The sequence below is a fragment of the Electrona antarctica genome, assembly GCF_951216825.1.
Source record: "Electrona antarctica genome assembly, chromosome: 1".
NCBI classification, from domain to species: Eukaryota; Metazoa; Chordata; class Actinopteri; order Myctophiformes; family Myctophidae; genus Electrona; species Electrona antarctica.
Window position 1 is genome coordinate 6,306,905 of NC_136806.1, and position 72,089 is coordinate 6,378,993.

General features: G+C 42.8%; 1 protein-coding gene across 1 annotated transcript; it reads left to right on the top strand.

The window, feature by feature from the left end:
* Positions 1-5,635: 5,635 nt before the first annotated feature.
* On the top strand, positions 5,636-31,405 carry ankrd33bb (ankyrin repeat domain 33Bb; the record flags this gene model as incomplete). The annotated part of the gene is made up of 7 exons (XM_079507306.1): positions 5,636-5,788; positions 6,115-6,438; positions 15,490-15,619; positions 18,068-18,208; positions 25,110-25,273; positions 26,726-27,091; positions 28,995-31,405. The coding sequence occupies 7 exons, from the start codon at positions 5,636-5,638 to the stop codon at positions 29,301-29,303; spliced, it is 1,587 nt and encodes a 528-aa protein (XP_079363432.1). The 3' UTR covers positions 29,304-31,405.
* Positions 31,406-72,089: the final 40,684 nt, after the last annotated feature.

A 72,089-nucleotide genomic window follows, 5' to 3' on the forward strand; every position in this document is an offset into this window, starting at 1 on the left:
CTCTGAGTGATCTCATTCATAAAATCCAGTTAAGACAGTTTTTTTTTAATAATAAGAGACATTTTTAGTTTTTTCTGAAATGCTGTGTGTGTGATTATTATTTTAGGCGATTATTTTTTGACGCGCAATTTTTCAATCTGTTGCACTTTATTCATGCAATTTTGCAATCATTTTAACAATCCATGGCAGCACGGTGGTCAAGATTTCAGGGTGTGTCGTTTTATTTTCCCGTTTTGTATTTTAGATGTCAGTATTTCACAGTGGATTTAGGTTTTATTTTATTTACTTTTTTTCTCCCAACACAAGGAGAAATTGAGTTTGCTTTTATTTTGACTTTGGTTTTTGTCTTTGGTTTGAAAGAGATTTGTATAATTGTTTAAAAAAAAGAAAGAAAAGAAACGCATTTCAATGGGTGGTGAATCACTATGTTTGACAGGTTAGTTCATCAGTTGGTTGTTAACGCATTTTGGGCGGGAACCCCTTTTGGTGTTTTAAAGCATTATGTTACGCTTTAGCTATTGAAAAAATAGCAGATCTACAAGCTCATAGCGCGGCACTGAGTGCCACGCTATGAGCTTGTAGGTCTGCTATTTTTTGAAAAATCCTGAAAATGTGGCGCAAAGACATTTTTATAAATTTCGACGTCAGGCCCTAAATGGGTTCAAAGACATTTCTATGGATGGTGAATCAACAACCTGTTTAGGTGTTATTGGAAGCCGTGTGTGTAGTTAGTTATAGGCCATTATTATTACACATTTAAACTGTGAAATGCTGACGTTCAATATCTGAACCTTCAGTGTTCTCTCATGTACAGCGCTGGTGGTCGTCACACATCGTAGACCTGTGTATTACAGTTTGTATAGCCGGCAAATGATCTATTTTTATATTTGCACATAAAAGGCAGTGTCAGGTTTCAACGCCCTGCAGTTCACCTGTTGTTGTTGTTGTTGTTTGGTTTAGCAGCATTTCATAATAAATGTTTGTAACACATCGTTGAGAGTTCAGCTGTCGTTCATAATGCTGCCTTATAACCTTGCGTCACCGTCCAGACTGTCCACCTCAGGGACGGATTAACCCCTGCGAGGGCCCCTGGGCCGGTAATATTTGCAGGTCCCCCATAGCGCGCGTGCGCGTGATATTTTGTGTTTTTCCGTGTTTTTATCATCTTTTTAACCTAAGTTTAACAAAATTAACAGCCAATGAAGGGCCTTTTCAGGGCGTCAAACCTAGTACCTCACGGTCCAATTTCCCCGAAGGGCGAAGGGCCCCTGAGAGCCAAGGGCCCCTGGGCCACGGCCCCACTGGCCCAATGGGTAGTTTGTCCCTGGTCCACCTCGGAGGAAAGCGAGGAAAGTGTGATCTGGTCTAAGGCCTCACTCACACAGTTGCAACATGCATACATACATTTGTCTTGTGTCTTGTCCGTGTTTAATGGCCGCCCCAATGCATTTCCAATGGAAGTCACATGGTTTGACAAAACATTTTTATTTGATGGCTGTGTTCTGCCCCCCTCCCCCCCGCATCAAACAAATGTTTTGTCAAACCATGTGACCTCCATTGGAAATGCATGCAAATCCAAGTTGGCTTTGTCCGAGGCTTACAGGTTTTAAAAATTATTATTTCTGTCTGAAATGGGTAAAAATGAATGGGAAATTCATTGGGTAATTTAGTTTAGTTTATTTGAACAGAATCAAGTACACAGTTTACGGCAAAAAAAAAGCAACATCACAGTGAAGGTGATCAAAAGGCATGAAGGGCTGAAGCTAAAAGAAACATCCCTGTGAAGGTGATCAAAAGGCCTGAAGCTAAAAGAAACATCCCTGTGAAGGTGATCAAAAGGCCTGAAGCTAAAAGAAACGTCCCTGTGAAGGTGATCAAAAGGCCTGAAGGGCTGAAGCTAATAGAAACATCCCTGTGAAGGTGATCAGAAGGCATGAAGGGCTGAAGCTAAAAGAAACATCCCTGTGAAGGTGATCAAAAGGCATGAAGGGCTGAAGCTAATAGAAACATCCCTGTGAAGGTGATCAAAAGGCCTGAAGGGCTGAAGCTAAAAGAAACATCCCTGTGAAGGTGATCAAAAGGCCTGAAGGGCTGAAGCTAAAAGAAACATCCCTGTGAAGGTGATCAAAAGGCCTGAAGGGCTGAAGCTAAAAGAAACATCCCTGTGAAGGTGATCAAAAGGCATGAAGGGCTGAAGCTAATAGAAACATCCCTGTGAAGGTGATCAAAAGGCATGAAGGGCTGAAGCTAAAAGAAACATCACAGTGAAGGTGATCAAAGGTGATCAAAGGCATGAAGGGCTGAAGCTAATAGAAACATCCCTGTGAAGGTGATCAAAAGGCATGAAGGGCTGAAGCTAAAAGAAACATCCTGTGAAGGTGATCAAAAGGCCTGAAGCTAAAAGAAACATCCCTGTGAAGGTGATCAATAGGCCTGAAGGGCTGAAGCTAAAAGAAACATCCCTGTGAAGGTGATCAAAAGGCATGAAGGGCTGAAGCTAAAAGAAACATCCCTGTGAAGGTGATCAAAAGGCATGAAGGGCTGAAGCTAAAAGAAACATCCCTGTGAAGGTGATCAGAAGGCATGAAGGGCTGAAGCTATAAGAAACATCCCTGTGAAGGTGATCAAAAGGCATGAAGGGCTGAAGCTAAAAGAAACATCCCTGTGAAGGTGATCAAAAGGCATGAAGGGCTGAAGCTAAAAGAAACATCCCTGTGAAGGTGATCAAAAGGCCTGAAGGGCTGAAGCTAAAAGAAACATCCCTGTGAAGGTGATCAGAAGGCATGAAGGGCTGAAGCTAAAAGAAACATCCCTGTGAAGGTGATCAGAAGGCATGAAGGGCTGAAGCTAAAAGAAACATCCTGTGAAGGTGATCAGAAGGCATGAAGGGCTGAAGCTAAAAGAAACATCCCTGTGAAGGTGATCAGAAGGCATGAAGGGCTGAAGCTAAAAGAAACATCCCTGTGAAGGTGATCAAAAGGCCTGAAGCTAAAAGAAACATCCCTGTGAAGGTGATCTGAAGGCCTGAAGCTAAAAGAAACATCCCTGTGAAGGTGATCTGAAGGCCTGAAGCTAAAAGAAACATCCCTGTGAAGGTGATCACAAGGTATTTGTACTTTACTTGAGTGTTTCCAATTTCTAGGACTTTTACTTCTACACCACTACATTTCAGAGGCAAATATTGTACTTTTACTTCAATACATTTATTTGAAAACTAGATTTTGTAGATTTTGATTATTACATGACATGCATGAACCACTTCAGCCCTTAATTCATGTTGGCCATTTGAAAATAGCCAATCTAGCTCACAATGCGTCGCAAGATCTGCTATTTTCAAAATATTTTTTATAGATTTGAAAACTTGAAATGGGACCATCTGTATAATTAGTACTTTTACTTTGATACCAATAGTACCTTTAGTACTTTTACTCAAGTACATTTTGATTACAGGACTTTTACTTGTAACGGAGCCGAGTAGTTCTACATTGGAGGTATTTATACTTTCACTGAAGTAACAAATGTGAGTACCGTTTCCACATTGTCTTGTACATCTGCTATTTTCACAATATTTATCTATGGGGGAACTCTCTTCAGCACTCTGGTGGACACATTTGGAGTTACAAGTTTCAGGCAGAGATTCATGGCTCAATTCTATGGCCAGGGTAATAATGGTAATGGCCTAATTCCAATATCCACCAATATGGGTATATATAAAGACCCTGTAGTCTTGATTTTTATTAGGGATGTCCCGATACACTTCTTTCGTTTCCGATACCGAATACCGATACCAGAGAATAATAATTATAATGCATAAAGAAAAAATATCTTATTTTGAAGTCCACCGACCGGGAATAGTGTTTATAGCTATCTAGCTACCGTATATATCTCGTGATATGTTGCACTTGCAGTTTGGGCAACAAACTCCACATGCCCTAACATTTTATTTACCTGCCATAGTGTCGACCCCTTACCCCTGTGTCGGATCTGTGGTTAGTTATATTTTCCGATACCGATATGAACCGATATGACTAAATATGGGCTGATCCGATACTTTTCCGATACCGATACAGTATCGGGACATCAATCATTTTTATACAGGATACTTTTAACCTCCGATGAGGCTTCTGCAGGAACCACGACTAAGCTAACGGCTGTTTACTTCTGCTGAATTATCCAATTAGCTTCCTGCTAATGCTCAGCACTTACTTAACGGCCCTGGGAGAGTTGGTCACAGATTAGGGTCATGGACAAACTGGACTGGACTTCAACTGCATTTCCACTGCATTTCCACCCCCCCCCCCCCCATCCCCCCCCAAAATTAATAAGGAAGGGAGGAATGAATGTTCAGAAAGAAATGATAGAGACAGAGACGGAGAGAGAAACACACACGGAGAACATTTTTGAGGGGCGCTCCTATTCCCAGCTTTGTGTGTGCGTATGTGCACATGGGTTCACATGGGTGTGATTTTTATTTTTTAGCTCAGAAGCTGTCTTGACATACACAGACACACACACAAAAACACACATGCACACACGTGCACACACACTTATCGGAAAGTATGTTACCACTGTTAATTAACAAATTGGCGAGAGAGAGGGAGAGGAGAGAGAGAGAGAGAGAGAGAGTCTGCTCTCTGTGTGTGTGTGTGTGTGTGTGTGTGTGTGTGTGTGTGTAGAGAGAGAGAGAGAGAGAGAGAGAGACTAAAGGGATTATCAGGTGTCAGTTCAAGAGAGCATTTGCTTCCTTCATTGCTGGTCATCCTTAGAGGAAAGCCAACGTCTCTCCACATACATGGGAACAAACGGCGGTCTAGCTGCACCGCTGTTAGTGACAGCCTGTCCGACCCAATGAAGTGCTATATCTGTAGCCACCCTTTAGTTTAATCCAGGGCTGGATTTGCATGCAGTCAGAGTGCAGCCGGTACGGTGTGTGGACTGAAGGAGATTTCTCTTAAAGCCACATGGCTCCAAGCAGCAGGACTTGACGTGAAGAGGAATACGTGCCGTTCTTAATGTGGATCACCATATGGAGCTCACGACGACACCGCTCTTCTGTGGCGAACGCAACGAGCCGGAGGCCTTAATTCTGTTGTCCTAATATAGCAGAGCATTTACGGTTTTCTTTTGGAGTGTACAGTTGAACCTTCTTCATGGTCACTGGGATGACGTATAGAGGTCACACATTTTCCAGATGATGTAGTGTTTATTATTATTATATTTTTTCTGTGGTTCGATGTTCTGTTGTCGACGACAACGACAACCTGAGACAATGGAGGAGCTCGGCCTCTAGTAGCAGCCAGGTCCAGTGACCTCCAGGTCCAGTGACCTCCAGGACCTCCAGGTCCAGTGACCTCCAGGACCAGCTCCGCTGAGGCTTTCTGTTCCAACTTTTCACCACCTGGCAACTTGAGTGGGTAACCACGGATCATGTAGGCTGGGCCGCCAGGTCTGGCGCATCATGCATGGCAGGATTTGAGTGGACACAAAATTCGACGTCCCCTCGCCTCAGCATCCTAGGAGGGAGGGTCTGAAGAGGAGAGCGGTGGGGTACCCTGGTCCCCCCCGGGCCTCGGCATCCTAGGAGGGAGGGTGTGAAGAGGGTAGTGCGGGGTACCCTGGTCCCCCCGGGCCGTAAATGGTGTTGAAAACGGACGACCCTGCAGTCGGAGGGGGTTGGTTGAAAGCTCGGCAGAATGGCGTGGCGAGAGGGGGCGGCGGCCTGGCGATGGGGGACACGCCCACCATCATCACGGTGGTCGAAGAAGAGGACGAAGAGGCGGAGGCCGAGGTACAGTAGGGGTGGGCGATATGGTGATAAATGTCGTCTCCACGACACAATGTCTCCACCATATTCTCAGAAATATCGTATATAGCGTGACACAGTGAATGCACGTTCTTGACACTTTCGTTAGCCAAAATGAATACGTATTTTGGTCTAAATGGTCTGTTACTCCTTTTTCTTTTAGTTGGTGTTACCTTGTAGGTGGTCGTAGTGTTAAGTAACTTGAAGAATAACCATAAAAACGCATGACAAAATACTGTGATAATGTATCGTGACACTGCTTGAAAAAAAATGGTGATAATATTTTTCCTCAACATCGCCCACCCATGTAGTCCGAGGAGGAGGAGGAGGGGGAGTACTCGGACTACGTTTCCAACTACTGGGAGGACGACGACGAGGTGTACCAGGAGTTCGAGGAGCTGGACATGGACTCGCTGGACATGGACACGCAGAGTGTTGCCTCGGACGACTCCTTCTACCCGCCGGACGACTCGGTGGCGGCGCAGTGGCGCAGTCGCTCGCCCAGCCCCAGCCCCGAGCCCGAGGTCATCTCCTTCTTCAAGGCCTGCTGCAACAACAACTCCATCATCGTCAAGATCATGATCCGCCAGGGGGTCACCGAGGAGGAGGTGAAGGAGACGGACAGGAACAAAAGAGTAAGGTGTCAATCTGAACTGTTCACTATAGTCTTGCGTGGCCAGACTGACTGTGTTGCCTCTCGCAACGTTCAAATGCTCAAAGTCTGGAGCAACGGAAGCTCTGATCATGAGCAAGCGATAAAGCGGTGGTGAAGCCTAGTCTTTACATTCGCGCAAGTTTATCCTAATATACATCGAAATAATCTAATCATATATATAGCCTGCTGCTTAGCAGAAATGGAAATAAAAAAATAAAATATGAATATATATTCGTGAACCGAAATGGCAGCTTCCTTGCTAGGATTTTGAGAGGTGTAGTTCTAGACTCTGGGCTCCATCTTTCGGCAGGGGCCCTTTTTCCTTCATTTGGGGATTTAGTATTGTGTGAGAGGTGTGGCCCCGTAAAATGTGTTATCTTGTGCCACAGCCTAAGTCCCTAAAACACCTCCATTACCCCTCACATTATGCATAGGTGTGGTTTGGGCATTACAATGATTAAACCAATCACTGTGCCACCTGCCATTGCCTTTAGGATATCCATTATCCATTTAACATTATGCCCAGTGATTTACACTATGGCCCATGGCCATGGAAGAGCGACACACGTTGCTGCCTTGAAATATAGCCTATTTACATTTGATACAGAGGCCGGGTTGTTTTATGTCCAGTAGCTCCAACACAGCCTCACTCGTGCAAATCTAATAACTTCTTTGACTAGACAATTAAACACAATAAGCACAAGGAATTGACACTGCTGATTATAGTAAAATTCCAATCACAGAGATTTGTGAAGAATTAAGACAGAACGAGACCTCTGAGCTGTGAATGTTGTGCAACATGACTCAAGCCGAGGCAGCTCCAACTCAGGTCTCACCGTCTCAGAGTCAGGAGCACATTCTGTCAAACAGAAATCTGTCAAAACAGAATTCGCATTTGTGGTTTGAAAAGGCACTTTCCATTGTCCTAAACCTGTGTGCACAAGATAGCAAATATAGGGAAAGCGCATCAACACGCCTACAGATACACCTCCACCCGCAAATATAGTGGGTTGTGTGGCCGCAAGATAACGTTTACGCATAGTGGAAGCTCCTAAATGCGTAATTTACGGAAAATGTTTATTACTTGAGGATAAAGCATGGCATAAAATGGAGCCCTCTAAATAGCATTCGCAGATTGTGGAATAGTTGTCTGGCTACGCGGGACTAACCCATTGGGCACTGATGGCCTACTTGGAACGACGCAAGTTGGATATGAATGCCCCACCCAGTTATTATGTCTGTGTCCCTTTTATACCCATATATGGAGTTATTTGTCAGGCATGCCCAAATATGGAGTCTATGCAGATGTCAGAACATATTGTGATGTCAGAACAGGCCAGCTCCATATAGATCTATAGGGCCTCTGTCCAGAGCCTGCAGGGCAGAGGCCATTCGTGGCGTTTCTGGATAACCGTGGGTCCGACCGACTCGAGGCCGGGCACTGCATGGTGTTGGTGTCGTGGTGTGGAACGTGTGCAGCGAATTTGAAGTCGGTGGGACGAACGGTTCTCGAGTTACGTGGATTTCAGACATACACACACAGAGACTTGGTGCATTCATAGATAGCTAAGGCCTCACTCACACTGTTCCAACATGCATACAACATTTGTCTTGTGTCTTGTCCGTGTTTAATGGCCGCCCCAATGCATTTCCAATGGAAGTCACATGGTTTGACAATTTTTTTTGTTTGATGGCTGTGTTGTGCCCCCCTCCCCCGCATCAAACAAAAATGTTTTGTCAAACCATGTGACTTCCATTGGAAATGTAATGGGGCGGCCATTAAACACAGACAACACACAAGACAAATGTTGTATGCATGTTGCAGCAGTGTGAGTGAGGCCTTAGACCACTAAAGCTGCTACGATGTTTTGAAACTTATATCACAGCCAATTCCATGAACAAGGAAATCAAGACATCACAACAATGTCTTTGACTAATTATTGATTATCAAGATCAGACACATTGATTGATTGAATACTTTATTAGACAGAAATGCAAACCACAACAGAGTACAATCAAACACTTGGTCTTAAAAGGAAAGCTAAAAAACAAACAACAACAACGCGCACGCGTGTGCGTGTGCGTGTGCGTGTGGGTGGTGATCACCTGTCGAAGGGAGAAGTGATCATCCCACGCTTGGCGAGACCTATACGCCGAGGCTACCGACCTTTGACCTGGCCTGGTTTCCATCCTGACTCGCTGCGTTCCGTAATTGGTTTTGTCACTTCTTCTTCGCCACGAAGTGACAAAACAAATCACAACAAATCAGCGAGTCAGGATGGAAACCATAGGCTGTACCTTTGAACCTGCTGAAAGGTGGATACTGATCCATCGCTTTCTAAATCAGTTTCTAAATGCCTGGTCGTGCAAACTATAAGCAAAGTCAAAATCTAAAAACCAGAGAGTCAAACTTGCTTGAGCTTCACTGAACCCGCGTCAGCTGAGGAAATGTTCCCAGCAGCAGACACCGTCAGGACGCGTGGCCAGGGCAAACTGACTCCAGGTCAGCTGAGGGACACCGTCAGGACGCGTGGCCAGTGCAAACTGACTCCAGGTCAGCTGAGGGAAATGCTCCCAGCAGCAGACACCGTCAGGACGCGTGGCCAGGGAAAACTGACTCCAGGTCAGCTGAGGGAAATGTTCCCAGCAGCAGACACCGTCAGGACGCATGGCCCGGGCAAACTGACTCCAGGTCAGCTGAGGGAATGTTCCCAGCAGCAGACACCGTCAGGACGCGTGGCCCAACAAACTGACTCTAGGTCAGCTGAGGGAAATGTTCCCAGCAGCAGACACCGTCAGGACGCGTGGCCAGGGCAAACTGACTCCAGGTCAGCTGAGGAAATGTTCCCAGCAGCAGACACCGTCAGGACGCGTGGCCCGGGCAAACTGACTCCAGGTCAGCTGCTAGCTGTGCTCTCCTCGCGTCGAGGAGGGAGGAGGTCAGGGGACTTGATGTCCTCCTGTGGGGTAAATCCTCACTTAAGGCCGGTTGGTTAAGCCTCCGGCGACAGATGGAGAGTGTCGGTTGCAACAGAGAGCAACGCAGACCCCCAAGAAACAGCTTGAAATAACGCAGGGCTCAGCTTCTAACAGCTTAATCCCTGCATCATACCTCGTCGTGTGACGGTGGCGGTGTGTCGCGGAAAGGGCCGATCTACAAGCCAGTGGTGGAAAGTATGCCACAGACGAATTGATTGTATGGCTGATGCATGAGACTTATTGACTGATGCAAGCTCGCAATTAATTTCCAATGGGAGTCACATGGTTTGACACAACATTTTTGTTGTATGAGGGGGAGGGGGGCAGTCGAAACACAGCCGAAAGCCGTACAACACAAATGTCAAACCATGTGACTTCCTTTGGAAATGCATTGGGGCAAGATGTAAACAAACCCTTTCATACATCTAGCATGCATCAATGTTGTATTGCTAGATGCGAAGGTGTGAGTCGGGCCTAAGTCCACACTATTGATCCATAATGTATAAATGATAGATAAGGGTTCAGGACAACGAGGCCTTTTCGTGGAGGGGTCAGAATGAAATTTGGACTAAGGGGCGACTCACACGGTCGCAACAGATTGATGTATGCTTGTTGTATACAAAGGGTGTGATACATCTTGCCCCAATGCATTTCCAATGGGAGTCACATGGTTTGACACAACATTTGTGTTGTATGAGGGGGAGGGGGGGGGGGGGGGGGGGGGGCAGTCGAAACACAGCCGAAAGCCATACAACAGCTTGTAGTCCAAAATGTTGTATCAAACCATGTGACTTCCATTGGAAATGCATTGGGGCGGCCATGACACTTACATCTTGCTTACATCTAGCATGCATCAATGTTGTATGCTAGATCGAAAGGTGTGAGTGAGGCCTTAGACTGTTTTTTGTCTGTGGTACTTTACTATACATTTACTTAAAGAGAAAACTTCACCCTTTTTGCAAAGAAATATAATGTTAATGACGAAGATTTAGAACACTTTCCTGGTGGTCTTTGTGTGGCGTCCACCCCCCCCCCCCCCACACACACACACACACACCCCACTACACCCCTGACTGTACCTAAGTACAATTTTAACGTACTTGTAGTTTACTTGAGTATTTCCAATTTCTAGTACTTTTACTTCTACTCCACTACATCTCGAATGCTAATATTGTACTTTACTCCACCACATTTGTTTGAAAACTTTAGTTACTCGTTACTTTGTATAATTTGATTATTATTACAACATATACATTAACCACATCAACCCGTTCGGCCATTTGAAAAAAGCCGATCTATAAGCTCGCTGACCGTAAATCTTCTATTTTCCCTATTCTGTGGGGGAAAATCAATGAAATGGACTGATTTCTTTTTAAATGTTTTGAAACCATTTAGAACTTTTAGACATTAGACATTAACTTTAGACTAGACTTTTAGACATTAACATTAGACATAAATTCTGTCGGGTGGAAACCTTGCATGCCCAAAACCATTCCCTTTTAATCATTTTAAAAACAATTGAAAGTATAGTGAAAATCGCCGTTCCCACGTGCTCACAAACGCCTGGCATCGCGAGCCGTTGTGAACTTGTAGATCGGCGATTTTCACTCCTCTTGTGCGTCACCCTTGAGTGATGTGCAGGGCTGGGCAACTGACGATGGAGAGGGCCACTATATTTCCACACTCACTCCCTAGGGCCATATATTACCGTCGTAGCAAAAATAGCCGATCTACAAGCTCAAAACGCGCCGCGCTGCGACACGTTTTGAGCTTGTAGATCGGCTATTTTAGCTATATTCGAATTGAAATCTTGAATAATTTTTTGCTATTTTTTAATTGGAATCCTGAAAATTAACATTTTTATGTAATTTCAAATGCCTTTAATTATACTTGTGTTGAGCAATGCGCTACTAATTTAGACTGTACGTAATTAAAGCGGGTCATGTTTGCATGTTGTGTAAACAGCTGAAACCAATATTATTATTATTATCAGTATTCTGACATTAACCTGAGGGCCGCATTAAGTGAAGGTGGGGGCCGCATGTGGCCCCTGGGCCGCCAGTTGCCCACCCCTGAAGTAGGGCATTAACTAACAACAAAACATAAACGGTTTTAAAATATTGATTGATTGATTGATTGAAAATTGTATTAACAGTTTGCAGAATTACAGTACATTTCAAGCACAAACTCAATACAAAGGCTGTTAACTGTGAGTGGACGACCCAATTAAGCATTACACTTGTTTACAACAGGGTCCACCATGTTCAAATGTTCAAAACATTTAGAGACGTACAAATAGACACTTCTATATAGACAAAGAACAGTACAGGAATTCATCATAATGGAGGTAAAAAGGGAAAAGAAACATATACAGTGAGATATAATGGAGATCTGCAGGGTTACCTATAACGACGTCCCCAACGTAAGGACGCCATGTTATAAATGGTTCCAGGGTTACCTATAACGACGTCCCCAACGTAAGGACGCCATGTTATAAATGGTTCCAGGGTTACCTATAACGACGTCCCCAACGTAAGGACGCCATGTTATAAATGGTTCCAGGGTTACCTATAACGACGTCCCCAACGTAAGGACGCCATGTTATAAATGGTTCCAGGGTTACCTATAACGACGTCCCCAACGTAAGGACGCCATGTTATAAATGGTTCCAGGGTTACCTATAACGACGTCCCCAACGTAAGGACGCCATGTTATAAATGGTTCCAGGGTTACCTATAACGACGTCCCCAACGTAAGGACGCCATGTTATAAATGGTTCCAGGGTTACCTATAACGACGTCCCCAACGTAAGGACGCCATGTTATAAATGGTTCCAGGGTTCACTGGGACATTTAATTTACTCCACACTGGGTATCTATTTATCATTAGACTGGAACTCACCTACGCTTTCTATGGCATAGGCAGCTTCCGCCGGGAGAAACTACACGCTGCTGCATGAGACGAGACTAATTCATTAGAGCGACAGAGAGAGAGAGAGGAGTGTGTGTACGTGTGTGCGTCAATTTAACAAAGGTGCAGGCGATCAGAAATCAGCAGAGAGTGAGCGACGTTTGCGCTACTGTATGCCGAATTTTTTCTTTCTCCCTGGAAATAAAAACGTCTGTGTTTCCGAGGCTAATGAATGACCTGACACTAGTGACACCATGCACTTCCTGTTGCGTCATCTCATTATGCAGCGGGATTTAGATTGCTAATGAACCTGATTCTTACGCGTCATGCATGTAGTGGTGGAAAAACTACTCAATTGTTTTACGTAAGTAAAAGTACCAATACTACAAGTAAAAGTACGGAATTGAAAATGTACTTGAGTAAAAGTACAAAAGTATCCGCATCAAAATGTACTTAAAGTATTCATATTGCAGAATGACCCATTTCACAAGTTGAAATGTGTAGAAAATCTATTGAAAATAGCTGATCTACAAGCTCACAACGCGACGCATTGTGAGCTTGTAGATCAGCTATTTTCAAATGTATAGGGTTGAAGTGGTTAATGTATGTTTTCTAATCAAAATTTAAATCGCCAAAGTAACTAGTAACTAGTTTTCAAATAATTGTAGTGAAGTAAAAGTACAAATTGTGGCTCTGAGATGTAGTGGAGTAGAAGTAAAAGTACTGGAAATTGGAAATACTCAAGTAAAGTACAAACACCTAAAAATTGTACTTAAGTACAGTACTTAAGTAAAAGTACTTAGTTACTTTCCACCACTGCATGCATGGCATCAAAGATGGTTTATGTATGAAGATGGGCCAACTTCATTGGAGCCACTAGAGGCGAAATGGTACACAAAGCCTACAAATGGTCTCCTAAATATAGTAGGCGTGGTTTGCTTCTCCCCGACCTCCACCCTCCCCCCCTGACAACAACACTGTTTCCACACTCAGTCTAGTAGGTGGCAGTAATGCACCATTTAGGTTTGCCAACCGCCATGAAACCCGATAGAACAAGAAGACAACAACACTGACAAGTCATTTAACAAAGTACATTGAAAACAACTGACAAGGTGTACTTTTGAAATAGTCGTTTTAGTTTCTCGAAGTCCTACAACCATATAAATTCATGATTTGGATCTATCTCATTAAAAAGTCTCTCCCTAATAGAGTTGTAGAATGGACAATAAAAAATTCCTTTAGATCACAAAGACTACATAATCTATCCTCCTCAACCGTGCCTACATATCTGCCTGTCTCAATATGCAGACCAATTATGCCAGCTCTAATTTGGGCACATAAGGATCATTTCTAATCGTTTTAAATATGTCCATTCATTTCACATTATAATATTCACATATTATCATCTTAAATATGGGGTCAGAGCCCCCTATGTGTTGTCCGTGAAATTGCAGATGGACAGAGAGAGGCTTCCGGACTCATCTCAAATCTCGCGAGAGTTTGTTGCTGGGATAAAGAAATGTCATTAACAAAGTAGATTTTCTCCTGGTTTGTCTCGCTAAAAGAAGCCATTTTACTATGAATATCTTGTAAATATTGTGTGCCTTGTGATGATTTGGTCCAGTATTTAGTTCAGTGACCATGGAGTTAAGGAATGGTTCAGAAGCTGTGTTCTCGTTCACTCTCCCATTGGAAATGAATAGACTCCAACATTCTTCCTGTCTCCTAATAATGTTACCGCCCACCTCACGCAGATACAGGAAGTAAGCAAAGTTGGCCTCTCTTGCTAATTCTCCTCTTGGATGGCATCCAGAACGCTGGTCTCTGTACCAGCGGCCAGGTTCGGTACAATCATGCAGGCAAGGTATTTTCTCTCTGAAAATAGCAGATCTACAAGCTCACCACGCTCACACTCACAGATCTACAAGCTCACCACGCTCACACTCACAGATCTACAAGCTCACCACGCTCACACTCACTTGCGCACTAACAAAGATTTGAGAAATGATGAAACTAAACAAATGTATGAAATTCCATACAGTTTGTCCGAAGTCATTTAAAGGCTATTGACCCTGAATAATTGATTCCATAAATAAATACAAATCTAATAAGTAAGAAGTAGGGGAAAGAAATAGCCAATCTAAAAGTCGAAATTAAAAAAACGTTTGCTCTGAAAGAATATTATATTCAAAGATTTGTGCCGCATTTTCACGATTTTTCAAAAATAGCAGACCGGTGTAGATCTGCTATTTTTCAATAGCTAAAGTATACCATAATGCTTATGCATGTGGCCGGTTGGAATTGAGCCTCAGGGCCCACCATAGGGACAGTCCACTTCCTCATTGACAATCAGGTGACTATTTAAAGGCCCTGTCATCTGCTGAGATGTTTGGTGAACGCTGCCGAGGGTCTAGAGACCTGGGTCTGCTGCTGGGTTTTTAATTATACTAGTGCCAGGGTTGATAAGTAATGTGCCCTAGCTGTGCTACTGACCTCTCTCATGTGGCAGGAGGGAATGTGTGAGTACACATGGACATTTCAAGATCTAGCCACTGCTGCTTAGTTTATGTTAATTTTATATTTGATACTGATTATTTGAGCCATTTATTTTACTGTGTGAATTCAAGTTTTGTCTTTTGTTTGTTTCCCCCAATATTGAGCCAGTATTTGTAGTTTTAACTTTGTGTTCCACTAATAAATGAATGTATTTGGGGGAAGTTCATGTCTCATGTCTCACTGTGCGAACTTGTTTGTGGGGAACCCAATTTACAGAGTATTCACTTATCCATTCTATTCCTTGATACCTCAAGGTGGCGTAGTCGTACAATTTTAACGTCTAAGCGTAACTTTCTTGCCGCACCTGGTTACACTTAGTTAAAACACCAAAAGGGGTTCCCGTCCAGTTAAGTAAATGCTTTTCTTGTGCTTCCAGTCCGGCCTTATCGTGGCGTGCTACTCGGGCTACGTGGACGTGGTCATGGCCCTCTCCCAGTGTCCCTACATCGACATCAACTGATACTAATAAAAGGCCTTTCTTGTGCTTCCAGTCGGGGCTGATCGTGGCGTGCTACTCCGGCTACGTGGACGTGGTCATGGCCCTCTCCCAGTGTCCCTAATAAAAAGGCCTTTCTTGTGCTTCCAGTCGGGGCTGATCGTGGCGTGCTACTCAGGCTACGTGGACGTGGTCATGGCCCTCTCCCAGTGTCCCTACATCGACATCAACTGGCAGGACAACGAGGGAAACACCGCTCTCATCACAGCAGCACAAGCAGGTATTTGAGCATTGCTTTTTTTTCCACCGACAGAAGAGGCAGTTTAAAACAATGTTTCATGCAATTCAGTATCAGGGGGATTCGGTCGGGAGGCTGTAACAGACAACTGTATCAAATGTTATGGTACCGTTAGATTCTTAACCCATTCTGGACAGGAACCCCTTTTGGTGTTTTAACTAAGCATTATGTTGTACTTTAGCTATTGAAAAATAGCAGATCTACAAGCTCGTGGCGCGCTACGAGCTTGTAGGTCTGCTATTTTAGAAAAATCGTAAATGCGGCACAAATCTTTGAATATATATTCTTTCAGAGCGAACGTTTTTTTATTTCAACGTCGGGCCTAAATGGGTTTAATGTGAATATTTTATATATTTTTCTCCACTCTATATAACAAACAGCTTGAATCTGTTGCAACAACTGGAGCCAGAAAACTCCCAAATGGCACCAAACAAAAAAAAGCACATAAGCAACAGTCACTTCTTTGCTAGAAAATGTATACTTTGTCACGCGACGGTGTCGCACACTTCAAATATCCGACATGCAAGCCCACGACGCGCCGCATCCTCGCCACGCTGTGAGCTTGTATGTCGGCTGTGTACTTTCAGTGTGTGTTGCATGAGGACGAAAAGGCTAACCCGGGCGTTGGAATCATCACAGCCATCATTTCATAGCGATGCAGCCGCATGCATCAACCCTGGAACTCTGCACTCCTCCCGTGTGTGCTAACGATGATGAATGGCACCACACAGCCCTTCATTTTCTGCCTCATTAATCCATTTTGGGCGGGAACCCCTTGTTGTGTTTTAAGCGTTACGTTATACTTTAGCTATTGAAAAATAGCAGATCTACAAGCTCATAGCACGCCACCGAGTGGCACGCTATGAGCTTGTATAGGTCTGCTATTTTTGAAAAGTTGTGAAAATGTGGTGCAAATGTTTGAATATGTATTTCAGAGCGAACATTTTTAACTAAAATCTTTGCTTCTGGGGGGTTCCCTGGACAACATATTTTGAGATGGGGGTCCGTGGCCCAATAGAGATAATTCTGGGGGTCCTTGACATGAAAAAGGTTGAGCACAACTGACATAGAAACATCAGTCCAAAATGGGTTAAGGGCACTATTGATTCCCTTTCATGACAAACTACTTCACAACACCGAGTCACGGTGAAATGAGAAAATGAGTCGACACAAATACAGCACGGTGCTTTCTAAAGCCTAATTCATACTTCATCATCGCCATCATGCCCAAAGTAAACTGATTTTCGCCCTATTTATTTTTCTTCTTGAAAGCTGGTTATTTTCAATGAGCAAATAATTGTATTTGCCGCAGCTGTGTTGCTTACATTAAAGGAGAATTCCATGCTAGAAGGCTTTCTTACCTTTCTTTGTAGTTGTTACGTCCCCACCAAAGAGGTGCAGGTGTTATTTTGTGCAAAAGCGCATTATTGGCTATTTCCCCTACCATAATGAATGAATGAATGAATTGTATTGAATTGTATTGAATTGCATTGAATTGAATGGGGCTATGGGGTGTTGTGCTAATTTGCTTATTTCAATTTTTTTTAATATATCCTCTCCATATAATGTAAATAGTATCCCAAGCGGCACACTTTACTACTTATTTCGATGGAAATAAGTGAATTAGCACAAAAACCAACCCCAATTGAGGGCTTATGGTAGGGGAAATAGCCAATAATGCACTTTTGCACAAAATAACACCAGGACCTCTTTGGTGGGGACGTAACAACTACAAATAAAGGTAAGAAAGCCTTCTAGTATGGAATTCTCCTTTAAGGTTGTACTAATAATAAGGTATAATGTATTTTACCGTCTGTAGTTTCTAACCTGTGAAGGAAAACAAACTACACAATCAGCCTATAGTATCTTAGGGCTTTTTAACCCGGAAAAACTGTGGCATCGTTTTAGATTTGAGCTGTAAAAAGCACTATAGCAGCTACGTATGTGCGTGACATCATCGTGACCGGAATGCGGGAACGCCTACTGAGTGGCAAAAAATATATATATATAATTCAGGCCTTGACAGCCCATACATCCAAACAGAAAAGTCCTATCTGATTGTACACTGTTATGAAGCATTTATAAATATTTATAAGCAGTTTGTAGATGAGTAATAATCATGAACAATCATTGTTGAAATCCGTAAATGTTTACCTAAACTATGTTTAAACATAATTTATACGTTATTAGTAAGGTATTAGTAAGTAGTAAACTATTCACATAGGTATAAATGTTTAGGTAAACATTTACAGATGTCAACAAACAGTCTGTTCATGATTATTACTCATCTACAAACTGCTTATAAATGTTAATAAACGCTCTTTCTTTGTTGTTTCATAAAAGTCCACCATAGACATGTTATGAGCTATGCTTTCTGTCAAGCCATTTAATGAGGTTTAAATGGCTTCTCCCTCTGCTCCGCCACAACAGGTCACATAACCATCACCAACTTCCTCCTGAACTACTTCCCAGGACTGGACATCGAGAGGAGGAACTGCCACGGCTTCACCGCCATGATGAAGGCCGCCATGACGGGCCGCAAAGACTGCGTCAGAGCCCTCATGTTGAACGGTATAAAACATAACAGACTGCGTCAGAGGCCTCATGTTGAACGGTGTAAAACATAACGGACTGCGTCAGAGGCCTCATGTTGAACGGTATAAAACATAACAGACTGCGTCAGAGGCCTCATGTTGAACGGTATAAAACATAACAGACTGCGTCAGAGGTCTCATGTTGAACGGTATAAAACATAACAGACTGCGTCAGAGGCCTCATGTTGAACGGTATAAAACATAACAGACTGCGTCAGAGGCCTCATGTTGAACGGTATAAAACATAACAGACTGCGTCAGAGGCCTCATGTTGAACGGTATAAAACATAACAGACTGCGTCAGAGGCCTCATGTTGAACTGTATAAAACATAACAGACTGCGTCAGAGGCCTCATGTTGAACTGTATAAAACATAACAGACTGCGTCAGAGGCCTCATGTTGAACGGTATAAAACATAACAGACTGCGTCAGAGGCCTCATGTTGAACGGTATAAAACATAACAGACTGAGTCAGAGGCCTCATGTTGAATGGTATAAAACATAACAGACTGCGTCAGAGGCCTCATGTTGAACGGTATAAAACATAACAGACTGCGTCAGAGGCCTCATGTTGAACTGTATAAAACATAACAGACTGCGTCAGAGGCCTCATGTTGAACTGTATAAAACATAACAGACTGCGTCAGAGCCCTCATGTTGAACGGTATAAAACATAACAGACTGCGTCAGAGGCCTCATGTTGAAGGGGAAAACATAACAGACTGCGTCAGAGGCCTCATGTTGAAGGGGAAAACATAACGGACTGCGTCAGAGGCCTCATGTTGAAGGGGAAAACATAACAGACTGCGTCAGAGGCCTCATGTTGAATGGTATAAAACATAACAGACTGCGTCAGAGGCCTCATGTTGAACGGTATAAAACATAACAGACTGCGTCAGAGGCCTCATGTTGAACGGTATAAAACATAACAGACTGCGTCAGAGGCCTCATGTTGAACGGTATAAAACATAACAGACTGCGTCAGAGGCCTCATGTTGAACGGTATAAAACATAACAGACTGCGTCAGAGCCCTCATGTTGAACGGTATAAAACATAACAGACTGCGTCAGAGGCCTCATGTTGAACGGTATAAAACATAACAGACTGCGTCAGAGGCCTCATGTTGAACGGTATAAAACATAACAGACTGCGTCAGAGGCCTCATGTTGAACGGTATAAAACATAACAGACTGCGTCAGAGGCCTCATGTTGAACGGTATAAAACATAACAGACTGCGTCAGAGGCCTCATGTTGAACGGTATAAAACATAACGGACTGCGTCAGAGGCCTCATGTTGAATGGTATAAAACATAACAGACTGCGTCAGAGGCCTCATGTTGAACGGTATAAAACATAACAGACTGCGTCAGAGGCCTCATGTTGAACGGTATAAAACATAACAGACTGCGTCAGAGGCCTCATGTTGAACGGTATAACACATAACAGACTGCGTCAGAGGCCTCATGTTGAACGGTACCGTATAAAACATAACAGACTGCGTCAGAGGCCTCATGTTGAACGGTATAAAACATAACAGACTGCGTCAGAGGCCTCATGTTGAACGGTATAAAACATAACAGACTGCGTCAGAGGCCTCATGTTGAACGCTATAAAACATAACAGACTGCGTCAGAGGCCTCATGTTGAACGGTATAAAACATAACAGACTGCGTCAGAGGCCTCATGTTGAACGGTATAAAACATAACAGACTGCGTCAGAGGCCTCATGTTGAACGGTATAAAACATAACAGACTGCGTCAGAGGCCTCATGTTGAATGGTATAAAACATAACAGACTGCGTCAGAGGCCTCTGAATGGTATAAAACATAACAGACTGCGTCAGAGGCCTCATGTTGAACGGTATAAAACACAACAGACTGCGTCAGAGGCCTCATGTTGAACGGTATAAAACATAACAGACTGCGTCAGAGGCCTCATGTTGAACGGTATAAAACATAACAGACTGCGTCAGAGGCCTCATGTTGAACGGTATAAAACATAACAGACTGCGTCAGAGGCCTCATGTTGAACGGTATAAAACATAACAGACTGCGTCAGAGGCCTCATGTTGAACGGTATAAAACATAACAGACTGCGTCAGAGGCCTCATGTTGAATGGTATAAAACATAACAGACTGCGTCAGAGGCCTCATGTTGAACGGTATAAAACATAACAGACTGTGTCAGAGGCCTCATGTTGAACGGTATAAAACATAACAGACTGCGTCAGAGGCCTCATGTTGAACGGTATAAAACATAACAGACTGCGTCAGAGGCCTCATGTTGAACGGTATAAAACATAACAGACTGCGTCAGAGGCCTCATGTTGAACGGTATAAAACATAACAGACTGCGTCAGAGGCCTCATGTTGAACGGTATAAAACATAACAGACTGCGTCAGAGGCCTCATGTTGAATGGTATAAAACATAACAGACTGCGTCAGAGGCCTCATGTTGAACGGTATAAAACATAACAGACTGCGTCAGAGGCCTCATGTTGAACGGTATAAAACATAACAGACTGCGTCAGAGGCCTCATGTTGAACGGTATAAAACATAACAGACTGCGTCAGAGGCCTCATGTTGAACGGTATAAAACATAACAGACTGCGTCAGAGGCCTCATGTTGAACGGTATAAAACATAACAGACTCCGTCAGAGGCCTCATGTTGAACGGTATAAAACATAACAGACTGCGTCAGAGGCCTCATGTTGAACGGTATAAAACATAACAGACTGCGTCAGAGGCCTCATGTTGAACGGTATAAAACATAACAGACTGCGTCAGAGGCCTCATGTTGAACGGTATAAAACATAACAGACTGCGTCAGAGGCCTCATGTTGAACGGTATAAAACATAACAGACTGCGTCAGAGGCCTCATGTTGAACGGTATAAAACATAACAGACTGCGTCAGAGGCCTCATGTTGAACGGTATAAAACATAACAGACTGCGTCAGAGGCCTCATGTTGAACGGTATAAAACATAACAGACTGCGTCAGAGCCCTCATGTTGAACGGTATAAAACATAACAGACTGCGTCAGAGGCCTCATGTTGAACGGTATAAAACATAACAGACTGCGTCAGAGGCCTCATGTTGAACGGTATAAAACATAACAGACTGCGTCAGAGGCCTCATGTTGAACGGTATAAAACATAACAGACTGCGTCAGAGGCCTCATGTTGAACGGTATAAAACATAACAGACTGCGTCAGAGGCCTCATGTTGAACGGTATAAAACATAACAGACTGCGTCAGAGGCCTCATGTTGAACGCTATAAATAAAACATAACAGACTGCGTCAGAGGCCTCATGTTGAACGCTATAAATAAAACATAACAGACTGCGTCAGAGGCCTCATGTTGAACGCTATAAAACATAACAGACTGCGTCAGAGGCCTCATGTTGAACGCTATAAAACATAACAGACTGCGTCAGAGGCCTCATGTTGAATGCTATAAAACATAACAGACTGCGTCAGAGGCCTCATGTTGAATGCTATAAAACATAACAGACTGCGTCAGAGGCCTCATGTTGAATGGTATAAAACATAACAGACTGCGTCAGAGGCCTCATGTTGAACGGTATAAAACATAACAGACTGCGTCAGAGGCCTCATGTTGAACGGTATAAAACATAACAGACTGCGTCAGAGGCCTCATGTTGAACGGTATAAAACATAACAGACTGCGTCAGAGGCCTCATGTTGAACGGTATAAAACATAACAGACTGCGTCAGAGGCCTCATGTTGAACGGTATAAAACATAACAGACTGCGTCAGAGGCCTCATGTTGAACGGTATAAAACATAACAGACTGCATCAGAGGCCTCATGTTGAACGGTATAAAACATAACAGACTGCATCAGAGGCCTCATGTTGAACGGTATAAAACATAACAGACTGCATCAGAGGCCTCATGTTGAATGGTATAAAACATAACAGACTGCGTCAGAGGCCTCATGTTGAACGGTATAAAACATAACAGACTGCATCAGAGGCCTCATGTTGAACGGTATAAAACATAACAGACTGCGTCAGAGGCCTCATGTTGAACGGTATAAAACATAACAGACTGCGTCAGAGGCCTCATGTTGAACGGTATAAAACATAACAGACTGCGTCAGAGGCCTCATGTTGAACGGTATAAAACATAACAGACTGCGTCAGAGGCCTCATGTTGAACAGTATAAAACATAACAGACTGCGTCAGAGGCCTCATGTTGAATGGTATAAAACATAACAGACTGCGTCAGAGGCCTCATGTTGAATGGTATAAAACACAACAGACTGCGTCAGAGGCCTCATGTTGAACGGTATAAAACATAACAGACTGCGTCAGAGGCCTCATGTTGAACGGTATAAAACATAACAGACTGCGTCAGAGGCCTCATGTTGAACGGTATGAAACATAACAGACTGCGTCAGAGGCCTCATGTTGAACGGTATAAAACATAACAGACTGCGTCAGAGGCCTCATGTTGAACGGTATGAAACATAACAGACTGCGTCAGAGGCCTCATGTTGAACGGTATAAAACATAACAGACTGCGTCAGAGGCCTCGTGTTGAACGGTATAAAACATAACAGACTGCGTCAGAGGCCTCATGTTGAACGGTATAAAACATAACAGACTGCGTCAGAGGCCTCATGTTGAACGGTATAAAACATAACGGACTGCGTCAGAGGCCTCATGTTGAAGGTTATAAAACATAACAGACTGCGTCAGAGGCCTCATGTTGAATGGTATAAAACATAACAGACTGCGTCAGAGGCCTCATGTTGAATGGTATAAAACATAACAGACTGCATCAGAGGCCTCATGTTGAACGGTATAAAACATAACAGACTGCGTCAGAGGCCTCATGTTGAACGGTATAAAACATAACGGACTGCGTCAGAGGCCTCATGTTGAATGGTATAAAACATAACAGACTGCGTCAGAGGCCCCATGTTGAACGGTATAAAACATAACAGACTGCGTCAGAGGCCTCATGTTGAACGGTATAAAACATAACAGACTGCGTCAGAGGCCTCATGTTGAACGGTATAAAACATAACAGACTGCATCAGAGGCCTCATGTTGAACGGTATAAAACATAACAGACTGCGTCAGAGGCCTCATGTTGAACGGTATAAAACATAACAGACTGCATCAGAGGCCTCATGTTGAATGGTATAAAACATAACAGACTGCATCAGAGGCCTCATGTTGAACGGTATAAAACATAACAGACTGCATCAGAGGCCTCATGTTGAACGGTATAAAACATAACAGACTGCGTCAGAGGCCTCATGTTGAACGGTATAAAACATAACAGACTGCGTCAGAGGCCTCATTTTGAACGGTATAAAACATAACAGACTGCGTCAGAGGCCTCATGTTGAACGGTATAAAACATAACAGACTGCGTCAGAGGCCTCATGTTGAACAGTATAAAACATAACAGACTGCGTCAGAGGCCTCATGTTGAATGGTATAAAACATAACAGACTGCGTCAGAGGCCTCATGTTGAATGGTATAAAACACAACAGACTGCGTCAGAGGCCTCATGTTGAACGGTATAAAACATAACAGACTGCGTCAGAGGCCTCATGTTGAACGGTATAAAACATAACAGACTGCGTCAGAGGCCTCATGTTGAACGGTATGAAACATAACAGACTGCGTCAGAGGCCTCATGTTGAACGGTATAAAACATAACAGACTGCGTCAGAGGCCTCATGTTGAACGGTATGAAACATAACAGACTGCGTCAGAGGCCTCATGTTGAACGGTATAAAACATAACAGACTGCGTCAGAGGCCTCGTGTTGAACGGTATAAAACATAACAGACTGCGTCAGAGGCCTCATGTTGAACGGTATAAAACATAACAGACTGCGTCAGAGGCCTCATGTTGAACGGTATAAAACATAACGGACTGCGTCAGAGGCCTCTGAATGGTATAAAACAGAGGTTTTTAACCCTTTGCATATCAAGGTCCATTATTTATTCTGCATTTGAGCCACGGACCACCATTTGATGACATTTATTTAGCCTCTCGGCCCAAAGCTTTGAATATGTTGTTATTGTTAAAAATGTTGTCCACAATTCCATGCTGTATTAATTCTTATTAGGAGAGATAACAGGCAAACATTGATCAAAATAACAATTATTCTACTTCTAATATTATGAGGACTTTTTGTAAATTAAGTAAGATGTTTAACAATAATTTAACTCTTAAGCGTAACATGAAACCAAATGAACCCTTATGGGTCCATTTGGTTTCATTTTATGCTCTCAAGAGTTAAAGATCTATAAGGGTCCATTTGGTTACCAACTCTCCATCATTCAACATACTTTAAAATGTTTTAAAATAGTGAAAAAAAAGAAGAAAAAAAGGCAAATAAGTTTAGCAATAAGGAAACAAGATATACCGGTAGCTCAAAGATTGCATCACAGCCGTCATGTTAAATGGTAAAACATAAATAACGGTAAAGGAAGCGTAGCATTAGTTCATGCTGTTAAAACTACATTAACATTTCAAAAGAATTCCATTACAAAGCTTTCTAAGTTTCATTAGTTTTCGTCCTGGGGAGACTAAAACGTTTGAGAACCACTGCCTATTTTTCCACACTTGACCAATTATAATATTATGATTATTATGATTATTATTATTACCCTTATTAAAACCCATTTTGGGCGGGAACCCCTTTTGGTGTTAGCATTATGTTATGCTTTAGCTATTGAAAAATCAAAGAACGACTGACATAGAAACATAGCTTTTTCAGAAAACTGTCATTTTCAAATAGACATTTTTTTAATCTGATCTCAGGTCAAAATGGGTTAATATTATTGCTGACCGTGTGCTTTCCACTGCATGTCCAGGTGCAGAGGTGGAGGCGCGGGACTACGGGCGTAAGATGACCCCGAGGGAGTGGGCTCTGTTCACGGGTCGCTACGACACGGTGGACATGATGGACATGCTGATGGCCCAGCCCTGTGCCGAGCAGTTCTGTGACACCTTCTCCATGGAGTGGCCCATGTTGGAGGTACCATAATGAGCACCCGTTGTACAAATGTCATCAATGCACCGAAAAAGGGACAAAATCACGTTTAATCAGAGCATTGAATGCTCTCAGTAGCTATACTGACGTACCAATAAATGGTAAATGGTGCATTTATATAGTGCCTTTATCCAAGGCGCTTTACGTAGATTGTGCATTACATTCACACACACATTCACACACACATTCACACACCGATGGCGGCGGAAACCATGCAAGGCACCAATCAGCACATCAGGAGCAATTAGGGGTTCAGTGTCTTGCTCAAGGACACTTCGACACTAACTCTGGGGGAGCCCACCACAGGGTTCAAACTGGCAACCTTGCGGTTACTGCATCCAGCCACTCTACCCCTGAGCCCATCTCAGCGATGGCGCGCGTTGTCAACGGTCTTTGGTGGCCGGTTAAGACTCATATGAGGTTAGGGGACGTACGTGACCGGTTAAGACTGAGGTTAGGGTTAGGGTTAGATTTAGTGTTAGGGTTATTAATGTCGGACAACGCGCGTCACCGCCGTCACAAGCTCGATCTGGCTCTATGTTTTTACCTCACAAGGCGCGAGGCCTCGCAAGGCGCGAGGCCTCGCAAGGCGTGAGGCCTCGCAGCCGTGAGGCCCTGTGAGGCCGCACCGTTCGCACTACCTAAAAAGCGGCTCTGCGTTTGAGCAGACTAACATCAGTCACTTTCCCATTCAATGTAGTAGAGCTGACTGTGTGCACCTCAGATATCTTGTCTCCGCCTACAGGAAATACGTTGGCTGTGACCAGGGGACCCGCCTCTGAGTGTGTCTACTATAGTGTGTATATAGTCAATCAATTCAATGTACAGATATTCTACTGTTAGACGTTCTATGTTTACTTATGATCCTAGATGACTATTTATATGTATTTAATGTATTACCTTGTGTTGTTCTAGATTAAAGGAGAATTCCATGCTAGAAGGCTTTCTTACCTTTATTTGTAGTTGTTACGTTCCCACCAAAGAGGTCCAGGTGTTATTTTGTGCAAAAGCGCATTTTTTTTACCATAAGCCCTCAATGAATTGCATTGAATTGAATGGGGCTATGGGGTGTTAGCCAATTTATTTTGTATATATCCTCTCTTCATATAATGTAAATAGTATCCCAAGTGGCACACTTTACTACTTATTTCGATGGAAATAAGCGAAATTGCACAAAAACCCAACCCCCATTGAGGGCTTATATTAGGGGAAATAGCCAATAATGCACAGGGGACGTTTTGCACACCTCTTTGGTGGGGACGCAACAACAACAAATAAAGGTAAGAAAGCCTTCTAGTATGGAATTCTCCTTTAAGAGCGACTGCTAAATGCCTAAATTGTAAATGCCCTGCTGGTCATTAAGTCTGTGTGTGTGTGTGTGCGCGCGCGTGTGTGTGTGTGTGCGTGTGCGTGTGTGTGTGTGTGCGTGTGTTTCAGGAGCGCGTGGCCCGGGCCCTGCAGCCTCTCTCCTGCGTGCGGCGTCTGGCCGACCTCCTGCTCCCGCGCTGCTCCTTCCTCCTCCGCTTCTTCTCCCTCGGCGGCAACAAGATCGCGCCCGTGGACGACGGCGTCCTGGACCACATGGTGCGCGTGACCACGTGCCTGGCGTCGCCGCTCATCGCCACGGCGTGCCACACGGTGGCGCCGGGCAGCGCGCCCTGCCTGGGCCGCCGACGCTTCGCCGTGCAGGAGATCCTGCGCAAGCGGCGGCTGGAGGAGCTGAAGCGCATGGGCCCCGACAGGCTCAACATCTACAAGAGGCTCTTCATGAACAGCAGGGTGCAGCTCGTACCCAAGAAGCAGGTACTGTACACCGTAAAGCAGTGGTTCAGTGGTTCAAGAAGCAGGTACTGTACACCAGGGGTTCTCAACCCGTGGGTCGCGACCCCTCGGGGGGTCGCCAAATTATTTTAGGGGGTCCCCAAATTATTTTCAAAAAAAAAAAAAAAAAAAAAAAAAAAAAAAAAGATTTTATTTTTTATTTATTTTTTCACGATTTTTCAAAAATAGCAGACCTACAAGCTCGTAGCGCGCGGTGGCGCGCTATGAGCTTGTAGATCTGCTATTTTTAAATAGCTAAATTATAACAATGCTTAAAACACCAAAAGGGGTTCCCGCCCAAAATGGTTTAAGGTTATTGTAGCAGTCAATTTATATTGGGGGTCGGGAGGGGGCGGGGCGGGGGTCCCGAGACGTTGCCAAAGCATTTTCGGGGGTCCCCGGCCAAAAACGTTGAGAACCCCTGCTGTACACCAGTGGTTCCCAAAGTGGGGTCCGGGGACCCCCAGGGGTACCTGAGGGAGTTCCAGGGGGGACCCAGCTATATAGTTTGGAACCAAATGGACCCCTTATGGGTCTGTAACTCTGAGAGTGTACAAATGGAACCAAATTGACCCTAACAGGTCCATTTGGTTCCATTTGTACACTCTCAGAGTTAAAATAACATTGATTTTACAATATAAATTGGGGGTCCCAGAGACAGAAATGCCATTAAATGGGGGTCCGTAGACTAATGCATGTCAAACTGGGGGTCCTTGAAATTAAACGGGTTGAGAATCACTGCTAGAGCCGTACAAATCTTCTCTTATAGTGGTCCCTGGCATGTATTTTCAAATGGGGGTCCGTAGGCTAATTTGTGTCAATTTGGGGGTCCTTGACATGATAATGTTTGGGAACCACTGCTGTACACCGTAAAGCAGTGGGTTCCCAAACGTTTTCATGTCAAGGACCCCCAAATTGGCACTAAGACCCCTTTTCCACCGGTCGGCTCCCACCGGTTCACTTCTTTTTGGTTCTTAGTCCATGAGCCATGGATCGAGCTCCAAAATTGGAACGTTAATTGTGAATTGAGTGGGCCAAACCATACCTATATTAGATTGGTATCCACATGAAACTTCCCCAGTTGATTACTTACACAAAGACAATGATTTATTGTATTACAATTGTTTTACTTTTAAATATGCAAATGAGGCATTATATAGGAAAATATGCAAAAAAAAAGAAAATATGAAAAAGCTACTACTGTGGAAGGGTCATCATATATTAATTTACTTATATTGATCCTACAAACAATGTAGGTATAGTTTTGCACACTCAATTAACGTTCTAGCTCATGGACTAAGAACCAAAAACAAGTTAAAGAACTGAACCAACCGGTGGAAAAGGGGTCTATGTAGCCCGCGGAACCTCATTTGAAGAGAAATCAAATCATAGAAATCAGTCAATTGAGTTTGTGGGGAGGGGGGGAGGGGGGCTTAGTGGGGGCTAAGCCTCCACCAGAGGGGGCTAAAGCCCCCCTAGCCGTCCCTGGAGCCGTCCCTGTTGTCTAAGCTAAGGGACCTATTTTTGCCAGTGCCTTACCCCTTTATATCCATAAACTTCTTTGCCTTTTTTTTTTCTTTTTACTATTTTGAAAAACATTTTAAAATCGTTTAAGTAGCCGATCAACAAGCTCACAACGTGTCGATGTAGTATTATTAAAGTATTTTAAAATGTTTTTCAAAATAGTGAAAAAAGGAAAACAAATAAGTTTAGGGACAAGGGGTTTAGCATGGAAGAAAATAGAGCCTTTAGTCCAGTAAAACTAGACTAACACTAAAGCATTTCATGACTAAAATATGACTAAATTAAATTGATATTCAAAAAGAAAGACTATGACTATATATAATAACTACATTAAACTGTGCTGTCCACATCACCCCCCCAGGTGCGACGGGCCAGCCTGCAGCCGCAGCTCCTGCAGGAAGTGGCGGCCGTGTCGTCGCTGGCCGTGCGGCGTGCCAGCCTCCTGCCTCTCAACATGATGCGGAGGAGCAGCGTGCGGCCGGGCCTCGTGGTGCCCAAGGTGAGGCTCTGCAAGGCGCCCTCGCCCAGCCTCCTCCCGTCGGGGTTCCCCCGGAGGGGCCGCAGCGCCGGGCAGCTCCAGGTCCCCAAGTGGAACTACAAGATGAAGAGGGAGGAGCGCAGGCAGGAGGAGGAGAGGCAGCGCGTGCTCCCCTTGCTGCGGAGGAGGTGACGGAAGGAAGGAAGGAAGGAAGGGGGAAGCCGCGTATCTGCGTTACACGTACACATAATAATGAATTGCATTTTTATAGCGCTTTTCCAAGTGCTCAAAGCGCTTTACAATGGTTCATTCATTCATACATTGGGAGGTGAAGTGGCGAACAGTCGACGCCAGCGTCCTCACTTCCCACATTCACACACCAATGGTGGCGAGCTCACACCGACCGACTCATTGGAGGCAATGTAGGGTTCAGTGTCTTGCCCAAGGACACTTCGACATGTGGACAGGAGGAGCCGGGATTCGAACCGCCGACCCAGGGATCATTGGACGACCTGCTCTACCTCCTGAGCCACAGTCGCACATCCATGCACTGACTAAAATCCAGGTGCCTGGCCGGGGTTATCGGATAACCAAGACATTTCTCCCCGTCCCAAGGGGTATACCTGGGCCCAAAAAAAGAGTTTGAGAAGCCCTGGTGTAAAGGAACCATTAATACACCGTTTTAAGTTTGGGAGCATCGTCCAGTGTGCAGACCTTAATACCTTTCTGTTTCAAACGTATCTACAGTTTGTTCCCCCCGGGTTCTGTGTTCTCCGCTTACAACAATAACGCCTAAAGCCTAAACCCTAATTAAGGTAAGTGCGGGGAACATAGAATCCGGGTAACATAGAACATATGGATGACCCCGATGCGGGGCGGTGTGGTGGGACTCGTGGGAGAGAGGAGGAAGCGATGAGCCAGAGGATGTGATCCATCTAATCCTGAGTCATTGAAATTCCCTGACTCCCTGATTCAGCCATATGGGATTTCTCCATGATAATGTATTGCTCAGCGGAGGCTACTGTGGAAAGACACAACCGTTGGGGATTGGTTATTAATATTAGCCCCAACGCGTGGCGGTCGGGGCAAATTGGTCCGTCCGTCCGTCCTTACGCCTCAACACTAGCTTGATTGCCATGGAATTTACTGTTAACCTTCCTATTCCCTGGAGGACGGACCGACGGACCCTACTGGTTTACAGGTGACCCCATGGGCTTTCCTCTAGCACAAACCCTTAGGTCAAACTTTGCATTTGCACACAGTTATCTCCCAATCTGCCTGTAATAATAATGTTTTTTTTTTTATCTCAATTTCGTTTTGATTTGTAGCCCCACTAGTGAATCTGGGGGCCTTTGGGGAGGCAATTTGGTCTGGTTTGGCATCGGGAGGAGTACAAGCCTCTATAGCCGCCACTAGCACGGCTTTTGGACACTTTTCTTGTAAATATTTCCGTTGTGAAAACCCCCAAAAGGCTCTATGCCTTAGAGTATATGAATAGAGACGGCACCCGGAGGAAACCCTGAGGCGAAATGGTCATAGTGGCCAAATTTGGTATTGCAGCACTGGCCCAAAGGGAATGTTCCCTTTTTAATCAATGAAGGGTGGCTTCACTGCCCGTGTTGCGTTGCGTTGACGGAGACGCGACGTGTGCATTAAAATTGAACCGGTGCGTTTTTTGACGCACGCGACGGAGACGCAACGCGTCCGGTGGAGCCCTGGCGTTAGACATACTGCATAGCCTATACTAACAGTCTGACAGGCATTAGTCTGACAACAGCCTCGCTCCCGACATGCGTGGCCGGTTACAACTAACCCGTGGCAGGTTAAACGCTAACCTGTGCGATGTTAAGATGTTAACCCCCTGGCTTCCTGTGAGGTTATAGGTTGAGGGTTGGGTTTTTGGTATAGCGTGTCGGACTAGCGCCTGTCGGACTGTTAGAACGTCGGACCAAACACATGCAACCTGTGCATATAGAGCCTGTTGTACCAATATGATGGCCAGAAACAGGAAATCAGACCTTATAACACCTCGTGCCAGAGGGCAAGAGTTTGAGCATACACGACGGTAACGGTGTACCCAGGTTGTTGTTGACTCAAGAGGACCTCAAGGAACTGTTCTGTGTTTCTACTGCTGACCTAGCGGAGTAGCGGTATCTGTCTCCTCTGGGCAGGCCATGGAGTGGACTAATAAAACACTGCACTGGCATCGCAGAGCTTTTGAGTGAACTCTCATTGTTGACACAATATGTATAATGTAATGTCATTGGTTGTTTAAAGACTGCACCCTAAATAATTGTGTGAAACAAACATTAAAATAAATATACAAAGAGGAATAGAGCGTATACTATAGCTACAAGTCTGAAAAAGGTGTGTGTGTGTGTGTGTGTGTGTGTGTGTGTGTGTGTGTGTGTGTGTGTGTGTGTGTGTGTGTGTGTGTGTGTGTGTGTGTGTGTGTGTGTGTGTGTGTGTGTGTGTGTGTGTGTGTGTGTGTGTGTGTGTGTGTGTGTGTGTGTGTGTGTGTGTGTGTGTGCGTGCGTGCGTGCGTGCGTGCGTGCGTGCGTGCGTGCGTGCGTGCGTGCGTGCGTGCGTGCGTGCGTGCGTGCGCGCGCGCGCGCGCGCGCGCGCGCGCGCGCGTTGTCGAAATGTTGTCGAAAACCATGCACTATAGTATGTCGTTTTTTCATGATTTTTAATCATTTTTTCTTAGTTTTAGAAATTAAGGGCTCCATTTTCGTCACTGCTAAACCCCTTATCCCTAAACTTCTTTGCCTTTTTTACTATTTTGCAAAACATTTTTGAATAGTTAAAATGGCCAGTCTACAAGCTCACAACGCGTCAATGTAGATTGGCTAGTTGAACTATTCAAAAATGTTTTTCAAAATAGTAAAAAAAGGCAAGGAAGTTTAAGGATAAGGGGTTTAGCGGTGACGAAAATGAAGCCCATAGTGTATGTATAATGGGGTCAATGGGGACACGGCCCCTCCCCGAACCCACTGCTCACGCATCAATGGATTCTTTTTCAGTACCCGTTTGAACCGTCAAGGTATCCTGTGGTGTCCCGTATGGCTAGCCCACTGCGCCATTGGTACCGGCCAATTCACACTGCTTTTTCTTGTTTTGATGTTGTCCTTCTTGAAATCAGTTTTGAAAGTAAAGACTTAAGTGGGGTTTGAATCCACAACCTCCAAATTACGTAGCCAGTGACAGTGTGCTAACTCACTGATCTACTTGCTACCAGCCACAACATAGTCTTCCTTTGCCTTTGAGTAACAACATTGATACAAAAAATTAAATAAATAAATAACAGGACATTTTGTCTATTGTTTGTTGTGCTGTTGTGTATTTTAGACGTTTGAATGTTTATGAACCACAATGGAAACATGCCTCTGGCTGGCACTCCTATCATTTTCTATTTCGCTTTTGTAAATAGCAAGCACACTGGAGCCTGCCTGGGAATCAGGAGGCCACAGGTTCAAACCTATTTAGGTTCATCTTACGGTGGACAAATGTTTCATAGTTTTAGAAATATAGTGCTTTCAAATGTGAGAAATGTATAATCGGGGTCAATGGCAGATTTTGGCACGTAAAAAAAAAACACTTTCACCTAGAAACTCCATTCACACTTTTCATAATTCAACATATGTCTTCCGAAACCATGAACTATAGGCTATGTCGTTGTTTTTTTTATGATTTTCATCATTTTGGACGACTGGGTCAAATTTGGCACATACCAGGTAATGGCAAAATATAGGCGACATAAAAAAGGAAGGCTGTCAATGCCTATTGGGTCAGCAGACACTGGGCAGTGTCCCCCCAGTGCCCCCCCAGTGTCCCCCAGTGTCCCCCAGTGTCCCCCCAGTGCCTCCCAGCTAGTCCTACATATTTACACCTAGAAACCCCATTCAAACCTACTTAGGTTCATCTTACGGTGGACATGTTTGCCTGAAAAGGAATCTTTCATAGTTTTAGAAATATATTGCTTTCAAATTTGAGAAATGTACAATGGGGCTCAATGGCAGATATTGGCACGTCAAAAAAGCACCTAGAAACTCCATTCACACTTTTTATAATTCAGCTTACTGTGGAGACACATACTGGAACTTTTTACTTTGAAATGTTTTGTAGTTTCTGAGTTTCTGTAGTTTCGTCTTTTTTTCAAATCCTCAAAAATGATAAACGGCATGCTATAGTATGCTGTCTGGGGCCATGGGCTATAGCCCATGGTCTCGGAGAAATTTTCGTCTTTTTTCAAATCCTTTTCAAAAAACGGCATGCTATAGTATGCAGTCCGAAGCCATGGGCTATAGCCCACGGTCTCGGAGTGATTTTCGTCTTTTTTTCAAATCCTCAAAAATAATGAAAAATGGCATGCTATAGTATGCCATCCGAGGCCATGAGCTATAGCCCACGGTCTCGGAGTGATTTTCGTCTTTTTTCAAATCCTCAAAAATGATGAAAAATGGCATGCTATAGTATGCCGTCTGAGGCCATGGGCTGAACTTGAACCCACGACCTGTGGCTCACATAGACAGCAGCTTATCACAGAGTGCCACCATGCTCTCTGAGAATCTCCTCAGCTTTCCAGTTCTCTTCTGGATGTTATTCTCCAAAACATGCTGCAGAGTGAAAGTAGGAGGAACTCAGCTGGATTTGAACTCACAACCTCTGGCTCGCATGGACGTCATCTTAACAAGGGTGCCACTGAGCTCTCAGTGATCTTTAGGTTGTAGGTTGTTCTTCTTGGTGTCAGTTTTCAAATGGGGCCTTGGGATCATGTACAGAGCATTTGAATGGTGCTGTGCATCAAAGGTGTCTTTAGTGCTTTTAAGTGTTATCGTGGATGTTAATCAGATAATACAGAGGAGAAACCATGACAGGACACAGACAGCCTCCCCATTGGTGGATGTGATCCTGGCAGCCAGCCCAGGTGTGTTCTGGTCCTGTTGATTGAGCTGAGAAGGACCTATAAACCTTCAAGGTTTATAGGTCCTGCTCTCCAAACACACACTCGTTACTTTTCTTCCAGTTTATTATACTCGTCGTCACGCTACTAGTCCTACATACTTACACCTAGAAACCCCATTCAAACCTACTTAGGTTCATTGTACGGTGGACATGTTTGCCTGAAAAGGAATCTTTGAAATGTTTCATAGTTTTAGCAATAAAGACAACCTTGAACGTTGAAATAGTGCTTTCAAATTTGAGAAATTCATAATGGGGCTCAATGGCAGCTATTGGCACGTCAAAAAATCACTTTCACCTAGAAACTCCATTCACACTTTTTATAATTCAGCTTACTGTGGAGACACATGCTGGAACTTTTTACTTTGAAATGTTTTGTAGTTTTAGAGTTATTTTCGTCTTTTTTTCAAATCCTCAAAAATGAGGAAAAACGGAAACGGCATGCTATAGTATGCCGTCCGAGACCATGGGCTATAGCCCATGGTCTCAAAGGATGAAAAATGAGGATTTGAAAAAAAATATGAAAATCACTCCGAGACCATGGGCTATAGTCCATGGTCTCGGGTCATTTTCGTCTTTTTTTCAAATCCTCAAAAATGATGAAAAACGGAAACGGCATGCCTCAAAGGATGCCTCAAAGGATGCCTCAAAGGATGAAAAACGAGGATTTGAAAAAAAGATAAGAATCACTCCGAGACCATGGGCTATAGTCCATGGTCTCGGGATGATTTTCGTCTCCTTTTTAATCCTCAAAAATGATGAAAAATGGCATGCTATAGTATGCCATGGGCTATGGGCTGAACTTGAACCCACGACATGTGGCTCACATAGACAGCTGCTTATCACAGAGTGCCACCAATCTCCTCAGCTTTTCATCTCTTTCCAGTGTTCTTCTGGATGTTATTCTCCCAAACATGCTGCAGAGTGAAAGTAGGAGGAACTCAGCAGGATTTGAACTCACAACCTCTGGCTCACATGGATGTTGTCTTAACAAGGGTGCCACAGAACTCTCTGTGATTTTAAGTTCTAAATTGAGTACCACAGACGAAAAACAGTCTAAGTCCAAATTTCAGACTGACCCCTCCACGAAAAGGCCTTGTTGTCCTGAACCCTTATCTATCATTTATATATTATGGATCAATAGTGTGGACTTAGACTGTTATTCGTCTGTGGTACTCAATTGTTCCTCTTGGTGTCGCCTTTCAAATGGGGCCTTGGGATCATGTACAGAGCATTTGAATGGTGTTTGCTGTGTATCAAAGGTGTCTTTATTGCATTTAAGGGTTATCGTAGATGTTAATCAGATGATAGAGGAGAAACCACGACAGAACATGACAGAACAAAACAGAAAACAGAGAGCCTGGTAGCTCAGTGTGTTAAGTGGCTGTCCACATGATCCAGATGTTATGGGTTCAAATCCCACTCTGGTCTTTACTCTGAAACTTTACTTTGAAGAAAGAAGAAGATAAAAGTGCCCGGAAATCTCACTCAGGCAAAGGTACTGATGGTGCAGTTGTTAAAGAAAAGGACCTCAAAGTATATGCATTCTGGTGTGGAGAACCACTCGCAGGTTCAAGCCCAATGCCATTATACCTAACATGTCCTGATCCCACCGGGACACCATGATCCTTGCGCAGTAGTTAGAATATGGGAGTGGGCAATGGTGCCCCCCGGTCGTTTCGGACAATAAAATGAGTTATTTTCCTCTTTTTTTCAAATCCTCAAAAATGATGAAAAACGGAAACGGCATGCTATAGTATGTCGTCCGAGACCATGGGCTATAGCCCATGGTCTCAAAAGATGAAAAATGAGGATTTGAAAAAAATATGAAAATCACTCCGAGACCATGGTCTCGGGTCATTTTCGTCTTTTTTTCAAATCCTCAAAAATGATGAAAAACGGAAACGGCATGCTATAGTATGCCGTCCGAGACCAAAAAGGATGAAAAATGAGGATTTGAAAAAAATATGAAAATCACTCCGAGACCATGGGCTATAGCCCATGGTCTCGGGTCATTTTTGTCTTTTTTTCAAATCCTCAAAAATGATGAAAAACGGAAACGGCATGCTATAGTATGCCGTCCGAGACCATGGGCTATAGTAGCCTGGATCCAGCCCAAAGACCCCGCCCACTCTCTGAGTGGACTCCGTCTCTTGGTCTGGTGTTGCACTGTGAACCTATAATTTCTTCGGTACAAAAATGTATTATCCAATGAGAATCGGCGGTGGGGGTGGGTCTAACGAACGACCAATCAGCGCCGAGTCCCGTTTTCAGCGTCATCGCGCAGCGCAACACACAGAGGAAGGAGGGAAAAACAACACCAATGGCTACTGGTTGAGGGAAATTCTAATCCCCTCCCCCTTGAAATCGCTCAGACAGGAGACAATGTCAGACTGAAGCTTCAAGAAAGCGACAGTCTGATAATCAGGCTAGGGCTATAGCCCATGGTCTCAAAGGATGAAAAATGAGGATTTGAAAAAAAGATGAAAATCACTCCGAGACCATGGGCTATAGTCCATGGTCTCGGGTCATTTTCGTCTTTTTTTCAAATCCTCAAAAATGATGAAAAACGGAAACGGCATGCTATAGTATGCCGTCAAAGGATGAAAAATGAGGATTTGAAAAAAAGATGAAAATCACTCCGAGACCATGGGCTATAGTCCATGGTCTCGGGTCATTTTCGTCTTTTTTTCAAATCCTCAAAAATGATGAAAAACGGAAACGGCATGCTATAGTATGCCGTCCGAGACCATGGGCTATAGCCCATGGTCTCAAAGGATGAAAAATGAGGATTTGAAAAAAAGATGAAAATCACTCCGAGACCATGGGCTATAGTCCATGGTCTCGGGTCATTTTCGTCTTTTTTTCAAATCCTCAAAAATGATGAAAAACGGAAACGGCATGCTATAGTATGCCGTCCGAGACATATCCCATGGTCTCAAAGGATGAAAAATGAGGATTTGAAAAAAAGATGAAAATCACTCCGAGACCATGGGCTATAGTCCATGGTCTCGGGTCATTTTCGTCTTTTTTTCAAAACCTCAAAAATGATGAAAAACGGAAACGGCATGCTATAGTATGCCGTCAAAGGATGAAAAATGAGGATTTGAAAAAAAGATGAAAATCACTCCGAGACCATGGGCTATAGTCCATGGTCTCGGGTCATTTTCGTCTTTTTTTCAAATCCTCAAAAATGATGAAAAACGGAAACGGCATGTTATAGTATGCCGTCCGAGACATATCCCATGGTCTCAAAGGATGAAAAATTAGGATTTGAAAAAAAGATGAAAATCACTCCGAGACCATGGGCTATAGTCCATCGTCTCGGGTCATTTTCGTCTTTTTTTCAAATCCTCAAAAATGATGAAAAACGGAAACGGCATGTTATAGTATGCCGTCCGAGACATATCCCATGGTCTCAAAGGATGAAAAATTAGGATTTGAAAAAAAAGATGAAAATCACTCCGAGACCATGGGCTATAGTCCATGGTCTCGGGTCATTTTCCTCTTTTTTCAAATCCTCAAAAATGATGAAAAACGGAAACGGCATGCTATAGTATGCCGTCCAAGACCATGGGCTATAGCCCATGGTCTCAAAGGATGAAAAATGAGGATTTGAAAAAAAGATGAAAATCACTCCGAGACCATGGGCTATATTTCATGGTCTCGGGTCATTTTCGTCTTTTTTTCAAATCCTCAAAAATGATGAAAAACGGAAACGGCATGCTATAGTATGCCGTCCGAGACCATGGGCTATAGCCCATGGTCTCAAAGGATGAAAAATTAGGATTTGAAAAAAAGATGAAAATCACTCCGAGACCATGGGCTATAGTCCATGGTCTTGGGTCATTTTCGTCTTTTTTTCAAATCCTCAAAAATGATGAAAAACGGAAACGGCATGTTATAGTATGCCGTCCGAGACATATCCCATGGTCTCAAAGGATGAAAAATTAGGATTTGAAAAAAAGATGAAAATCACTCCGAGACCATGGGCTATAGTCCATGGTCTCGGGTCATTTTCCTCTTTTTTTCAAATCCTCAAAAATGATGAAAAACGGAAACGGCATGCTATAGTATGCCGTCCAAGACCATGGGCTATAGCCCATGGTCTCAAAGGATGAAAAATGAGGATTTGAAAAAAAGATGAAAATCACTCCGAGACCATGGGCTATATTTCATGGTCTCGGGTCATTTTCGTCTTTTTTTCAAATCCTCAAAAATTATGAAAAACGGAAACGGCATGCTATAGTATGCCGTCCGAGACCATGGGCTATAGCCCATGGTCTCAAAGGATGAAAAATTAGGATTTGAAAAAAAGATGAAAATCACTCCGAGACCATGGGCTATAGTCCATGGTCTTGGGTCATTTTCGTCTTTTTTTCAGATCCTCAAAAATGATGAAAAACGGAAACGGCATGCTATAGTATGCCGTCCGAGACCAAAAAGGATGAAAAATGAGGATTTGAAAAAAATATGAAAATCACTCCGAGACCATGGGCTATAGTCCATGGTCTCGGGTCATTTTCGTCTTTTTTTAAAATCCTCAAAAATGATGAAAAACGGAAACGGCATGCTATAGTATGCCGTCCGAGACCAAAAAGGATGAAAAATGAGGATTTGAAAAAAATATGAAAATCACTCCGAGACCATGGGCTATAGCCCATGGTCTCGGGTCATTTTTGTCTTTTTTTCAAATCCTCAAAAATGATGAAAAACGGAAACGGCATGCTATAGTATGCCGTCCGAGACCATGGGCTATAGTAGCCTGGATCCAGCCCAAAGACCCCGCCCACTCTCTGAGTGGACTCCGTCTCTTGGTCTGGTGTTGCACTGTGAACCTATAATTTCTTCGGTACAAAAATGTATTATCCAATGAGAATCGGCGGTGGGGGTGGGTCTAACGAACGACCAATCAGCGCCGAGTCCCGTTTTCAGCGTCATCGCGCAGCGCAACACACAGAGGAAGGAGGGAAAAACAACACCAATGGCTACTGGTTGAGGGAAATTCTAATCCCCTCCCCCTTGAAATCGCTCAGACAGGAGACAATGTCAGACTGAAGCTTCAAAAAACGGCATGCTATAGTATGCAGTCCGAAGCCATGGGCTATAGCCCACGGTCTCGGAGTGATTTTCGTCTTTTTTTCAAATCCTCAAAAATAATGAAAAATGGCATGCTATAGTATGCCATCCGAGGCCATGAGCTATAGCCCACGGTCTCGGAGTGATTTTCGTCTTTTTTCAAATCCTCAAAAATGATGAAAAATGGCATGCTATAGTATGCCGTCTGAGGCCATGGGCTGAACTTGAACCCACGACCTGTGGCTCACATAGACAGCAGCTTATCACAGAGTGCCACCATGCTCTCTGAGAATCTCCTCAGCTTTCCAGTTCTCTTCTGGATGTTATTCTCCAAAACATGCTGCAGAGTGAAAGTAGGAGGAACTCAGCTGGATTTGAACTCACAACCTCTGGCTCACATGGACGTCATCTTAACAAGGGTGCCACTGAGCTCTCAGTGATCTTTAGGTTGTAGGTTGTTCTTCTTGGTGTCAGTTTTCAAATGGGGCCTTGGGATCATGTACAGAGCATTTGAATGGTGCTGTGCATCAAAGGTGTCTTTAGTGCTTTTAAGTGTTATCGTGGATGTTAATCAGATAATACAGAGGAGAAACCATGACAGGACACAGACAGCCTCCCCATTGGTGGATGTGATCCTGGCAGCCAGCCCAGGTGTGTTCTGGTCCTGTTGATTGAGCTGAGAAGGACCTATAAACCTTCAAGGTTTATAGGTCCTGCTCTCCAAACACACACTCGTTACTTTTCTTCCAGTTTATTATACTCGTCGTCACGCTACTAGTCCTACATACTTACACCTAGAAACCCCATTCAAACCTACTTAGGTTCATTGTACGGTGGACATGTTTGCCTGAAAAGGAATCTTTGAAATGTTTCATAGTTTTAGCAATAAAGACAACCTTGAACGTTGAAATAGTGCTTTCAAATTTGAGAAATTCATAATGGGGCTCAATGGCAGCTATTGGCACGTCAAAAAATCACTTTCACCTAGAAACTCCATTCACACTTTTTATAATTCAGCTTACTGTGGAGACACATGCTGGAACTTTTTACTTTGAAATGTTTTGTAGTTTTAGAGTTATTTTCGTCTTTTTTTCAAATCCTCAAAAATGAGGAAAAACGGAAACGGCATGCTATAGTATGCCGTCCGAGACCATGGGCTATAGCCCATGGTCTCAAAGGATGAAAAATGAGGATTTGAAAAAAAATATGAAAATCACTCCGAGACCATGGGCTATAGTCCATGGTCTCGGGTCATTTTCGTCTTTTTTTCAAATCCTCAAAAATGATGAAAAACGGAAACGGCATGCCTCAAAGGATGCCTCAAAGGATGCCTCAAAGGATGAAAAACGAGGATTTGAAAAAAAGATAAGAATCACTCCGAGACCATGGGCTATAGTCCATGGTCTCGGGATGATTTTCGTCTCCTTTTTAATCCTCAAAAATGATGAAAAATGGCATGCTATAGTATGCCATGGGCTATGGGCTGAACTTGAACCCACGACATGTGGCTCACATAGACAGCTGCTTATCACAGAGTGCCACCAATCTCCTCAGCTTTTCATCTCTTTCCAGTGTTCTTCTGGATGTTATTCTCCCAAACATGCTGCAGAGTGAAAGTAGGAGGAACTCAGCAGGATTTGAACTCACAACCTCTGGCTCACATGGATGTTGTCTTAACAAGGGTGCCACAGAACTCTCTGTGATTTTAAGTTCTAAATTGAGTACCACAGACGAAAAACAGTCTAAGTCCAAATTTCAGACTGACCCCTCCACGAAAAGGCCTTGTTGTCCTGAACCCTTATCTATCATTTATATATTATGGATCAATAGTGTGGACTTAGACTGTTATTCGTCTGTGGTACTCAATTGTTCCTCTTGGTGTCGCCTTTCAAATGGGGCCTTGGGATCATGTACAGAGCATTTGAATGGTGTTTGCTGTGTATCAAAGGTGTCTTTATTGCATTTAAGGGTTATCGTAGATGTTAATCAGATGATAGAGGAGAAACCACGACAGAACATGACAGAACAAAACAGAAAACAGAGAGCCTGGTAGCTCAGTGTGTTAAGTGGCTGTCCACATGATCCAGATGTTATGGGTTCAAATCCCACTCTGGTCTTTACTCTGAAACTTTACTTTGAAGAAAGAAGAAGATAAAAGTGCCCGGAAATCTCACTCAGGCAAAGGTACTGATGGTGCAGTTGTTAAAGAAAAGGACCTCAAAGTATATGCATTCTGGTGTGGAGAACCACTCGCAGGTTCAAGCCCAATGCCATTATACCTAACATGTCCTGATCCCACCGGGACACCATGATCCTTGCGCAGTAGTTAGAATATGGGAGTGGGCAATGGTGCCCCCCGGTCGTTTCGGACAATAAAATGAGTTATTTTCCTCTTTTTTTCAAATCCTCAAAAATGATGAAAAACGGAAACGGCATGCTATAGTATGTCGTCCGAGACCATGGGCTATAGCCCATGGTCTCAAAAGATGAAAAATGAGGATTTGAAAAAAATATGAAAATCACTCCGAGACCATGGTCTCGGGTCATTTTTGTCTTTTTTTCAAATCCTCAAAAATGATGAAAAACGGAAACGGCATGCTATAGTATGCCGTCCGAGACCATGGGCTATAGTAGCCTGGATCCAGCCCAAAGACCCCGCCCACTCTCTGAGTGGACTCCGTCTCTTGGTCTGGTGTTGCACTGTGAACCTATAATTTCTTCGGTACAAAAATGTATTATCCAATGAGAATCGGCGGTGGGGGTGGGTCTAACGAACGACCAATCAGCGCCGAGTCCCGTTTTCAGCGTCATCGCGCAGCGCAACACACAGAGGAAGGAGGGAAAAACAACACCAATGGCTACTGGTTGAGGGAAATTCTAATCCCCTCCCCCTTGAAATCGCTCAGACAGGAGACAATGTCAGACTGAAGCTTCAAGAAAGCGACAGTCTGATAATCAGGCTAGGGCTATAGCCCATGGTCTCAAAGGATGAAAAATGAGGATTTGAAAAAAAGATGAAAATCACTCCGAGACCATGGGCTATAGTCCATGGTCTCGGGTCATTTTCGTCTTTTTTTCAAATCCTCAAAAATGATGAAAAACGGAAACGGCATGCTATAGTATGCCGTCAAAGGATGAAAAATGAGGATTTGAAAAAAAGATGAAAATCACTCCGAGACCATGGGCTATAGTCCATGGTCTCGGGTCATTTTCGTCTTTTTTTCAAATCCTCAAAAATGATGAAAAACGGAAACGGCATGCTATAGTATGCCGTCCGAGACCATGGGCTATAGCCCATGGTCTCAAAGGATGAAAAATGAGGATTTGAAAAAAAGATGAAAATCACTCCGAGACCATGGGCTATAGTCCATGGTCTCGGGTCATTTTCGTCTTTTTTTCAAATCCTCAAAAATGATGAAAAACGGAAACGGCATGCTATAGTATGCCGTCCGAGACATATCCCATGGTCTCAAAGGATGAAAAATGAGGATTTGAAAAAAAGATGAAAATCACTCCGAGACCATGGGCTATAGTCCATGGTCTCGGGTCATTTTCGTCTTTTTTTCAAAACCTCAAAAATGATGAAAAACGGAAACGGCATGCTATAGTATGCCGTCAAAGGATGAAAAATGAGGATTTGAAAAAAAGATGAAAATCACTCCGAGACCATGGGCTATAGTCCATGGTCTCGGGTCATTTTCGTCTTTTTTTCAAATCCTCAAAAATGATGAAAAACGGAAACGGCATGTTATAGTATGCCGTCCGAGACATATCCCATGGTCTCAAAGGATGAAAAATTAGGATTTGAAAAAAAGATGAAAATCACTCCGAGACCATGGGCTATAGTCCATCGTCTCGGGTCATTTTCGTCTTTTTTTCAAATCCTCAAAAATGATGAAAAACGGAAACGGCATGTTATAGTATGCCGTCCGAGACATATCCCATGGTCTCAAAGGATGAAAAATTAGGATTTGAAAAAAAAGATGAAAATCACTCCGAGACCATGGGCTATAGTCCATGGTCTCGGGTCATTTTCCTCTTTTTTTCAAATCCTCAAAAATGATGAAAAACGGAAACGGCATGCTATAGTATGCCGTCCGAGACCATGGGCTATAGCCCATGGTCTCAAAGGATGAAAAATGAGGATTTGAAAAAAAGATGAAAATCACTCCGAGACCATGGGCTATATTTCATGGTCTCGGGTCATTTTCGTCTTTTTTTCAAATCCTCAAAAATGATGAAAAACGGAAACGGCATGCTATAGTATGCCGTCCGAGACCATGGGCTATAGCCCATGGTCTCAAAGGATGAAAAATTAGGATTTGAAAAAAAGATGAAAATCACTCCGAGACCATGGGCTATAGTCCATGGTCTTGGGTCATTTTCGTCTTTTTTTCAAATCCTCAAAAATGATGAAAAACGGAAACGGCATGTTATAGTATGCCGTCCGAGACATATCCCATGGTCTCAAAGGATGAAAAATTAGGATTTGAAAAAAAGATGAAAATCACTCCGAGACCATGGGCTATAGTCCATGGTCTCGGGTCATTTTCCTCTTTTTTTCAAATCCTCAAAAATGATGAAAAACGGAAACGGCATGCTATAGTATGCCGTCCAAGACCATGGGCTATAGCCCATGGTCTCAAAGGATGAAAAATGAGGATTTGAAAAAAAGATGAAAATCACTCCGAGACCATGGGCTATATTTCATGGTCTCGGGTCATTTTCGTCTTTTTTTCAAATCCTCAAAAATGATGAAAAACGGAAACGGCATGCTATAGTATGCCGTCCGAGACCATGGGCTATAGCCCATGGTCTCAAAGGATGAAAAATTAGGATTTGAAAAAAAGATGAAAATCACTCCGAGACCATGGGCTATAGTCCATGGTCTTGGGTCATTTTCGTCTTTTTTTCAAATCCTCAAAAATGATGAAAAACGGAAACGGCATGCTATAGTATGCCGTCCGAGACCAAAAAGGATGAAAAATGAGGATTTGAAAAAAATATGAAAATCACTCCGAGACCATGGGCTATAGTCCATGGTCTCGGGTCATTTTCGTCTTTTTTTAAAATCCTCAAAAATGATGAAAAACGGAAACGGCATGCTATAGTATGCCGTCTCAAAGGATGAAAAATGAGGATTTGAAAAAAAGATGAAAATCACTCCGAGACCATGGGCTATAGTCCATGGTCTCGGGTCATTTTCGTCTTTTTTTCAAATCCTCAAAAATGATGAAAAACGGAAACGGCATGCTATAGTATGCCGTCCGAGACCATGGGCTATAGCCCATGGTCTCAAAGGATGAAAAATGAGGATTTGAAAAAAAGATGAAAATCACTCAGAGACCATGGGCTATATATAGTCCATGGTCTCGGGTAATTTTCGTCTTTTTTTCAAATCCTCAAAAATGATGAAAAACGGAAACGGCATGCTATAGTATGCCGTCCGAGACCATGGGCTATAGCCCATGGTCTCAAAGGATGAAAAACGAGGATTTGAAAAAAAGATGAAAATCACTCCGAGACCATGGGCTATAGTCCATGGTCTCGGGATGATTTTCGTCTACTTTTTAATCCTCAAAAATGATGAAAAATGGCATGCTATAGTATGCCATGGGCTATGGGCTGAACTTGAACCCACGACATGTGGCTCACATAGACAGCTGCTTATCACAGAGTGCCACCAATCTCCTCAGCTTTTCATCTCTTTCCAGTGTTCTTCTGGATGTTATTCTCCCAAACATGCTGCAGAGTGAAAGTAGGAGGAACTCAGCAGGATTTGAACTCACAACCGCTGGCTCACATGGATGTCGTCTTAACAAGGGTTCCACAGAACTCTCTGTGATTTTAAGTTCTAAATTGTTCCTCTTGGTGTCACCTTTCAAATGGGGCCTTGGGATCATGTACAGAGCATTTGAATGGTGTTTGCTTTGTATCAAAGGTGTCTTTAGTGCATTTAAGGGTTATCGTAGATGTTCATCAGATGATAGAGGAGAAACCACGACAGAACATGACAGAACATGACAGAATACAGAGAGCCTGGTAGCTCAGTGTGTTAAGTGGCTGTCCACATGATCCAGATGTTATGGGTTCAAATCCCACTCTGGTCTTTACTCTGAAACTTTACTTTGAAGAAAGAAGAAGATAAAAGTGCCCGGAAATCTCACTCAGGCAAAGGTACTGATGGTGCAGTTGTTAAAGAAAAGGACCTCAAAGTGTATGCATTGTGGTGTGGAGAATCACTCGCAGGTTCAAGCCCATCGCCACTATACCTAACATGTCCTGATCCCACCGGGACACCATGATCCTTGCGCAGTAGTTAGAATATGGGAGTGGGCAATGGTGCCCCCCGGTCGTTTCGGACAATACAATTAGGTTTCTGAGTTATTTTCGTCTTTTTTTCAAATCCTCAAAAATGATGAAAAACGGAAACGGCATGCTATAGTATGCCGTCTCAAAGGATGAAAAATGAGGATTTGAAAAAAAGATGAAAATCACTCCGAGACCATGGGCTATAGTCCATGGTCTCGGGTCATTTTCCTCTTTTTTTCAAATCCTCAAAAATTATGAAAAACGGAAACGGCATGCTATAGTATGCCGTCCGAGACCATGGGCTATAGCCCATGGTCTCAAAGGATGAAAAATGAGGATTTGAAAAAAAGATGAAAATCACTCCGAGACCATGGGCTATAGTCCATGGTCTCGGGTCATTTTCCTCTTTTTTTCAAATCCTCAAAAATTATGAAAAACGGAAACGGCATGCTATAGTATGCCGTCCGATGAAAAATGAGGATTTGAAAAAAAGATGAAAATCACTCCGAAACCATGGGCTATATTCCATGGTCTCGGGTCATTTTCGTCTTTTTTTTCAAATCCTCAAAAATGATGAAAAACGGAAACGGCATGCTATAGTATGCCGTCCGAGACCATGGGCTATAGCCCATGGTCTCAAAGGATGAAAAATTAGGATTTGAAAAAAAGATGAAAATCACTCCGAGACCATGGGCTATAGACCATGGTCTCGGGTCATTTTCGTCTTTTTTTAAAATCCTCAAAAATGATGAAAAACGGAAACGGCATGCTATAGTATGCCGTCTCAAAGGATGAAAAATGAGGATTTGAAAAAAAGATGAAAATCACTCCGAGACCATGGGCTATAGTCCATGGTCTCGGGTCATTTTCGTCTTTTTTTAAAATCCTCAAAAATGATGAAAAACGGAAACGGCATGCTATAGTATGCCGTCTCAAAGGATGAAAAATGAGGATTTGAAAAAAAGATGAAAATCACTCCGAGACCATGGGCTATAGTCCATGGTCTCGGGTCATTTTCGTCTTTTTTTCAAATCCTCAAAAATGATGAAAAACGGAAACGGCATGCTATAGTATGCCGTCCGAGACCAAAAAGGATGAAAAATGAGGATTTGAAAAAAAGATGAAAATCACTCCGAGACCATGGGCTATAGTCCATGGTCTCGGGTCATTTTCGTCTTTTTTTCAAATCCTCAAAAATGATGAAAAACGGAAACGGCATGTTATAGTATGCCGTCCGAGACATATCCCATGGTCTCAAAGGATGAAAAATTAGGATTTGAAAAAAAGATGAAAATCACTCCGAGACCATGGGCTATAGTCCATCGTCTCGGGTCATTTTCGTCTTTTTTTCAAATCCTCAAAAATGATGAAAAACGGAAACGGCATGTTATAGTATGCCGTCCGAGACATATCCCATGGTCTCAAAGGATGAAAAATTAGGATTTGAAAAAAAGATGAAAATCACTCCGAGACCATGGGCTATAGTCCATGGTCTCGGGTCATTTTCCTCTTTTTTTCAAATCCTCAAAAATGATGAAAAACGGAAACGGCATGCTATAGTATGCCGTCCGAGACCATGGGCTATAGCCCATGGTCTCAAAGGATGAAAAATGAGGATTTGAAAAAAAGATGAAAATCACTCCGAGACCATGGGCTATATTTCATGGTCTCGGGTCATTTTCGTCTTTTTTTCAAATCCTCAAAAATGATGAAAAACGGAAACGGCATGCTATAGTATGCCGTCCGAGACCATGGGCTATAGCCCATGGTCTCAAAGGATGAAAAATTAGGATTTGAAAAAAAGATGAAATCACTCCGAGACCATGGGCTATAGTCCATGGTCTCGGGTCATTTTCGTCTTTTTTTCAAATCCTCAAAAATGATGAAAAACGGAAACGGCATGCTATAGTATGCCGTCCGAGACCAAAAAGGATGAAAAATGAGGATTTGAAAAAAATATGAAAATCACTCCGAGACCATGGGCTATAGTCCATGGCCTCGGGTCATTTTCGTCTTTTTTTAAAATCCTCAAAAATGATGAAAAACGGAAACGGCATGCTATAGTATGCCGTCTCAAAGGATGAAAAATGAGGATTTGAAAAAAAGATGAAAATCACTCCGAGACCATGGGCTATAGTCCATGGTCTCGGGTAATTTTCGTCTTTTTTTCAAATCCTCAAAAATGATGAAAAACGGAAACGGCATGCTATAGTATGCCGTCCGAGACCATGGGCTATAGCCCATGGTCTCAAAGGATGAAAAACGAGGATTTGAAAAAAAGATGAAAATCACTCCGAGACCATGGGCTATAGTCCATGGTCTCGGGATGATTTTCGTCTACTTTTTAATCCTCAAAAATGATGAAAAATGGCATGCTATAGTATGCCATGGGCTATGGGCTGAACTTGAACCCACGACATGTGGCTCACATAGACAGCTGCTTATCACAGAGTGCCACCAATCTCCTCAGCTTTTCATCTCTTTCCAGTGTTCTTCTGGATGTTATTCTCCCAAACATGCTGCAGAGTGAAAGTAGGAGGAACTCAGCAGGATTTGAACTCACAACCGCTGGCTCACATGGATGTCGTCTTAACAAGGGTTCCACAGAACTCTCTGTGATTTTAAGTTCTAAATTGTTCCTCTTGGTGTCACCTTTCAAATGGGGCCTTGGGATCATGTACAGAGCATTTGAATGGTGTTTGCTTTGTATCAAAGGTGTCTTTAGTGCATTTAAGGGTTATCGTAGATGTTCATCAGATGATAGAGGAGAAACCACGACAGAACATGACAGAACATGACAGAATACAGAGAGCCTGGTAGCTCAGTGTGTTAAGTGGCTGTCCACATGATCCAGATGTTATGGGTTCAAATCCCACTCTGGTCTTTACTCTGAAACTTTACTTTGAAGAAAGAAGAAGATAAAAGTGCCCGGAAATCTCACTCAGGCAAAGGTACTGATGGTGCAGTTGTTAAAGAAAAGGACCTCAAAGTGTATGCATTGTGGTGTGGAGAATCACTCGCAGGTTCAAGCCCATCGCCACTATACTTAACATGACCTGATCCCACCGGGACACCATGATCCTTGCGCAGTAGTTAGAATATGGGAGTGGGCAATGGTGCCCCCCGGTCGTTTCGGACAATACAATTAGGTTTCTGAGTTATTTTCGTCTTTTTTTCAAATCCTCAAAAATGATGAAAAACGGAAACGGCATGCTATAGTATGCCGTCTCAAAGGATGAAATATGAGGATTTGAAAAAAAGATGAAAATCACTCCGAGACCATGGGCTATAGTCCATGGTCTCGGGTAATTTTCCTCTTTTTTTCAAATCCTCAAAAATGATGAAAAACGGAAACGGCATGCTATAGTATGCCGTCCGAGACCATGGGCTATAGCCCATGGTCTCAAAGGATGAAAAATGAGGATTTGAAAAAAAGATGAAAATCACTCCGAGACCATGGGCTATAGTCCATGGTCTCGGGTCATTTTCGTCTTCTTTTTCAAATCCTCAAAAATTATGAAAAACGGAAACGGCATGCTATAGTATGCCGTCCGAGACCATGGGCTATAGCCCACATGGTCTCAAAGGATGAAAAATGAGGATTTGAAAAAAAGATGAAAATCACTCCGAGGCCATGGGCTATAGTCCATGGTCTCGGGTCATTTCCCTCTTTTTTTCAAATCCTCAAAAATGATGAAAAACGGAAACGGCATGCTATAGTATGCTGTCCGAGACCATGGGCTATAGCCCACATGGTCTCAAAGGATGAAAAATGAGGATTTGAAAAAAAGATGAAAATCACTCCGAGACCATGGGCTATAGTCCATGGTCTCGGGTCATTTTCCTCTTTTTTTCAAATCCTCAAAAATGATGAAAAACGGAAACGGCATGCTATAGTATGCCGTCCGAGTCTCAAAGGATGAAAAATGAGGATTTGAAAAAAAGATGAAAATCACTCCGAGACCATGGGCTATAGTCCATGGTCTCGGGTCATTTTCCTCTTTTTTTCAAATGCTCAAAAATTATGAAAAACGGAAACGGCATGCTATAGTATGCCGTCCGAGACCATGGGCTATAGCCCATCTTCTCAAAGGATGAAAAACGAGGATTTGAAAAAAAGATGAAAATCACTCCGAGACCATGGGCTATAGTCCATGGTCTCGGGATGATTTTCGTCTTCTTTTTAATCCTCAAAAATGATGAAAAATGGCATACTGTGGTATGCCATGGGCTATGGGCTGAACTTGAACCCACAACATGTGGCTCACATAGACAGCTGCTTATCACAGAGTGCCACCGAGACCATGGGCTATAGCCCATGGTCTCAAAGGATGAAAAATGAGGATTTGAAAAAAAGATGAAAATCACTCCGAGACCATGGGCTATAGTCCATGGTCTCGGGTCATTTTCCTCTTTTTTTCAAATCCTCAAAAATGATGAAAAACGGAAACGGCATGCTATAGTATGCCGTCTCAAAGGATGAAAAATGAGGATTTGAAAAAAAGATGAAAATCACTCCGAGACCATGGTCTCGGGTCATTTTCCTCTTTTTTCAAATCCTCAAAAATGATGAAAAACGGAAACGGCATGCTATAGTATGCCGTCCGAGACCATGGGCTATAGCCCATGGTCTCAAAGGATGAAAAATGAGGATTTGAAAAAAAGATGAAAATCACTCCGAGGCCATGGGCTATAGTCCATGGTCTCGGGTCATTTTCGTCTTTTTTTCAAATCCTCAAAAATGATGAAAAACGGAAACGGCATGCTATAGTATGCTGTCCGAGACCATGGGCTATAGCCCATGGTCTCAAAGGATGAAAAATGAGGATTTGAAAAAAAGATGAAAATCACTCCGAGACCATGGGCTATAGTCCATGGTCTCGGGTCATTTTCGTCTTTTTTTCAAATCCTCAAAAATGAGGAAAAACGGAAACGGCATGCTATAGTATGCCGTCAAAGGATGAAAAATGAGGATTTGAAAAAAAGATGAAAATCACTCCGAGACCATGGGCTATAGTCCATGGTCTCGGGTCATTTTCGTCTTTTTTTCAAATCCTCAAAAATGATGAAAAACGGAAACGGCATGCTATAGTATGCTGTCCGAGACCATGGGCTATAGCCCACATGGTCTCAAAGGATGAAAAATGAGGATTTGAAAAAAAGATGAAAATCACTCCGAGACCATGGGCTATAGCCCATGGTCTCGGGTCATTTACGTATTTTTTTCAAATCCTCAAAAATGAGGAAAAACGGAAATGGCATGCTATAGTATGCCGTCCGAGACCATGGGCTATAGCTCATGGTCTCAAAGGATAAAAAACGAGGATTTGAAAAAAAGATGAAAATCACTCCGAGACCATGGGCTATAGTCCATGGTCTCGGGATGATTTTCGTCTTCTTTTTAATCCTCAAAAATGATGAAAAATGGCATACTGTAGTATGCCATGAGCTATGGGCTGAACTTGAACCCACAACATGTGGCTCACATAGACAGCTGCTTATCAGCAGCTGTGGCAGCTGTGGCAGCTGTGGCAGCGGTGGCCGAACGGATAGCGGCGCGGTCTTGATACCGGAAGGTTCCTAGTTCGAATCAGCCGTCCGACACGTTAAAATTACCACCGCTGAAGTGCCCTTGAACAAGGCATTGAACCACTACGATGAAATGTGTTCTATGAGCAGGGCCTGGCTGGAAACAAGTTCTTGAGCTTAGCCCAGATACCCTGGGTAAATATAGATTTAATTTCATTTCATTTCATCACAGAGTGCCACCGAGACCATGGGCTATAGCCCATGGTCTCAAAGGATGAAAAATGAGGATTTGAAAAAAAGATGAAAATCACTCCGAGACCATGGGCTATAGTCCATCGTCTCGGGTCATTTTCGTCTTTTTTTCAAATCCTCAAAAATTATGAAAAACGGAAACGGCATGCTATAGTATGCCGTCCGAGACCATGGGCTATAGCCCATGGTCTCAAAGGATGAAAAATTAGGATTTGAAAAAAAGATGAAAATCACTCCGAGACCATGGGCTATAGTCCATGGTCTCGGGTCATTTTCGTCTTTTTTTAAAATCCTCAAAAATGATGAAAAACGGAAACGGCATGCTATAGTATGCCGTCTCAAAGGATGAAAAATGAGGATTTGAAAAAAAGATGAAAATCACTCCGAGACCATGGGCTATAGTCCATGGTCTCGGGTCATTTTCCTCTTTTTTTCAAATCCTCAAAAATGATGAAAAACGGAAACGGCATGCTATAGTATGCTGTCCGAGACCATGGGCTATAGCCCATGGTCTCAAAGGATGAAAAATGAGGATTTGAAAAAAAGATGAAAATCACTCCGAGACCATGGGCTATAGTCCATGGTCTCGGGTCATTTTCCTCTTTTTTTCAAATCCTCAAAAATGATGAAAAACGGAAACGGCATGCTATAGTATGCCGTCCGAGACCATGGGGTATAGCCCATGGTCTCAAAGGATGAAAAATGAGGATTTGAAAAAAAGATGAAAATCACTCCGAGACCATGGGCTATAGTCCATGGTCTCGGGTCATTTTCCTCTTTTTTTCAAATCCTCAAAAATGATGAAAAACGGAAACGGCATGCTATAGTATGCTGTCCGAGACCATGGGCTATAGCCCATGGTCTCAAAGGATGAAAAATGAGGATTTGAAAAAAAGATGAAAATCACTCCGAGACCATGGGCTATAGTCCATGGTCTCGGGTCATTTTCGTCTTTTTTTCAAATCCTCAAAAATGAGGAAAAACGGAAACGGCATGCTATAGTATGCCGTCCGAGACCATGGGCTATAGCCCATGGTCTCAAAGGATGAAAAATTAGGATTTGAAAAAAAGATGAAAATCACTCCGAGACCATGGGCTATAGTCCATGGTCTCGGGTCATTTTCCTCTTTTTTTCAAATGCTCAAAAATTATGAAAAACGGAAACGGCATGCTATAGTATGCCGTCCGAGACCATGGGCTATAGCCCATAGTCTCAAAGGATGAAAAATGAGGATTTGAAAAAAAGATGAAAATCACTCCGAGACCATGGGCTATAGTCCATGGTCTCGGGTCATTTTCGTCTTTTTTTCAAATCCTCAAAAATGATGAAAAACGGAAACGGCATGCTATAGTATGCTGTCCGAGACCATGGGCTATAGCCCACATGGTCTCAAAGGATGAAAAATGAGGATTTGAAAAAAAGATGAAAATCACTCCGAGACCATGGGCTATAGCCCATGGTCTCGGGTCATTTACGTATTTTTTTCAAATCCTCAAAAATGAGGAAAAACGGAAATGGCATGCTATAGTATGCCGTCCGAGACCATGGGCTATAGCTCATGGTCTCAAAGGATAAAAAACGAGGATTTGAAAAAAAGATGAAAATCACTCCGAGACCATGGGCTATAGTCCATGGTCTCGGGATGATTTTCGTCTTCTTTTTAATCCTCAAAAATGATGAAAAATGGCATACTGTAGTATGCCATGAGCTATGGGCTGAACTTGAACCCACAACATGTGGCTCACATAGACAGCTGCTTATCAGCAGCTGTGGCAGCTGTGGCAGCTGTGGCAGCGGTGGCCGAACGGATAGCGGCGCGGTCTTGATACCGGAAGGTTCCTAGTTCGAATCAGCCGTCCGACACGTTAAAATTACCACCGCTGAAGTGCCCTTGAACAAGGCATTGAACCACTACGATGAAATGTGTTCTATGAGCAGGGCCTGGCTGGAAACAAGTTCTTGAGCTTAGCCCAGATACCCTGGGTAAATATAGATTTAATTTCATTTAATTTCATCACAGAGTGCCACCGAGACCATGGGCTATAGCCCATGGTCTCAAAGGATGAAAAATGAGGATTTGAAAAAAAGATGAAAATCACTCCGAGACCATGGGCTATAGTCCATCGTCTCGGGTCATTTTCGTCTTTTTTTCAAATCCTCAAAAATGATGAAAAACGGAAACGGCATGCTATAGTATGCAGTCCGAGACCATGGGCTATAGCCCATGGTCTCAAAGGATGAAAAATTAGGATTTGAAAAAAAGATGAAAATCACTCCGAGACCATGGGCTATAGTCCATCGTCTCGGGTCATTTTCGTCTTTTTTTCAAATCCTCAAAAATGATGAAAAACGGAAACGGCATGTTATAGTATGCCGTCCGAGACATATCCCATGGTCTCAAAGGATGAAAAATGAGGATTTGAAAAAAAGATGAAAATCACTCCGAGACCATGGGCTATAGTCCATGGTCTCGGGTCATTTTCCTCTTTTTTTCAAATCCTCAAAAATGATGAAAAACGGAAACGGCATGCTATAGTATGCCGTCCGAGACCATGGGCTATAGCCCATGGTCTCAAAGGATGAAAAATTAGGATTTGAAAAAAAGATGAAAATCACTCCGAAACCATGGGCTATATTCCATGGTCTCGGGTCATTTTCGTCTTTTTTTCAAATCCTCAAAAATGATGAAAAACGGAAACGGCATGCTATAGTATGCCGTCCGAGACCATGGGCTATAGCCCATGGTCTCAAAGGATGAAAAATTAGGATTTGAAAAAAAGATGAAAATCACTCCGAGACCATGGGCTATAGTCCATGGTCTCGGGTCATTTTCGTCTTTTTTTAAAATCCTCAAAAATGATGAAAAACGGAAACGGCATGCTATAGTATGCCGTCTCAAAGGATGAAAAATGAGGATTTGAAAAAAAGATGAAAATCACTCCGAGACCATGGGCTATAGTCCATGGTCTCGGGTCATTTTCCTCTTTTTTTCAAATCCTCAAAAATGATGAAAAACGGAAACGGCATGCTATAGTATGCTGTCCGAGACCATGGGCTATAGCCCATGGTCTCAAAGGATGAAAAATGAGGATTTGAAAAAAAGATGAAAATCACTCCGAGACCATGGGCTATAGTCCATGGTCTCGGGTCATTTTCCTCTTTTTTTCAAATCCTCAAAAATGATGAAAAACGGAAACGGCATGCTATAGTATGCCGTCCGAGACCATGGGCTATAGCCCATGGTCTCAAAGGATGAAAAATGAGGATTTGAAAAAAAGATGAAAATCACTCCGAGACCATGGGCTATAGTCCATGGTCTCGGGTCATTTTCGTCTTTTTTTCAAATCCTCAAAAATGATGAAAAACGGAAACGGCATGCTATAGTATGCCGTCCGAGAGGATGAAAGGATGAAAAATGAGGATTTGAAAAAAAGATGAAAATCACTCCGAGACCATGGGCTATAGTCCATGGTCTCGGGTCATTTCCCTCTTTTTTTCAAATCCTCAAAAATGATGAAAAACGGAAACGGCATGCTATAGTATGCTGTCCGAGACCATGGGCTATAGCCCACATGGTCTCAAAGGATGAAAAATGAGGATTTGAAAAAAAGATGAAAATCACTCCGAGACCATGGGCTATAGTCCATGGTCTCGGGTCATTTTCCTCTTTTTTTCAAATCCTCAAAAATGATGAAAAACGGAAACGGCATGCTATAGTATGCCGTCCGAGACCATGGGCTATAGCCCATGGTCTCAAAGGATGAAAAATTAGGATTTGAAAAAAAGATGAAAATCACTCCGAGACCATGGGCTATAGTCCATGGTCTCGGGTCATTTTCGTCTTTTTTCAAATCCTCAAAAATGATGAAAAACGGAAACGGCATGCTATAGTATGCCGTCCGAGACCATGGGGTATAGCCCATGGTCTCAAAGGATGAAAAATGAGGATTTGAAAAAAAGATGAAAATCACTCCGAGACCATGGGCTATAGTCCATGGTCTCGGGTCATTTTCCTCTTTTTTTCAAATCCTCAAAAATGATGAAAAACGGAAACGGCATGCTATAGTATGCTGTCCGAGACCATGGGCTATAGCCCATGGTCTCAAAGGATGAAAAATGAGGATTTGAAAAAAAGATGAAAATCACTCCGAGACCATGGGCTATAGTCCATGGTCTCGGGTCATTTTCCTCTTTTTTTCAAATCCTCAAAAATGATGAAAAACGGAAACGGCATGCTATAGTATGCCGTCCGAGAGGATGAAAAATGAGGATTTGAAAAAAAGATGAAAATCACTCCGAGACCATGGGCTATAGTCCATGGTCTCGGGTCATTTTCGTCTTTTTTTCAAATCCTCAAAAATTATGAAAAACGGAAACGGCATGCTATAGTATGCCGTCCGAGACCATGGGCTATAGCCCATGGTCTCAAAGGATGAAAAATGAGGATTTGAAAAAAAGATGAAAATCACTCCGAGACCATGGGCTATAGTCCATGGTCTCGGGTCATTTTCCTCTTTTTTTCAAATGCTCAAAAATTATGAAAAACGGAAACGGCATGCTATAGTATGCCGTCCGAGACCATGGGCTATAGCCCATCTTCTCAAAGGATGAAAAACGAGGATTTGAAAAAAAGATGAAAATCACTCCGAGACCATGGGCTATAGTCCATGGTCTCGGGATGATTTTCGTCTTCTTTTTAATCCTCAAAAATGATGAAAAATGGCATACTGTGGTATGCCATGGGCTATGGGCTGAACTTGAACCCACAACATGTGGCTCACATAGACAGCTGCTTATCACAGAGTGCCACCGAGACCATGGGCTATAGCCCATGGTCTCAAAGGATGAAAAATGAGGATTTGAAAAAAAGATGAAAATCACTCCGAGACCATGGGCTATAGTCCATGGTCTCGGGTCATTTTCCTCTTTTTTTCAAATCCTCAAAAATGATGAAAAACGGAAACGGCATGCTATAGTATGCCGTCTCAAAGGATGAAAAATGAGGATTTGAAAAAAAGATGAAAATCACTCCGAGACCATGGTCTCGGGTCATTTTCCTCTTTTTTCAAATCCTCAAAAATGATGAAAAACGGAAACGGCATGCTATAGTATGCCGTCCGAGACCATGGGCTATAGCCCATGGTCTCAAAGGATGAAAAATGAGGATTTGAAAAAAAGATGAAAATCACTCCGAGGCCATGGGCTATAGTCCATGGTCTCGGGTCATTTTCGTCTTTTTTTCAAATCCTCAAAAATGATGAAAAACGGAAACGGCATGCTATAGTATGCTGTCCGAGACCATGGGCTATAGCCCATGGTCTCAAAGGATGAAAAATGAGGATTTGAAAAAAAGATGAAAATCACTCCGAGACCATGGGCTATAGTCCATGGTCTCGGGTCATTTTCGTCTTTTTTTCAAATCCTCAAAAATGAGGAAAAACGGAAACGGCATGCTATAGTATGCCGTCCGAGACCATGGGCTATAGCCCATGGTCTCAAAGGATGAAAAATTAGGATTTGAAAAAAAGATGAAAATCACTCCGAGACCATGGGCTATAGTCCATGGTCTCGGGTCATTTTCCTCTTTTTTTCAAATGCTCAAAAATTATGAAAAACGGAAACGGCATGCTATAGTATGCCGTCCGAGACCATGGGCTATAGCCCATAGTCTCAAAGGATGAAAAATGAGGATTTGAAAAAAAGATGAAAATCACTCCGAGACCATGGGCTATAGTCCATGGTCTCGGGTCATTTTCGTCTTTTTTTCAAATCCTCAAAAATGATGAAAAACGGAAACGGCATGCTATAGTATGCTGTCCGAGACCATGGGCTATAGCCCACATGGTCTCAAAGGATGAAAAATGAGGATTTGAAAAAAAGATGAAAATCACTCCGAGACCATGGGCTATAGCCCATGGTCTCGGGTCATTTACGTATTTTTTTCAAATCCTCAAAAATGAGGAAAAACGGAAATGGCATGCTATAGTATGCCGTCCGAGACCATGGGCTATAGCTCATGGTCTCAAAGGATAAAAAACGAGGATTTGAAAAAAAGATGAAAATCACTCCGAGACCATGGGCTATAGTCCATGGTCTCGGGATGATTTTCGTCTTCTTTTTAATCCTCAAAAATGATGAAAAATGGCATACTGTAGTATGCCATGAGCTATGGGCTGAACTTGAACCCACAACATGTGGCTCACATAGACAGCTGCTTATCAGCAGCTGTGGCAGCTGTGGCAGCTGTGGCAGCGGTGGCCGAACGGATAGCGGCGCGGTCTTGATACCGGAAGGTTCCTAGTTCGAATCAGCCGTCCGACACGTTAAAATTACCACCGCTGAAGTGCCCTTGAACAAGGCATTGAACCACTACGATGAAATGTGTTCTATGAGCAGGGCCTGGCTGGAAACAAGTTCTTGAGCTTAGCCCAGATACCCTGGGTAAATATAGATTTAATTTCATTTCATTTCATCACAGAGTGCCACCGAGACCATGGGCTATAGCCCATGGTCTCAAAGGATGAAAAATGAGGATTTGAAAAAAAGATGAAAATCACTCCGAGACCATGGGCTATAGTCCATCGTCTCGGGTCATTTTCGTCTTTTTTTCAAATCCTCAAAAATGATGAAAAACGGAAACGGCATGCTATAGTATGCAGTCCGAGACCATGGGCTATAGCCCATGGTCTCAAAGGATGAAAAATTAGGATTTGAAAAAAAGATGAAAATCACTCCGAGACCATGGGCTATAGTCCATCGTCTCGGGTCATTTTCGTCTTTTTTTCAAATCCTCAAAAATGATGAAAAACGGAAACGGCATGTTATAGTATGCCGTCCGAGACATATCCCATGGTCTCAAAGGATGAAAAATGAGGATTTGAAAAAAAGATGAAAATCACTCCGAGACCATGGGCTATAGTCCATGGTCTCGGGTCATTTTCCTCTTTTTTTCAAATCCTCAAAAATGATGAAAAACGGAAACGGCATGCTATAGTATGCCGTCCGAGACCATGGGCTATAGCCCATGGTCTCAAAGGATGAAAAATTAGGATTTGAAAAAAAGATGAAAATCACTCCGAAACCATGGGCTATATTCCATGGTCTCGGGTCATTTTCGTCTTTTTTTCAAATCCTCAAAAATGATGAAAAACGGAAACGGCATGCTATAGTATGCCGTCCGAGACCATGGGCTATAGCCCATGGTCTCAAAGGATGAAAAATTAGGATTTGAAAAAAAGATGAAAATCACTCCGAGACCATGGGCTATAGTCCATGGTCTCGGGTCATTTTCGTCTTTTTTTAAAATCCTCAAAAATGATGAAAAACGGAAACGGCATGCTATAGTATGCCGTCTCAAAGGATGAAAAATGAGGATTTGAAAAAAAGATGAAAATCACTCCGAGACCATGGGCTATAGTCCATGGTCTCGGGTCATTTTCCTCTTTTTTTCAAATCCTCAAAAATGATGAAAAACGGAAACGGCATGCTATAGTATGCTGTCCGAGACCATGGGCTATAGCCCATGGTCTCAAAGGATGAAAAATGAGGATTTGAAAAAAAGATGAAAATCACTCCGAGACCATGGGCTATAGTCCATGGTCTCGGGTCATTTTCCTCTTTTTTTCAAATCCTCAAAAATGATGAAAAACGGAAACGGCATGCTATAGTATGCCGTCCGAGACCATGGGCTATAGCCCATGGTCTCAAAGGATGAAAAATGAGGATTTGAAAAAAAGATGAAAATCACTCCGAGACCATGGGCTATAGTCCATGGTCTCGGGTCATTTTCGTCTTTTTTTCAAATCCTCAAAAATGATGAAAAACGGAAACGGCATGCTATAGTATGCCGTCCGAGAGGATGAAAGGATGAAAAATGAGGATTTGAAAAAAAGATGAAAATCACTCCGAGACCATGGGCTATAGTCCATCGTCTCGGGTCATTTTCGTCTTTTTTTCAAATCCTCAAAAATGATGAAAAACGGAAACGGCATGCTATAGTATGCCGTCCGAGACCATGGTCTATAGCCCATGGTGTCAAAGGATGAAAAATGAGGATTTGAAAAAAAGATGAAAATCACTCAGAGACCATGGGCTATAGTCCATGGTCTCGGGTCATTTCCCTCTTTTTTTCAAATCCTCAAAAATGATGAAAAACGGAAACGGCATGCTATAGTATGCTGTCCGAGACCATGGGCTATAGCCCACATGGTCTCAAAGGATGAAAAATGAGGATTTGAAAAAAAGATGAAAATCACTCCGAGACCATGGGCTATAGTCCATGGTCTCGGGTCATTTTCCCCTTTTTTTCAAATCCTCAAAAATGATGAAAAACGGAAACGGCATGCTATAGTATGCCGTCCGAGACCATGGGCTATAGCCCATGGTCTCAAAGGATGAAAAATGAGGATTTGAAAAAAAGATGAAAATCACTCCGAGACCATGGGCTATAGTCCATGGTCTCGGGTCATTTTCCTCTTTTTTTCAAATCCTCAAAAATGATGAAAAACGGAAACGGCATGCTATAGTATGCCGTCCGAGACCATGGGCTATAGCCCATGGTCTCAAAGGATGAAAAATTAGGATTTGAAAAAAAGATGAAAATCACTCCGAGACCATGGGCTATAGTCCATGGTCTCGGGTCATTTTCGTCTTTTTTCAAATCCTCAAAAATGATGAAAAACGGAAACGGCATGCTATAGTATGCCGTCCGAGACCATGGGGTATAGCCCATGGTCTCAAAGGATGAAAAATGAGGATTTGAAAAAAAGATGAAAATCACTCCGAGACCATGGGCTATAGTCCATGGTCTCGGGTCATTTTCCTCTTTTTTTCAAATCCTCAAAAATGATGAAAAACGGAAACGGCATGCTATAGTATGCTGTCCGAGACCATGGGCTATAGCCCATGGTCTCAAAGGATGAAAAATGAGGATTTGAAAAAAAGATGAAAATCACTCCGAGACCATGGGCTATAGTCCATGGTCTCGGGTCATTTTCGTCTTTTTTTCAAATCCTCAAAAATGAGGAAAAACGGAAACGGCATGCTATAGTATGCCGTCCGAGACCATGGGCTATAGCCCATGGTCTCAAAGGATGAAAAATTAGGATTTGAAAAAAAGATGAAAATCACTCCGAGACCATGGGCTATAGTCCATGGTCTCGGGTCATTTTCCTCTTTTTTTCAAATGCTCAAAAATTATGAAAAACGGAAACGGCATGCTATAGTATGCCGTCCGAGACCATGGGCTATAGCCCATAGTCTCAAAGGATGAAAAATGAGGATTTGAAAAAAAGATGAAAATCACTCCGAGACCATGGGCTATAGTCCATGGTCTCGGGTCATTTTCGTCTTTTTTTCAAATCCTCAAAAATGATGAAAAACGGAAACGGCATGCTATAGTATGCTGTCCGAGACCATGGGCTATAGCCCACATGGTCTCAAAGGATGAAAAATGAGGATTTGAAAAAAAGATGAAAATCACTCCGAGACCATGGGCTATAGCCCATGGTCTCGGGTCATTTACGTATTTTTTTCAAATCCTCAAAAATGAGGAAAAACGGAAATGGCATGCTATAGTATGCCGTCCGAGACCATGGGCTATAGCTCATGGTCTCAAAGGATAAAAAACGAGGATTTGAAAAAAAGATGAAAATCACTCCGAGACCATGGGCTATAGTCCATGGTCTCGGGATGATTTTCGTCTTCTTTTTAATCCTCAAAAATGATGAAAAATGGCATACTGTAGTATGCCATGAGCTATGGGCTGAACTTGAACCCACAACATGTGGCTCACATAGACAGCTGCTTATCAGCAGCTGTGGCAGCTGTGGCAGCTGTGGCAGCGGTGGCCGAACGGATAGCGGCGCGGTCTTGATACCGGAAGGTTCCTAGTTCGAATCAGCCGTCCGACACGTTAAAATTACCACCGCTGAAGTGCCCTTGAACAAGGCATTGAACCACTACGATGAAATGTGTTCTATGAGCAGGGCCTGGCTGGAAACAAGTTCTTGAGCTTAGCCCAGATACCCTGGGTAAATATAGATTTAATTTCATTTAATTTCATCACAGAGTGCCACCGAGACCATGGGCTATAGCCCATGGTCTCAAAGGATGAAAAATGAGGATTTGAAAAAAAGATGAAAATCACTCCGAGACCATGGGCTATAGTCCATCGTCTCGGGTCATTTTCGTCTTTTTTTCAAATCCTCAAAAATGATGAAAAACGGAAACGGCATGCTATAGTATGCAGTCCGAGACCATGGGCTATAGCCCATGGTCTCAAAGGATGAAAAATTAGGATTTGAAAAAAAGATGAAAATCACTCCGAGACCATGGGCTATAGTCCATCGTCTCGGGTCATTTTCGTCTTTTTTTCAAATCCTCAAAAATGATGAAAAACGGAAACGGCATGTTATAGTATGCCGTCCGAGACATATCCCATGGTCTCAAAGGATGAAAAATGAGGATTTGAAAAAAAGATGAAAATCACTCCGAGACCATGGGCTATAGTCCATGGTCTCGGGTCATTTTCCTCTTTTTTTCAAATCCTCAAAAATGATGAAAAACGGAAACGGCATGCTATAGTATGCCGTCCGAGACCATGGGCTATAGCCCATGGTCTCAAAGGATGAAAAATTAGGATTTGAAAAAAAGATGAAAATCACTCCGAAACCATGGGCTATATTCCATGGTCTCGGGTCATTTTCGTCTTTTTTTCAAATCCTCAAAAATGATGAAAAACGGAAACGGCATGCTATAGTATGCCGTCCGAGACCATGGGCTATAGCCCATGGTCTCAAAGGATGAAAAATTAGGATTTGAAAAAAAGATGAAAATCACTCCGAGACCATGGGCTATAGTCCATGGTCTCGGGTCATTTTCGTCTTTTTTTTAAATCCTCAAAAATGATGAAAAACGGAAACGGCATGCTATAGTATGCCGTCTCAAAGGATGAAAAATGAGGATTTGAAAAAAAGATGAAAATCACTCCGAGACCATGGGCTATAGTCCATGGTCTCGGGTCATTTTCCTCTTTTTTTCAAATCCTCAAAAATGATGAAAAACGGAAACGGCATGCTATAGTATGCTGTCCGAGACCATGGGCTATAGCCCATGGTCTCAAAGGATGAAAAATGAGGATTTGAAAAAAAGATGAAAATCACTCCGAGACCATGGGCTATAGTCCATGGTCTCGGGTCATTTTCCTCTTTTTTTCAAATCCTCAAAAATGATGAAAAACGGAAACGGCATGCTATAGTATGCCGTCCGAGACCATGGGCTATAGCCCATGGTCTCAAAGGATGAAAAATGAGGATTTGAAAAAAAGATGAAAATCACTCCGAGACCATGGGCTATAGTCCATGGTCTCGGGTCATTTTCGTCTTTTTTTCAAATCCTCAAAAATGATGAAAAACGGAAACGGCATGCTATAGTATGCCGTCCGAGAGGATGAAAGGATGAAAAATGAGGATTTGAAAAAAAGATGAAAATCACTCCGAGACCATGGGCTATAGTCCATGGTCTCGGGTCATTTCCCTCTTTTTTTCAAATCCTCAAAAATGATGAAAAACGGAAACGGCATGCTATAGTATGCTGTCCGAGACCATGGGCTATAGCCCACATGGTCTCAAAGGATGAAAAATGAGGATTTGAAAAAAAGATGAAAATCACTCCGAGACCATGGGCTATAGTCCATGGTCTCGGGTCATTTTCCTCTTTTTTTCAAATCCTCAAAAATGATGAAAAACGGAAACGGCATGCTATAGTATGCCGTCCGAGACCATGGGCTATAGCCCATGGTCTCAAAGGATGAAAAATTAGGATTTGAAAAAAAGATGAAAATCACTCCGAGACCATGGGCTATAGTCCATGGTCTCGGGTCATTTTCGTCTTTTTTCAAATCCTCAAAAATGATGAAAAACGGAAACGGCATGCTATAGTATGCCGTCCGAGACCATGGGGTATAGCCCATGGTCTCAAAGGATGAAAAATGAGGATTTGAAAAAAAGATGAAAATCACTCCGAGACCATGGGCTATAGTCCATGGTCTCGGGTCATTTTCCTCTTTTTTTCAAATCCTCAAAAATGATGAAAAACGGAAACGGCATGCTATAGTATGCTGTCCGAGACCATGGGCTATAGCCCATGGTCTCAAAGGATGAAAAATGAGGATTTGAAAAAAAGATGAAAATCACTCCGAGACCATGGGCTATAGTCCATGGTCTCGGGTCATTTTCCTCTTTTTTTCAAATCCTCAAAAATGATGAAAAACGGAAACGGCATGCTATAGTATGCCGTCCGAGACCATGGGCTATAGCCCATGGTCTCAAAGGATGAAAAATGAGGATTTGAAAAAAAGATGAAAATCACTCCGAGACCATGGGCTATAGTCCATGGTCTCGGGATGATTTTCGTCTTCTTTTTAATCCTCAAAAATGATGAAAAATGGCATACTGTGGTATGCCATGGGCTATGGGCTGAACTTGAACCCACAACATGTGGCTCACATAGACAGCTGCTTATCACAGAGTGCCACCGAGACCATGGGCTATAGCCCATGGTCTCAAAGGATGAAAAATGAGGATTTGAAAAAAAGATGAAAATCACTCCGAGACCATGGGCTATAGTCCATGGTCTCGGGTCATTTTCCTCTTTTTTTCAAATCCTCAAAAATGATGAAAAACGGAAACGGCATGCTATAGTATGCCGTCTCAAAGGATGAAAAATGAGGATTTGAAAAAAAGATGAAAATCACTCCGAGACCATGGTCTCGGGTCATTTTCCTCTTTTTTCAAATCCTCAAAAATGATGAAAAACGGAAACGGCATGCTATAGTATGCCGTCCGAGACCATGGGCTATAGCCCATGGTCTCAAAGGATGAAAAATGAGGATTTGAAAAAAAGATGAAAATCACTCCGAGGCCATGGGCTATAGTCCATGGTCTCGGGTCATTTTCGTCTTTTTTTCAAATCCTCAAAAATGATGAAAAACGGAAACGGCATGCTATAGTATGCTGTCCGAGACCATGGGCTATAGCCCACATGGTCTCAAAGGATGAAAAATGAGGATTTGAAAAAAAGATGAAAATCACTCCGAGACCATGGGCTATAGTCCATGGTCTCGGGTCATTTTCCTCTTTTTTTCAAATCCTCAAAAATGATGAAAAACGGAAACGGCATGCTATAGTATGCCGTCCGAGACCATGGGCTATAGCCCATGGTCTCAAAGGATGAAAAATTAGGATTTGAAAAAAAGATGAAAATCACTCCGAGACCATGGGCTATAGTCCATGGTCTCGGGTCATTTTCGTCTTTTTTCAAATCCTCAAAAATGATGAAAAACGGAAACGGCATGCTATAGTATGCCGTCCGAGACCATGGGGTATAGCCCATGGTCTCAAAGGATGAAAAATGAGGATTTGAAAAAAAGATGAAAATCACTCCGAGACCATGGGCTATAGTCCATGGTCTCGGGTCATTTTCCTCTTTTTTTCAAATCCTCAAAAATGATGAAAAACGGAAACGGCATGCTATAGTATGCCGTCCGAGACCATGGGCTATAGCCCATGGTCTCAAAGGATGAAAAATGAGGATTTGAAAAAAAGATGAAAATCACTCCGAGACCATGGGCTATAGTCCATGGTCTCGGGATGATTTTCGTCTTCTTTTTAATCCTCAAAAATGATGAAAAATGGCATACTGTGGTATGCCATGGGCTATGGGCTGAACTTGAACCCACAACATGTGGCTCACATAGACAGCTGCTTATCACAGAGTGCCACCGAGACCATGGGCTATAGCCCATGGTCTCAAAGGATGAAAAATGAGGATTTGAAAAAAAGATGAAAATCACTCCGAGACCATGGGCTATAGTCCATGGTCTCGGGTCATTTTCCTCTTTTTTTCAAATCCTCAAAAATGATGAAAAACGGAAACGGCATGCTATAGTATGCCGTCTCAAAGGATGAAAAATGAGGATTTGAAAAAAAGATGAAAATCACTCCGAGACCATGGTCTCGGGTCATTTTCCTCTTTTTTCAAATCCTCAAAAATGATGAAAAACGGAAACGGCATGCTATAGTATGCCGTCCGAGACCATGGGCTATAGCCCATGGTCTCAAAGGATGAAAAATGAGGATTTGAAAAAAAGATGAAAATCACTCCGAGGCCATGGGCTATAGTCCATGGTCTCGGGTCATTTTCGTCTCTTTTTCAAATCCTCAAAAATGATGAAAAACGGAAACGGCATGCTATAGTATGCTGTCCGAGACCATGGGCTATAGCCCACATGGTCTCAAAGGATGAAAAATGAGGATTTGAAAAAAAGATGAAAATCACTCCGAGACCATGGGCTATAGTCCATGGTCTCGGGTCATTTTCCTCTTTTTTTCAAATCCTCAAAAATGATGAAAAACGGAAACGGCATGCTATAGTATGCCGTCCGAGACCATGGGCTATAGCCCATGGTCTCAAAGGATGAAAAATTAGGATTTGAAAAAAAGATGAAAATCACTCCGAGACCATGGGCTATAGTCCATGGTCTCGGGTCATTTTCGTCTTTTTTCAAATCCTCAAAAATGATGAAAAACGGAAACGGCATGCTATAGTATGCCGTCCGAGACCATGGGGTATAGCCCATGGTCTCAAAGGATGAAAAATGAGGATTTGAAAAAAAGATGAAAATCACTCCGAGACCATGGGCTATAGTCCATGGTCTCGGGTCATTTTCCTCTTTTTTTCAAATCCTCAAAAATGATGAAAAACGGAAACGGCATGCTATAGTATGCTGTCCGAGACCATGGGCTATAGCCCATGGTCTCAAAGGATGAAAAATGAGGATTTGAAAAAAAGATGAAAATCACTCCGAGACCATGGGCTATAGTCCATGGTCTCGGGTCATTTTCCTCTTTTTTTCAAATCCTCAAAAATGATGAAAAACGGAAACGGCATGCTATAGTATGCCGTCCGAGACCATGGGCTATAGCCCATGGTCTCAAAGGATGAAAAATGAGGATTTGAAAAAAAGATGAAAATCACTCCGAGACCATGGGCTATAGTCCATGGTCTCGGGATGATTTTCGTCTTCTTTTTAATCCTCAAAAATGATGAAAAATGGCATACTGTGGTATGCCATGGGCTATGGGCTGAACTTGAACCCACAACATGTGGCTCACATAGACAGCTGCTTATCACAGAGTGCCACCGAGACCATGGGCTATAGCCCATGGTCTCAAAGGATGAAAAATGAGGATTTGAAAAAAAGATGAAAATCACTCCGAGACCATGGGCTATAGTCCATGGTCTCGGGTCATTTTCCTCTTTTTTTCAAATCCTCAAAAATGATGAAAAACGGAAACGGCATGCTATAGTATGCCGTCTCAAAGGATGAAAAATGAGGATTTGAAAAAAAGATGAAAATCACTCCGAGACCATGGTCTCGGGTCATTTTCCTCTTTTTTCAAATCCTCAAAAATGATGAAAAACGGAAACGGCATGCTATAGTATGCCGTCCGAGACCATGGGCTATAGCCCATGGTCTCAAAGGATGAAAAATGAGGATTTGAAAAAAAGATGAAAATCACTCCGAGGCCATGGGCTATAGTCCATGGTCTCGGGTCATTTTCGTCTTTTTTTCAAATCCTCAAAAATGATGAAAAACGGAAACGGCATGCTATAGTATGCTGTCCGAGACCATGGGCTATAGCCCACATGGTCTCAAAGGATGAAAAATGAGGATTTGAAAAAAAGATGAAAATCACTCCGAGACCATGGGCTATAGTCCATGGTCTCGGGTCATTTTCCTCTTTTTTTCAAATCCTCAAAAATGATGAAAAACGGAAACGGCATGCTATAGTATGCCGTCCGAGACCATGGGCTATAGCCCATGGTCTCAAAGGATGAAAAATTAGGATTTGAAAAAAAGATGAAAATCACTCCGAGACCATGGGCTATAGTCCATGGTCTCGGGTCATTTTCGTCTTTTTTCAAATCCTCAAAAATGATGAAAAACGGAAACGGCATGCTATAGTATGCCGTCCGAGACCATGGGGTATAGCCCATGGTCTCAAAGGATGAAAAATGAGGATTTGAAAAAAAGATGAAAATCACTCCGAGACCATGGGCTATAGTCCATGGTCTCGGGTCATTTTCCTCTTTTTTTCAAATCCTCAAAAATGATGAAAAACGGAAACGGCATGCTATAGTATGCCGTCCGAGACCATGGGCTATAGCCCATGGTCTCAAAGGATGAAAAATGAGGATTTGAAAAAAAGATGAAAATCACTCCGAGACCATGGGCTATAGTCCATGGTCTCGGGATGATTTTCGTCTTCTTTTTAATCCTCAAAAATGATGAAAAATGGCATACTGTGGTATGCCATGGGCTATGGGCTGAACTTGAACCCACAACATGTGGCTCACATAGACAGCTGCTTATCACAGAGTGCCACCGAGACCATGGGCTATAGCCCATGGTCTCAAAGGATGAAAAATGAGGATTTGAAAAAAAGATGAAAATCACTCCGAGACCATGGGCTATAGTCCATGGTCTCGGGTCATTTTCCTCTTTTTTTCAAATCCTCAAAAATGATGAAAAACGGAAACGGCATGCTATAGTATGCCGTCTCAAAGGATGAAAAATGAGGATTTGAAAAAAAGATGAAAATCACTCCGAGACCATGGTCTCGGGTCATTTTCCTCTTTTTTCAAATCCTCAAAAATGATGAAAAACGGAAACGGCATGCTATAGTATGCCGTCCGAGACCATGGGCTATAGCCCATGGTCTCAAAGGATGAAAAATGAGGATTTGAAAAAAAGATGAAAATCACTCCGAGGCCATGGGCTATAGTCCATGGTCTCGGGTCATTTTCGTCTCTTTTTCAAATCCTCAAAAATGATGAAAAACGGAAACGGCATGCTATAGTATGCTGTCCGAGACCATGGGCTATAGCCCACATGGTCTCAAAGGATGAAAAATGAGGATTTGAAAAAAAGATGAAAATCACTCCGAGACCATGGGCTATAGTCCATGGTCTCGGGTCATTTTCCTCTTTTTTTCAAATCCTCAAAAATGATGAAAAACGGAAACGGCATGCTATAGTATGCCGTCCGAGACCATGGGCTATAGCCCATGGTGTCAAAGGATGAAAAATGAGGATTTGAAAAAAAGATGAAAATCACTCCGAGACCATGGGCTATAGTCCATGGTCTCGGGTCATTTTCGTCTTTTTTTCAAATCCTCAAAAATTATGAAAAACGGAAACGGCATGCTATAGTATGCCGTCCGAGACCATGGGCTATAGCCCATGGTCTCAAAGGATGAAAAATGAGGATTTGAAAAAAAGATGAAAATCACTCCGAGACCATGGGCTATAGTCCATGGTCTCGGGATGATTTTCGTCTTCTTTTTAATCCTCAAAAATGATGAAAAATGGCATACTGTGGTATGCCATGGGCTATGGGCTGAACTTGAACCCACAACATGTGGCTCACATAGACAGCTGCTTATCACAGAGTGCCACCGAGACCATGGGCTATAGCCCATGGTCTCAAAGGATGAAAAATGAGGATTTGAAAAAAAGATGAAAATCACTCCGAGACCATGGGCTATAGTCCATGGTCTCGGATCATTTTCCTCTTTTTTTCAAATCCTCAAAAATGATGAAAAACGGAAACGGCATGCTATAGTATGCCGTCTCAAAGGATGAAAAATGAGGATTTGAAAAAAAGATGAAAATCACTCCGAGACCATGGTCTCGGGTCATTTTCCTCTTTTTTCAAATCCTCAAAAATGATGAAAAACGGAAACGGCATGCTATAGTATGCCGTCCGAGACCATGGGCTATAGCCCATGGTCTCAAAGGATGAAAAATGAGGATTTGAAAAAAAGATGAAAATCACTCCGAGGCCATGGGCTATAGTCCATGGTCTCGGGTCATTTTCGTCTTTTTTTCAAATCCTCAAAAATGATGAAAAACGGAAACGGCATGCTATAGTATGCTGTCCGAGACCATGGGCTATAGCCCACATGGTCTCAAAGGATGAAAAATGAGGATTTGAAAAAAAGATGAAAATCACTCCGAGACCATGGGCTATAGTCCATGGTCTCGGGTCATTTTCCTCTTTTTTTCAAATCCTCAAAAATGATGAAAAACCGAAACGGCATGCTATAGTATGCCGTCCGAGACCATGGGCTATAGTCCATGGTCTCAAAGGATGAAAAAAAGGATGAAAAAAGATGAAAAAAAGATGAAAATCACTCCGAGACCATGGGCTATAGCCCATGGTCTCGGGTCATTTTCGTCTTTTTTTTTAATCCTCAAAAATGATGAAAAACGGAAACGGCATGCTATAGTATGCCGTCCAAGACCAAAAAGGATGAAAAATGAGGATTTGAAAAAAAGATGAAAATCACTCCGAGACCATGGGCTATAGTCCATGGTCTCGGGTCATTTTCGTCTTTTTTTCAAATCCTCAAAAATGAGGAAAAACGGAAACGGCATGCTATAGTATGCCGTCCGAGACCATGGGCTATAGCCCATGGTCTCAAAGGATGAAAAATGAGGATTTGAAAAAAAGATGAAAATCACTCCGAGACCATGGGCTATAGCCCATGGTCTCGGGTCATTTTCGTCTTTTTTTTAAATCCTCAAAAATGATGAAAAACGGAAACGGCATGCTATATAGTATGCCGTCCGAGACCAAAAAGGATGAAAAATGAGGATTTGAAAAAAAAGATGAAAATCACTCCGAGACCATGGGCTATAGTCCATGGTCTCGGGTCATTTTCGTCTTTTTTTCAAATCCTCAAAAATGAGGAAAAACGGAAACGGCATGCTATAGTATGCCGTCCGAGACCAAAAAATATGAAAAATGAGGATTCGAAAAAAATATGAAAATCACTCCGAGACCATGGGCTATAGTCCATGGTCTCGGGTCATTTTCGTCTTTTTTTCAAATCCTCAAAAATGATGAAAAACGGAAAAACGGCATGCTATAGTATGCCGTCCGAGACCATGGGCTATAGCCCATGGTCTTAAAAGATGAAAAATGAGGATTTGAAAAAAGATGAAAATCACTCCGAGACCATGGGCTATAGTCCATGGTCTCAAAGGATGAAAAAAAGGATGAAAAAAGATGAAAAAAAGATGAAAATCACTCCGAGACCATGGGCTATAGCCCATGGTCTCGGGTCATTTTCGTCTTTTTTTTTAATCCTCAAAAATGATGAAAAACGGAAACGGCATGCTATAGTATGCCGTCCGAGACCAAAAAGGATGAAAAATGAGGATTTGAAAAAAAGATGAAAATCACTCCGAGACCATGGGCTATAGTCCATGGTCTCGGGTCATTTTCGTCTTTTTTTCAAATCCTCAAAAATGATGAAAAACGGAAACGGCATGCTATAGTATGCCGTCCGAGACCAAAAAATATGAAAAATGAGGATTCGAAAAAAAGATGAAAATCACTCCGAGACCATGGGCTATAGTCCATGGTCTCGGGTCATTTTCGTCTTTTTTTTTAATCCTCAAAAATGATGAAAAACGGAAACGGCATGCTATAGTATGCCGTCCGAGACCAAAAAGGATGAAAAATGAGGATTTGAAAAAAAGATGAAAATCACTCCGAGACCATGGGCTATAGTCCATGGTCTCGGGTCATTTTCGTCTTTTTTTCAAATCCTCAAAAATGATGAAAAACGGAAACGGCATGCTATAGTATGCCGTCCGAGACCAAAAAATATGAAAAATGAGGATTCGAAAAAAAGATGAAAATCACTCCGAGACCATGGGCTATAGTCCATGGTCTCGGGTCATTTTCCTCTTTTTTTCAAATCCTCAAAAATGAGGAAAAACGGAAACGGCATGCTATAGTATGCCGTCCGAGACCATGGGCTATAGCCCATGGTCTCAAAGGATGAAAAATGAGGATTTGAAAAAAATATGAAAATCACTCCGAGACCATGGGCTATAGTCCATGGTCTCGGGTCATTTTTGTCTTTTTTTCAAATCCTCAAAAATGATGAAAAACGGAAACGGCATGCTATAGTATGCCGTCCGAGACCAAAAAATATGAAAAATGAGGATTCGAAAAAAAAAGATGAAAATCACTCCGAGACCATGGGCTATAGTCCATGGTCTCGGGTCATTTTCGTCTTTTTTTCAAATCCTCAAAAATGAGGAAAAACGGAAATGGCATGCTGTAGTATGCCGTCTCAAAGGATGAAAAACGAGGATTTGAAAAAAAGATGAAAATCACTCCGAGACCATGGGCTATATTCCATGGTCTCGGGTCATTTTCGTCTTTTTTTCAAATCCTCAAAAATGATGAAAAACGGAAACGGCATGCTATAGTATGCCGTCCGAGACCAAAAAGGATGAAAAATGAGGATTTGAAAAAAAGATGAAAATCACTCCGAGACCATGGGCTATAGTCCATGGTCTCGGGTCATATTCGTCTTTTTTTCAAATCCTCAAAAATGAGGAAAAACGGAAACGGCATGCTATAGTATGCCGTCCGAGACCATGGGCTATAGCCCATGGTCTCAAAGGATGAAAAATGAGGATTTGAAAAAAAGATGAAAATCACTCCGAGACCATGGGCTATAGTCCATGGTCTCGGGTCATTTTCGTCTTTTTTTCAAATCCTCAAAAATGATGAAAAACGGAAACGGCATGCTATAGTATGCCGTCCGAGACCAAAAAGGATGAAAAATGAGGATTTGAAAAAAAGATGAAAATCACTCCGAGACCATGGGCTATAGTCCATGGTCTCGGGTCATTTTCGTCTTTTTTTCAAATCCTCAAAAATGATGAAAAACGGAAACGGCATGCTATAGTATGCC